A 72,089-nucleotide genomic window follows, 5' to 3' on the forward strand; every position below is an offset into this window, starting at 1 on the left:
TTACTGTGACAGCTGAACGTGTTGAGTGATCTCTTTGCCCAGCACTACCTCTGTGTCAGCCAGACTCACTATCACTCACTATCAGGTTTTACAAACTGCACCTTATTTACTAATCAGGCAGATGAAACAAAACCTTTTCACCTTTTCTCAACATGCTTTCAAAGCAGGCAGTCAGCGTGGAATTTTACCAATAGCAAGCTTTTTCAAGTAATATTCTGTTTCTCTCTTATGCTTTTAGAATTAGGCTCTCAAAATACCTTGCAAAAAAGCAAGGACTAGATTTTGACACACTTTTATGCTGATGCCCAGAGCACAGCTGAAGGAGTGCAGGAAGGTCAGGAGAATAACCTGTGCACTAGCTCCATAAAAGGTGCCCATAGCAAACAGTCATGTAGCTGATGTCGTGGAGCAGTTTCTCCCTGCTACAACAAGTAAAACAAAAGCCCAGCCTGGTCCAGCAGGTCCCTGTGCCCACAGGAGCCTTTCTGGCAGGCCCCTTCCCTCTTGCAGTCTCGTATCAGGGTGAAACAAATGGCACTAAGTGGCCCCCCTGGCTAGTGTTACATTCAGAATGGGACAAAGTGCAAATCAGAGTGAAAGACAGGAAAATGAATTTTAGTATGAAGCCTCGATTGCCAAGACACGAACGTTGACCCTACTATAAGCTAATAAAAGCATCTGAAAATACCCACACAGACCTCTGTAAATTGTGCTCTAAACTAATAATGATATGCTCTACAGAGGTCCTTCCTCTGGTTCATTTTCTCTTGTGATATAGGAGAATGCCATCCACTTTTCCACAGAGGAAAATTTGGTTCATATGACCAAGTACGAGATCTGAATGCTTATATTGAAGAGTTATCCAAACTTCATCCACAGTGGAGAGAAATAAACCTGATACACAGGAGTCTAATGGAGCTGTATAAACGCAGTCATGTGAATCGCTCTGTAGCAATGCCTTTGGTTGTAAAGAGAGCCCAGGATGACTAACTGAATTTTAGAAGAGATGTTTCCTAGAAGGATCTCTGACTGCCTCCCCTGCTGCCTTGATCAGTTAGTGTAGGGCAAGAGGAATAAGTCTCTTACAGTTAAGGTCAGGTCCAACTCCTCTTTCAGTTCCTTCAATTTGAATATTTTATATTCAAATCAAAGAGCATTGTCTTATTTTTAAATTGGGAATTAGATATATGAAATCAGTGCTCTAAGATCATGTAGTAGATGACTTTTGTTCTATCTTCAGCTTCATCAAACAAATCTTCTCAAACACAGCTCCCTGTTTGTGAATTCCCATCAGCATTGGAATGTGGCAAGGCATGTCTTGTCTGTGTGTCTGGCTTTGGATTTAAACTGCACTAATTGCTTTCACCTCCTCCCAAGCATAGACAGATAGAGCACTGTGTTCACTGAAAAATGTCACTTCCAGCATGTGGTTGGCATAATGTTTCATAAAATTTACTTTAAAAATGTATTTCTGACCAGAAACAGAATACCAAAATACTTCAAGCATCTCTCCCTGCCCTCTCTATGACTCATTCTTGCACTTACAGATTGAAAGCTATTTTAGATAAATAGGATAAAAAGAACTACCAGATCAGGATTATTTCACATATGGATGTTTGTACATAAATACATTCCTAATCTGATTATATGATGTGAGCAGATCCATTAACTTCAAAGTGAATTGCACCTGTAACTGTATTTACAGGAATATAATAATTATTAAAAATACACATACGCTTTGGGGTTCTGTGTGTGAAAGGATCCTTTCCACTTCTCCATTTTTTTCTAACAGTTATTAATTCTATGCAAAATGCTTAAGAGGTTTGAACTGAAATGCATTAAAGAAATCTCTTCATTGCAAGCTAAAACATGTATAGCAAATGTAGTGCAGTTTTGTCTCCAGTAATTGCAGATCAGTCTTTGGAGAGATCTATTTCACTTTATCACGTAATCACACAAATTAGGTCACGTTTGCAGTTCATTGTGAGACCAATTATGAAAATATATGAACCACAATGTATTTTTTTCTCTTTGAATCTTTATATAAGACCTTGCCACTGACTTTATTTGTAGAAGAAAAAAACCATTAGATTATGAGATATTGTTGTTTATGACTTTTATTACAGTGGCACCAGGCTGCCTCACATTAGATGACATTTCCATTATATAACAAATTATGAACTTTAGGTAGATTACAGTCCAAAGTGGAAAGACAGATCAGGGAATTACTCAGTTCCTCATTTCCAGTGAAAAGAAAAAAGCAAAAAACCTGACTGATAATCTTCTGAACTGAAGCAATATAAATAAGTGTAGGCACAGAAAGAGTTCCCTTCCTGGTCAGAAAGATAAAGACACCAGTTTAATATTAAGCACATGCTACTCCTATTGAATAAACAAGGACATATTTTTAAGATTAAACATGTTTCTCCAGGGCTTTCTTAACTGGCAATCAAAATGACTTGTACAGTCACACAGGGAGTTTATGACATACAGGATACAGAATTTCTTAAATCACAGTGAAGTTTATCAGCTCCGAGATTTCCCTGTCTTCCATGAAAACAATTGAAAAATAACTTTTTTAGATATGAGATACTCATGGTAATTCCTGTAATAACTAAGTACATAGTTACAGATAAAATGGTATCTAACAAAATCCCTTCCATTTTATTTGCTGGCACCAGATACAAATTATATTTTCCAGAATCCAATAATCCAAAAATATATAGCTAAGCATGTCTGAGAGAGTGCCTAGAGCTGAGAATCTTGCAGCCTGACTGGGACATGAAAGATGTCAGCCAAGGCAGAAGGTAGCAGATGAAAAGATGGTGTTTGCTGTTAGTTTGATAATAAGAGGGTGAGTGCTCCAAAGTTCACTCACAATTCTCTGGTATCTTGCAATAACTAAAAAATCTTTTCACAGCAATACAATAACACATTTTATATAAAAGTTACAATTTGGTAACCTTTCACAATTTCACTGCCTCCATCTCATTGCATAGGACCATGATGGGGTCCCTTTGAAATGCTGAGAGATAAGAGAATGAAAAAAGAAAGAAAGTGTGGGAGGGAGAAAAAGGCAAAAGGTTTCTGCTCGGGGTTCTAAATTAATACATTATTGATCAAAACTTGAATCAGCAAAGTTCAATGATTTGGTCACAACTAGCCTTTATTCTTTCCATCAATTCATATACAGTCAATATCCTATTATATCGCTACTTTGAAAGGTTGTCTAGAGGAATAATGTGCTGAACAATGCCTTCCAGTGAACATATCTGATTGTAACTGTGGGATTCATTTTTTTTCCTGGTTATCCAAGAAATAAATAGGATCTGTAAAACACACAAATGGCATAAGTACTGCTGCAACAGTTTGGGCACTGATATGTAGCTGACATTGGTGAAATCTATACCACTACCTAGAAGCATGAAAGAAAGATTTGATTTTTTTAATACATGTATGCTTGACTAAACACTTCTATTTCTTATGGTTTCCCTAGGAAGTAGTGTAGTATCTTCTGTGTACCTCAAGCCAGAGTTAACTTTCCATGTGACTTCATTCACTGTATCATGTCAAAATTAGTGGTAGGTGATTATAGCTCAATGTAATTAGCTGTGTGTATTAGATGAGCAGAAATGCACCATGTGGTTGATTACACTGATTTTCAACCAGCAGTGGCAGACATTCTTACATGTGCCCAGTGCTCAGGGCACCAGTCTTGGATGAGCTCTCTGTGCCTGTGGTGTTGCCCCTCTGGGGCACGGGGTGCTGGGGGGGGGCACAGCACCCTGCAGGCCAGAGACACCCCTGGCTAACCTGTTATAACAGGAGCTATAGGATCCCTGCCAGTGGAAGTGTTGGCATCTGCTGGGGTTTGGACTACTTTGCCCAATAAGGTAAAAAAAAATAGCCAAAAAAGATGGTATTATTGACAATACAGCGGGAAAAAAAGTGTCAGGAAAGGAGACTTTTCAGTTAGAAAACAGTTATTGATAAGAATATGTAATATAGATAACACAGAAATAATCTGTGTGTTATATACATGGTGGTTATTCGGATAACGGTGAGTGTTAGATGTGTTGTTTGTCCTTTCAGTTACAAGGAAAACCTATTTAATTTTTTGATTCCTTGGAAAGCACTGATTTTAAGACAGTTGGACTGAGAGCAAAGTACTGTGCAAACTATTTCATTTTGGTTTGGTTTTTTTATGAGCAATGAAATAAAAATAAAAGTGGTGGTGTTGATTAGCTATGGAGTCGTGCAGCACCCTCTGTTAACTTGCAGCAGATCTGGCTCTACAGAGAAATGAGAGTTCAGAGAAACAACTTTGCCTTTTGCTTTTTCCGGTTCTATTTTTTTTTTTTTTACTTTTTCTTTCATTTTCTTTTCCTTTTCCTTGTTTATTTTTTTGTTTGTTTGTGTTTGTTTTCTTCTTTATTTATTTTTTTGAAATAGCTAGAAAAGCCAGAGAAGCTGCAAGATAATGACACTGTTACCAAACAATAAGGCTGCACCCCCATCCCCTTTGGTAACTAGCCAGATTTAATGTCAAAAGCCCTGTTAGCATAATGTGAGAGGTAGGAGAAAGCCAAGCAGTTGAGCTTTGTCCCTCCCTTCTTCACTTCCCTCTGCATTTCTCATAAAGGGAAAGGAAAGGAGTACTGCCTGGCAGGAATGCTGGGGTGGAGATGCCATGGGGATGGGGCTGCTGTGGAAGGACAGCAGCACCCTGACCTTGATTTCTGCAAAGGGGAAATTCTCAGGTCCCTTAAGCTCGACCTGTAAATATTGAGATGGTTGGCTGTGTTACGCTAATTGCCATTTAAATCACCTCTTGCCATCCATTCCATGGATGACAGGTGTCTGCTGCCAGTGCCAGACTCTCCAAGGCTGATATTTGGCTTCCTTCCCCCATCCTTGTGCTGCTTGGGGTGAATATGAGCACTAATGAATGTGAAGCTGGAACTTCTGCATGCTGTAGCAATAGAGACACTAGAAATTCAGTTTAAAGCCTGATTCTATTCTCTGAGGAGGTTCTAAACAACTTATTACCAGTGCTTGTGAACTTGTAAGTACAAGAAATTACATTAAAATGATATATTAATCTTCCATCTTCAGAAAGTTCTACTGGAGAACCATTGGGTTATAAGGAAAAATGAATTATAAAAATCAGTACTGAACATAAATAAGGGACAACTATAAATGGAACATTTTAATTGACCATTCCAGCCTTGTTCAGCTCTTCTGTTTATTTCAAGGCAAAGGCAATAAAAAATATGATTCCTAAAATGAGAGGTATGCTGTCTATTGCTTAATAGTTATAAATAATTCCTCTTTGCCTTTCCTTACATGGTTCTAGTGGCAATTCTATAAGTGTGAATTCTTTGTTTGTAATTAAAGATAATAATTCAGATTACAACATGTTCCTTTGTCCAAAGTTTGGAGCAATAACTATGGAAAGCAAGATTAAGCAGAGGTCAAGCAGTTTACTACCACAGAGTGTATTTTGCGGCAGTTTTGAGAGATGCCAAGCATTGTTGCTATCAAATCTCATTCTAATTTGACCCATCTTTTCTCAAACAGTTGAGCTGTCTTTTACACAATTTCATTGTTTGTTTATTTGCAGTAGAACATCCCAAGACTTTAAGCCATGGGCATGATCACAGTGAAAAAGTGCTGGATTATATGTGGGGTTTTGTTTGCTGCTGTTTGTTACTTGTTGCTCATGACTCAAGTGCTGCCAGGATAATGCATCATTTCTGGTGGCTCATTCCACACATGCACAAGGACACCATTCGTTTCACCACATCCCAAGGGAATAAGATTGAAATTTAGTTCTGTGTTCAGCCTAAAGTTTGCAAGAAAGTGTTTCTTTGAGATCATATATTCACTGCAAATTTCTTGGTCCGAGGCAGAATTTTATCAGCCTGATTGCTCCATAGGCCAAAGAAAATACGCAGCAAAACTAAGAGCATGCTTTATGGATTGTATTATGAGGTAATGAGGTGGGGCATAGATTCTAATATTCAGTAGCCAAACCACGCGGAAATGTGAGAACTCCTTTAAACTATATAAGATGAAATATTAGCTCTGGCAACAAAAGACTTATTAACTGAAATTATTTGAAAATCCTTTAAATAAGGGCTGTGAGGCTTCAGAAGCTCCGTGTGGAAGAGAACAGTATTTCCTGTTGTTGATAAACTCAAATACCAGATCATCACACATTGGGGCATATTGTGAGCTGGAATGGGCTGGAAGCAGGATGACTGGAGACACAGAGCAGAGCCCTGTCTCTGAGGTTTTTGTGACAAGAATGATGGTAGCTATTAGGTAGATAGACTCCAAAACCTTATCAGGTCCACAATTCAAATAATCCCTGTGAGGTGTGTTTGGAAAGGCTGTCTCTGTCTCTGCTCCACAAGGTGCTCGTTCCAGCCCTTAAAACCAGCAATAGTCACATTGCAGGTAGCATGGCAGTGGTTTGGCTGCCACTGGCAGTGGTACCCCTACAAACTGATCTATGTCAGGCCATGTGCATATGTAGGGCCAGTGACCACTCCCCTGCTTTGACAATTGGCATCCTCACCCTTCTCAGGCACCTCCAAAGGTCCTCGCTGTCTGCAGCCCTTGCTGCTCCCCTGTGTGTGCCCACCTGCACTCCCTGCTCTGCCAGCTTCCCTAACACCTCATCAGCTCCCTTCTCCTACCTTACCCTGCTTTGCCTCTTCTCCAGTCCTGAGCAGGAAATCAATATCCTGGCACCTGTGGGTTCTGAACAGATCACTTGGAAGCATTGATCTGGAAACCTTTTCTGAAGAGAAAAGGTTTGTACCTCTGTGATAAAAGCTCTGCCAAGCAGAAAACACCGGGCAGAAAACACTTTGGTGCCTCTTACAGAACCTATAGAACTAGCCTAAAATGTCAGAGGGAAAAGGAAAAGCAATATTATCCATTAAAAGTAGCCTGTGAATTTGATATCTGACTTCTATGGAAACTGAATCTTTTCTTATTTTTCAGGATGGATTGATTTACATCTAAACTTTATTTTTTTAAGGTGGTTGTATATTTTAAGTAATTTATTTTCAGTAATTTGTTTCCAAAGCAATGTTTCTCTTTCTGTCTAATATTATTGATAATGTAAATATTTATTGGTGTCTTTAAAGGTGGTAAATTAGTACTCAGAACTAACAGGAGAAGGCCCAAAAATTTAAAAATGTCCCATTAAAATTTCACTATAACTATTTACACTCTTGCTATGAACATCTTCCCTCCTTAGCACAAAATTTAGAGCTCTCTGAAATCACTTGGATCTATTTCGCTGAAAACCATTAGGAAATCCAAGGACAGATATGATGGAGTTATTCTGGTTCTGACTGCAGCCAAAAAACCTCTTCTCTGTCCTTATTAAAAACAACCATTATTGTTTCATTGCCTAATGTCAGTGGCAAAATCCAGTATTATGTTCTGTTGACTTTCAAGACATTTGTAATAGTAAACGAATTACTTTTCCTCAGATATTTGAAAATAAACATTCTCTGGAAACCTGGGTTTCCTCAGAGATTTGAAAATAAATGTCCTCTGGAAATCTGGCAAGATAAAAGAGCTTCAGACAATACCAAGTTAAAGCCCAGCATACACAGTTTTTACTTTTCTGATGTGAAACAAATCCTATACTTCAAAGCATTTCATTTTTCAAGGTCAAACTGAGGATCTAGTTACATTTTCCTGTACACTTCAATGGCTAAACAAGCAGCTCAACCCACATGTTGCTTGAAAATGTCAATGAGGACTTTCCCCAACAGAATTCCCAAGCAGTCCAACAATAGAACAAAGCAAGTTTCAGTGGTCTCAGGAGCCATCAGTGTATCCTTATTGCAGGGCCACATCCACACTTAAAGAGAAAAAGTAAAAACCCGTCTCTCTGGCACAGCCATCTAGTAACCCAATTTTCTTCTTTCTTACCTTTTCTCTACTTAAAAGAAAGGAAAAGTCTAAAGGCCAGTGTGCTAAAGGGAAGTGTTTCTGGTTACCTAGTTACTGGGAACACATACTCACCTGTTTCTTTCAATAAGAAACACATATGGACAGACCCATTCTCCTTCAGACATTTCCAACCATAGCAACTGTCAGCAGCTGAAAGCTTGTTTTAAAAGAAGTATAGTTGGAACATGTATTCTCTAATGCATCCGTAGATCTTGATTTAATTTAAAATGTCTTTCAAAAAAAAAAAAGTGTTAAATTTGATTTCTTGTTAAGAGCCCTTCTGTGTGTTTCAGCTCTCACTGTGTTTACTGTGAGAAAGCACTACAGTGCACTGGTATTATCAGTCCTGGTGGGGTGTGTTCTTTCCCTCCACAGAATGATTTACCTCTTCTTGACTAGAATGTGATTCTCAAACCCATTACTGAGCGTATGATGTTTCTGTGGTTTTGCTGGCTTATTTTGAGTTTGGTAAACATGAAAAGTGGACTTCATCACTTAAAAGCATTTGTGACACTGGGCTGCTTACTGTGCTGGACACATGCAAGCTGGTGACCAATTTTTTCAAGTGTTTATAATCCCTATAAGCATTGAACTTTATCCTTTGCTCAGTGGTTGAATAATTCCAGGATATTGCTTGGTGAGGAAACAACGGTGTTAAGACAAACAAACCCCTGTTGCATAGCAAAGTCAGTGTCCCAGCAATTAAGAGTCCACATAAAGAAAAAGCATGAAGACAAAGTCCTTTCTTGCCTTTCTGGGATGTTCTGGTCCAGATTCCATCCTTCACTTCATTTTTATTACCATCATTTTCTTTCTTTTAGAGTACTATTAATTTTCCACAGAGAGCAGTGTTCATTTTATACCTATGTGTACATTATGCCTGCTTTAAAAATGGCAAAAATAAAAATTTTAAATGTTTTATGAATGCCTGAAGGCCCCCTATTAATATCCACAGTGTGGTATAGAGCAGGGCTGCCAAATAAACTTATACCATTAGCATCTATTGAGTTGTCTTGGCAACAGAATAAGGAATCTCACCTCACAGCAAGACCGTGCTGAATGCCCTAACTGTTTGTGACTGATTACAGTTAGTTATCTGCTACCATGTACAGAATGAATGACAATTTCAGGATGGGATTTTCATTCTGGCTATATGGGATTTGCAGTCTTCGATCTTTTTGAAATGCTGCACATAAACTGATTTGCTTTACTGGACTCTGGCCATGCTCAGCTCTGTTTTTTTCAAGTTTTATCATTGGTGACCCCTCAAGATTTTTACTAGAGTAAAGCCTCTCATAGGCTTCTTGGAACCATATTCATATTTTCCTCTTTCTATATTTCAGGTTATTCAAATGCACACTGCAAACAAAACATTCAGTGCATTTAAATGTGAAAGCATCAAATATATATCTTTCCCCTTGCTTGTCCTTCCCTGTTATGATTATTAAAGCTGCTCTGAGTCAGAGCCTTTTACAGAGTATTTTTTAAATTGTTGGGTAAGATAGCATGTGAAAACTCATAGGACAGAGAGGGAGATCTGTCTGTGAGTAGTTTCTTGCAGCAGCACCTCTTTCAGACTGTAATATTTCACAATCTGAGTACTTCTCATCATGCTGTATTGCCCCTTCTTACAGTTCTTGTTTCATAATTAATCATGGAATATCCTGAGTTGGAAAAGACCCACAGGGATCATCCAAGTCCAACTCCTGGCCCTGCACAGGACACCCCCAAGAATCACACCTTGGTGCTGTGACCACTTCCCTACAATTTTTCTCTTCTTTTCCATTGTCCCAGGTGTCCTGAGCTTTGCTGAATAAAGACTGATAAGTAAACATAAGCCAGTTGTAGAGCTTCTTGGAACAACAGGGCTCATTTCCTTCTTTCCTTTTAAAAAAGTAAATCTTTTTTTCCTCTCTTTTTATCTGTTTGGACAGAGGTAAGGCTTACAGATAGAAGCACTGGTAGCATTTGGAGAGCAATAGCAAGTACAAAATGCATTCTTCAGAAACATGGGCAATTATCGTAACATCAGTTCCACTCCCGGCATAGTCTAAAATACTGCAGTCCAGAAGTCAAAATTTAACTCAGAATGTTAGCATGAAGGAACAATATCCTAGGAGCTCCCCAGGACTGCAGGGTCACTACTCTGATGTAAAGATCACAGAAATTGTCAAATATGGCTTAAGACCTTCTTAAAAGAATGTATAGGGTGAATTTTTACAAGTTCTCCAGACTTCGTCCCTGAAGAGTTACCAGTTTAACTCTTAAAGTGCACCTCAGAAATATAAGTTCTCAGAAGTGATATTCCCTGACCATGATGAGATTTCAGGATTCTTGGAACTACATTTCCAAACAACTGACTCAAACTCTGTTGGAGGTCTGTACTTTTGACTGATTGTGTAACCCTGAGAAACCTTATTTATTGTAAGTCCTAAAGAAGACTAACTTTTCTTTCTGAGAAACATTTGGAAGGCATCATGTCTTGGTGACCCATGCTAAATAAATGAGCTGTCTGAAAAAAATACTCTCTTGCGCATATTCCTACTTTTCATATAAATGACACCCTGTGGAAAGAAAAGGTGTTTGAAGAACTGATTCATCAATATCTTTCATGTCCATGACAACTTCAAATAAAAAAGCTCCAAAGGAGTTATTCAGTGCTTTACAACTTCTTTTTTCATTTGCTTAAAGAGGTCTCAGTGCAAGCACTTTCCAACATACAATAAAAGCTCAGGACAGTCTCTTAAAATGTGTTCACATTAGAACATTGCCACTCAGAGAAGTGTCTTACAATCAAAGAAAGGAAAATATAGTTTCTCACCCATTGTAGTACATCTGAAATAAAGAAACTGTTGGTTTAGCTTACCCTCTGCAAATTGCTACTTTTAGGAAACATAGCATGGATAGAATAATAGATCTTTTGTTATCTCTAATGAGAACTAAGATCTTTCTTTTATTCAGAGTTAAAATCAAAACACCAGTCAGTATAGCCTATCCAATCCAGATCTTTCCTCCAGTCTCTTTCTGTCCCTTTCCCAGAGTCTGAGGTCAGAAGTCACTTTTTAATTTGTGGTTGGGGTTTTTTCTCCCTATTTATCTGGAACTCCCTTTTTCTTTATTCACCTTGAGACAATAAATCATCTTTTCTCTCAGTCTCTCTCCACAAAAATCTTGCTTTTCTCCTTCACTTATAATTGGCTCTCTTGCTGTATGGTGCTCTGTGATACTTATCCAAGAGCAAGTAATATGATGAAGAGCATGGAAAAGACATACTTCTTAAAAACTTTTCTAAACCTGAAGCTGTCTTGGCAGTATGTCAGAAAAATGACTCTTGAGTTTATGTTTCCAAAAGGATGTCAGGAAAAAATCAGTCATCTCATGTCTGAATTGTTTAAAAAGGATACCGTGTTCCTGACTCCTATACTATCCACCCATGTCATGAAGGATTGCCATTAGAACAGTTCCTATGGAAAAAGACTGAGTGTCTTGTACTCATTGTTTGAGTTTTGCACAACAAACCAATAAATCACTGTGCTGGCGTTCACAGGAAGCAAGAAAGCACAGCCAGTCCCATTGGCTGCAGATGTGCTCTTTCCTATGAGCTGGGTCACCTTTTCTTTGGAGACCTTGGAGTGCTCATTTGCAGTGTTTCAGACATGGCTCCCTTCCCCTGGGCAGGCCTCCTCTATCACCTCCAGCAGCCTTTTACTAGGGAACAGGGCCATCCACCTGCTGCTCTGGGACCAAATGCTGTGAAATCTGCCGAGAGATTCTCATTGCCTTCAGGAGACTTGAGAACTCACATTGCATCTGTACCCCTCCTTGGTTTTCTCACCCAAATCATTAATCTGCATCATCTTTTGCTCTCTTTCATGTACCCTGAGCCATAGCATGATTTCAGAAGAATGTACAAAGGAGTGTGGCAGTGGCAGATACTTGATTTGTATCTCACTTTGGTGGTAAAAGGCCTTAGTCACTCATTTTCACCCTTTAAAAGTGGTGTTATGAAGCAGATCAAGGGGTCCTTTTGGCTGAAAAATCATTTTGAAAAAGACCAATTTCTATGTAGCTGGCTTAGTTCCCATGGTTATAAATATGCTTTTACTGTGAAGGTGCCAGAAAGCCTAAATGAGTACGAGGGGGAGTGAGGCAGGCATTTCATGGATCATAGAACTGTTTGGGTTAGAAAGGACATTAAAAATCATGTAGTTCTGACCTCCTGCCATGGGCAGGGACACCTTCTACTAGACCAGGTTACTCAAATAGCTATCCAACCTGGCCTTGGACACTCCCAGGAATGGGGAATCCACAGCTTCTCTGGACAGCCTGTTCCAGTGCCTCACCACCCCCACAGTAAGGAATTTCTCCCTAACATCCATTCTTACCCTACCCTCTCTCAGTTTGAAGGCATTACCCCGTGTCCTATCCCTCTATGCTTCTTAAGCCGGTTTAGGCAGTCCTGATTTAGTATGTCCTGCAACTTAGCATGGTAATAAGGATCTCTAAATTCTTGAGGAAAAGAGAACCAGAAGTCATTACATGGCTTTCTTGATTCTTGCCTAGGTCATATTTACTGCAATTTTTTTTCATGGAGTTTTCTCGTTTAGTGCATCTATAGACAGATACTGAAATTGTCATCAGGTTAATTCATTGGTTGTCATCAATCTGCAGCCTATATGTCCGTGGGTATCCTTCAGATGAACCTGTGTTCTAAGTACATTTCTAACTATAATTACCTTTCAGAGTTACAAAGTGGTAATGGCAGAGGACACAATCCACAGAAAGTATCCAAAAGAGTGTTTCCAGTTACACACCTTCGTGGCCCTCAGTGGGCAAGTGAAGTGTAATGCCAGACCTGTGAAAAGCTACTAATGTTAATGGGCAGGATCCAGGAGTTTATCAAGGCTGATAATTATTAGTCATACCCAGAGTAAGCTGTAAAAGCTGATCTCTCTTACATGAGGGTGAATTAATTTCTTTAGGCAGTGGAGAACATTCCCTCTGCTGCACTGCAGCACACCTTAATTACACTTGCTCTGTGCTGGCTGTTGCCTACTAACAATAAATAGTAACAGCAAATTTGCAGTATGTTCACACAGTCTAAGGTCTGGGGAGGTCAAAACACCTAAAGCCATTATCAAACCCTGGAGCAACTCCTACACATTATTTTAGAAATTCTGAAGAAATCCTGAAGCTTCTTTCCTTCTTGTTTAATGAACAGCAACAAGAACAAAAAAAAAAAAAAAAAATCTAAATAATATCTTCACAAATTTTCCATAGAAAATATCTGCATGTTTTAATTTTGACCCAGGGTTATAAGTTTGGATTTTGACTAGGAGGAAAATAGACTTTTAGGCTTCCTGCAGTCCTGCTTCTTACACTCACATCAGACTCAGACTAATTTATGGTGGAAAATGCTTCATTCATATGTAATATGTACTAAGGAGAATCCTTAAGTTCAGGATTCTTATAATGTGCGCATATATTTGATCTAATTCAATTTTCTATCATCTTCTGCCTTACAATTAATCTATTTTATAAGATCAAGGGGCTAAAAGGGCTGTGGTTATTGCCTGCATATAGCCTAGTCAAAAATACCTACAACATCAATGACGGACACATTTGGTCTGCAAGGACAGAACATTCTCAGAGTGTAAATGGTTTATTTTTCACCTCATTTGCACTATGTTTAGGTGGTCACTGTCAGCCAGAAATTAGACAGCTGAATGAAAGTGTGTCAAAACAACTGAAGATTATATGATCATTGGTTTCCAGGCAATACCCTAAGACAGGGTTTTGCACAATATGGTCACTAGTAACAAATGCTATAAGGAAATAGTCGACTTAAAATAGGAGAAAAAAAAAATCAAATTAATTTTCAGCTTACATTTTTGCATGTCTTTTAATGCCCATACTCTACTTGAGCCAGAGGGCTGTAAGTTAAAAGTGTCCCAGAAATATGGTTTTAGACTGCTCTGATGCTACTATTCTACATCTGCTTAGCACCTTCCTTATCCTACAAAAGTAATATGTTGTAGATCAACTTGCAGATTGTGCATGCATTTGAGAGTGAATGAGACTTCTCTACATTTTAAAGTATAATATACAACACAAGCACATGATATTTTCCTCACCTGTAAATATATTCTGTGAGTTGAACCATCTGCACAGACCACAAGTTTTTCCCTATCTCTGGAAGCCAAAAGCATGTTAGCAGTCAATCAAGGTAACAACTTCCACTTCTTCTCTCAAATTATCTCTTTCCCCCTAGCTCCCCGTGTTCATTCAACCTGAAGCTGAAAAAAAAACCCTTAAAGTGAATTCATCTACCTGTTCTAACCAGAAATTTATTTCAAATTCCCTCTGGGGCCAGCAGTCCTTGAGGTAATGGGACAAATCAACATGCAAAACATCTTCAGAAAAGCAAGCTACAGCTCTCTGCTGAGCTCCGACCATGACTGTCTAAATGGCCATAGCAGGAGTGCAGGAGGTAATTACACACCTGGAGGAGAAGCTCAAGGGGAGCAGAGGATGAGCAATTGCCAGGAGAGCGTGAACAGTGGCACTGTCAAGCTCTTTCTCTAAGGAAATCTCAGCGGATGCCCATCCCAGGGTCTGGAGGATGTGTCAGCTGGGTCCAAAGGTTCAGGTCATATCAGACATGCCCTTGCTATGACTGTCCCCACAGCTTAAAGTAGCATGGAAGGTTTCTAATTTGCCTCACTCACTTCATGGCAGTGTAAGTGACAGCACAAGGAGCAGTGACAAGGAGGGATGGGATTAGTTGGCAGCGTGGAGTCCATATATGTGTCCATACCATGGGGCTGAAAGACAAGGAGTGCAGTGTGTGTGTTGTTATTAGAGTCACAGAATCAAACATTAGGCCGAGTTGGAAGGGACTCACAAGGATCATTGAGTCCAACTCCTGGCCCTGCACATCCCCAAGAGTCATATCATGTGCCTGAGAGTATTTTCCAACATTTTCTTGAGATCTGCCTGGCTTGGTGCTGTCTCATAAATACCAAGGGGTCTCACTAAGGGCCAAGGAGAGAGACCTCAGCCAACAGGAGACAGGTGAGAAGTCATCTTCCCTGAGAAGTCCCAGAGCCAGCCTAGCAATGTGCTCTGTGATCCTTCATCTAGAGCAATTCTGCATGAGGCAAAGAAGCTAGAAAAGGGTAGAAAACCCACCCCAAAACAGTGGCTGGAGTCAGCCCAACCCTATGTAGCTGAACAAGCTGTTTTCTCTCCTTCCTCTCTGAAGATTTAAAAAGCCTCCTCACATGCTCAGACCTTATACTAGGCAGTAATGGAGTCCATGAATAACCTCATTTTAGTAATCTGCACTTTCTAAAAGGTCTTTTGTCACATTTTCCATCTATCTTCCTTCTGAAGAATTTCCATGGAACAATGTGGGGACTTTTCATCCAACAGCTCCAAAGTGGGAGGACAGAAGGAAAGTTCATCTCCACAGAGGTCTTAAGATATTATTGATAATCAGTTTTAAGTCTTTGTATGCACTAGACTTCAAGATAGTCCTAAATATTAATCGTGTTTCTGTTATAAATGGGAAGAGGAATATTGGTATTCTTCGCAGTATTTGAGAAAGAAAATCCAAAAAGATTTATTCCTAGAATCAAAGAGCCAAGCAAGTACCTCAAGTACTGTGAGTGAAACAAGTATATGGTTTCATGCATTTAAAAACCTCAAGAAACAGTGATAAAAAAAATATATCTCTGGCGTGACTCTTGTTTAATGCTTGTGTATAAATACTGCATATGCCCCCTCAAGTTCTCCTTTTTGTTTATCAAGACTTTAATCATGTTGCATTTGTATAACTCTTCTCTAGCAAAGGGCTTAATATAGTCAGTTTGAGAAATGTAATTTCAACATCAGTATAACATGTTTCTATTATAAGTTTTTTCAACAAAGCACAATGTAACATTTGTGAATTGGAAAAAAAAAAAGCTAATGTTTATTCACTACATGGTATTTGCTAGAAGTTCTAGAAATTCAGTAATTGAGTGTCTCCCTAGGAATATGATAAGCATAACACCAAAATCATCACATTACAGCATTCAGTTTCTTCTCACAGTAACTCTTTCATTGCTAATTGAATTTCTGCATATGCAGAAAGATACCAACAATGCACGAAAATGCACTTCTATGTGCACAGAAAGCTGTGCACCAAGATTAGTGTAATCAGAGAAAATACATGATTATGTGTGCACATATGTATTAAAAAATACAATAGAATTTATGTTTAGTTATAGTTTTTTTTCAAAGAAGCACGTTTATTTATGAAGGTTTGTTATTGTTCTTTATGGAGGCCCCATTTTATTGCTCTTCTATACAGTACTTGATACATTTTTAATGTTAATTCATTTTGAAGAAATTAGCTACAATAAAATGCTGTTAAGTAACACTGGTTTATATGAAAACCTGTGTGTGTGTGTGCCTCTGTGTGTGCCCGTGCCACTGTTTTGTGACTGCATGTACTGTTTCCTTCTATTTTGAGTTTGGGTTATTTAGTAAAATATTTTAATTGCTTGCAAACTAATGGATTAATATTATGAAGGTTACTTTTTCTCTTTAACACAGAACTAATAGTGCTTAGGCAAAAATATACAAACATTACACTCAAAATCAAGATGACTGGAATAAAAAGAAACTAGAAATATCGACAATACGTTAAAAGTCAGATCCTTGGTTATTGTTTGTTCAGTTAATTCCATTTGCATTCCTTTTTTGGAAAAGATCTAATAGATAGTATCCATTACTTAATAATGTTACCCAGTGACTTAAATATTTGTGACTTTCAGAGCTGTTTATCACATATTCAGCAAGCCAAGGATGCGCCCAAGTACAGACCCATAGAGACATTATTTACCTTTAAAAGTATGATTTGTTGTTCCTTATTTAGGATTCATATTTAACAAGAAATGAAAAATCATTTTCTATAGACCAGTATCACAATGAATATCTAATTTAAGGTTGAGATTAGTATATCAAGAGATTGTTACTGCTCTGTTTTATAACCAGATATAAACCCAGATATGTTTGATTTAAATTTTGTACTAATTCCTCATAGCTTCTTGTAAAAAGATAAATAGTGAAGCTACCAATAAAATCTTGTACTACTTCAGATATAAACCAAAATGGCATTAAAACCAAAAAATAATAACATTGATATAGTGACAATCTACACTGCTGAATCCAATCCAGTAAATGACAAAAATTTATCAGTCAGCAGTCTGCAAGACCAATGGAAATCAGGCATTAGCAACAGCAAAGTGTGATTAACAAGTGCAGAATTATTATCTTCCAATCAAATAACCAGCAGCTAAATAGTTATTTGTTTTTGTGCAATATTAATCTACTCTTTCCAGAATTAGGATATATTATTCTTCATTTTTAGTAAGACTGGTCATTGATTTTCTTTTTTTTTTCTTTTTCTTTTTAATAATAAAAACAGAGACCCGATATGCAATTCCAGTTTTCAGTTAGGGGTACAAATAATCTTAATCTTAGATGAACAGTTGGCAAAAATGCTGACACTGTCAAAGACAGTAGGAGAAATGTCATTGGTGTCAGCAGGTCAGATTCTCACACATCCCCTTGAAAAGGGTTGGGTGGTGCAGAATGTGCCATGATTTTAAAAAGAGGATTTGGTAGGTTCACCTTTCATATGAAACTATATGTTTCAAACTTTCTGTGTAAGGCATTATGATTATATAATTTACTCTTTGGTTTCTAGATTTATTATTCAATATCTAACAAATAAACACCAGCTAATATCTTCTAATATAATGTACTTCTTCCTAAGCTGTACAGCTCAGATTATCAAAGATATATGACTTGGGTTAAAATTGCGGTATCTAATATTCAGAATTCATCAGGAGAAGATATGTTTAAAAGTAATATATATTGTTCTCATTTATTCACTGTTCAGAAATAAAAGGGGGGAAAAAAAAGTATTACCTATCCTGCTGCTCTTCACATGTTTTGAGAATTCTTAATATTGCAACAAAAATAAATGATGCACTATGAATAAAGAAGACATTCACTAATTTTCACAGTATCAAAATAAAAGCAATAAAAGGAAATAGATTTGGAGCAAATTAAAGAACAAACTTTTTCATGCAGCATATAGAAAAATTCTGGACCTTGTTATCAAAAATAACAGAACCTAAAGATGCCTCCAAAAAGGCAAATTAGACAAATTCTTGGAGGATAGTTCCCCTGGTATCTGTTTCAGCTGATGACCCAGGCAGAAGTTGTTTATACTGCTGATTTCTGTGCTGTTGAGAGGATGTATAAGAGAAAAAATATTCGATAAATGCCATAGCTCTATCACTCTGAATGAATCTTCTCTATAGTCTTGGGACAAAGATTTCAATCAAGTTCCATACATTATAATTAAGATAACTTATTTAGGAAAAATAAACCAGCTTCTGGAAATGCAGAAAGAGCAAAACTTGAGCTCTTTGGGTGCTTCCAAGGTAGAGCTAAGTAGCATAATTTGTGATTTTATAATTGAGGCGTAGGCATCTTCCTGTGATACATATGCAGTGGTTTTGACTTAGAGGGATAAAAAGCTACAGGGATCTGTTCAGATGTACAATGGCAGAGGCATGTGCAGCAACGAGAAGGCTCTGAAAAAATAGCAAGTTCTTGATAACTTGTATAATTAAAAGATATTCAAAGTATTCTGTTAAATAGCTAAGAAGAAAGAAGCATTGTCAGCTCAAGTGTCTTTCAGCTTATGGAGATAACAGAAAATTCTGCAGTGGATGTGTGTGTGTTTATTTGTTCAGAGAGAGCAATACTGTACAAAGCAAGACAAGTGTAGGTTTGTCATCATTGGATAATAGGGTGGAAACCAGAAAAAGAATTGTCATTACCTGTTAGGGAACCTCATAACCATTTCCCTCACATTCTCAGCTTCCAGCCCAAGTTTCTGCATGTCCATCTCTGTGAATTTAGTGTTAGGAAGCAAAATTCCCACTGAGGACCTTTGTGCAGGCAGACAGGTACAACTGTACTCTGCCAAGTAGTTAAGCATCAGTAAACAAAGTGCTATGGAAAGGTGATATGTTGCCTCTATTGTATTATATTTTCACTGCACATCACTATTAGGACAGAAGAACAAAGAAAGATTTTATGGAGGTATGCAATGTTCTGGTGGGGGTGGAGAAGTGTCTCCCGGAGGAGCAGCACCCTGAAGGAGCCCTTATTCCTGAGCATCTCCTCAGCTCAGAAAACAAACTTGTGTTGGGATTAAGTTTCTGATGGCACTGGCAGAAAAGCAGGCACAAAATAGACTGAATTCAGCCTCTTGCTTTGAGACACAGCATAAAATTATGATTCCCAAACCTCATCAGCACAAAACACGTCTTCGGCCAATAGAGAAAATAAAACATATGAGCTGAATTTCTCAACGTCAAAAACAGCTCCAAGGCTAAAATATTGTAAAGATGCCTTTTTTTATCATGGCCTCCACATCAAGGGGAATTATTTTGTGGAATGGATACTCCAATCAAAAATATGTTTAAGTCTCTGCTGAAGATTTTTCATCCTTTCTCAATTTGCTAATAATATGCCAATAAAAAAAGCACAGCACAAAAAAAATGTAGATGGAAGTCAGTTTGAGATTAAAATACACAGCAGGATAAAACAAGAATTGATCTGAACCACAAAATAGAGAGGACAGCTTGAATCATTCCGAGTTTAAAAATACGTCTGTCTTCAATATCTGTCTGTTCCCTTTTTCACATCATCAGAGACTAGAAGTAAAAATAATACATACTTGTATGGCACAAAAATCTCTTCTTGATCTTTCCAAACTCCCCTTAAAAATTCTTAAAAATGCTGGACCCTACACTGTTTGACACAGTTTCAGTCAGTGGCCTAAGTCCATCTCAATCATGCAGGTTCACAAAAGAGAAAACCCTCTTAAGAAAAACATTATTCTGAATGAGCTCAGTTCAGAAAAGACAGTTATATGAGCTGGTACCTTTGCAAGTCCTGGACTGTAAGTGCACCAAAAAGCATCCAAACTACTGAACCTTTGTATACTTCTTTCAAGATGCCTGACTCAAAAAACTGGAGTCTGGGGCAAGCTGAACTCTGTATGGAGGGGTGCTGTGGGATTCATAGGTTAGCTGCTTCCTTAGTGTTTTGGATTTCTGTTTTACCTTCTTTTTTTTACCTTCCAATGCAAGTGGAAAAGTTTGTTTTCTAAAAGAAAACAAACAAACAAACAAACAAAAAACCCCAGTTCTGTCAATTTAGTTTCACAGATGTTTCCATTTACAAGCAGAAGCCCTTGATGGTGCTGAAAGTTACTCAGCATTGTTGTAATTTGCATAACATTAGCCATGATGTTTTTATTTTGAAAAGTTGAAATGTTTGCAGCTCATCATAACCCACTCTTAATGGTGTTCAGTACATCTGCTTAAAAAGTTGTGTCTAGGCAATGTTCTACACCACAAACATTTTTTATGACTTTTACTGACTTTCAAGTTTTTCAGTTCAGATAGACTTAAAGACTCTGCTTTATGTACACACAAATTGGGAAATAACAACTGGGTAGCAAAGCTGGGTTGTGTGCTGTGTACTGCATCTATATTCTTGCATCTGCCACAAGAGCTCCCTGCAGTATTATGCAAACACCTCACAGATTTTGTTTGGGTAGGCTCATAAAATTAATGTGTCTTTTTGTAGGTGGCATAGTCAGTCAAACAGGTGTAACAGGAAATTAAAATAGGAAGGAGTGGAAACAATGACGGCAAGTAAAATACCTCAGTAAAGGAATTATTTCTCCAACTCTTTATTCTTGCTGTTTCCAACCTTTAACATCCCTGCAAATAGGTGACTACTCTTGATCTAATGTTAAACCAAATCCTAGTTAAAATAAAATGCAAGAAAAGAATAACTCGTATTTCAGAGATGCGATTTTTTTAGCAGAGATCAAGTATAACGTTCATCTGAAGCTTTCTCTCTTGGCTTGGATATTGCTCTTCTTTCTAATTTGAGGGTTTATTGACAAATGTCTTTGACACTTGCCTTCAAAACCCTGATCAAATTCACCCCACCTTAGTTTCTGCTCTCTTTTCTCCCAATTTTTCTTTTTTTTCCAGTCCGCTTTTTTAATCACTTTCTTCATCCCCTTGGCCAGCACTTGAACAGCAATTTCTCTAGTGCTTCCTCCTATACTTAAAAGAGCCTTTCATTTCCCACCTGCCAAACTCCAAGTTCCTCCTCAAACACAGAGCACCAGCTTTTCTAAGTATGTAACTCTTTCCAGTTGTATTTGGTTATGAGCTCCTAAGGCAGAAAATTACTACATGCTTGCAATGCATGCACTTAAAGTGCCACACAAATAAAATTCAAAAATAAACATATCTACCTCCTTAAAAACACACATCTATGTATGTTTAAAAGAGAGTAATCAGAAGTACATCAGTATAGTGTTTGTCTGTGCAGGCACTTTCATGCTCATGAGGAAATTATTAGTCAAATAGCACAAGTGTGAATCATGGTTTTCAAAGTTTAAAATCATTGACATTAACCCAGAAAAATTTCATTCACAGCTCCCCTGAGTGAGAACTGAATGCAAAAATGAACTGTTTCCACTTTTTGTTATATCAGCCATTTATTTTCATAATCTCTAGCTCTTCAAGCATTTCATAACAGTAAAAATATAAGCAGAGTTATGCAAAAAAAAGAGTTGTACTTTTTAATGATGTCATTTGCTCACAGCTCAGTACCAAATTAGGCAGTTCCCAGACATTCAAATCCCAACTAACTGTCAAGGAAGTGCTGGTTTACCATCAAACAATCAAAAACAAAGATGAATCTCTAAGATCCAAGGCAATACTGAACACATAACCCAACAGTTTTTAACTGTTCCTCAGTGTGTGCTTACTAATAGCATGCTAATGTGAGTTTGTAGGCAGCTGAATAAGGGATTTTCTATGCAAGTAACTAAAACCTGTGTGAAAAACTCAATTGAAAAGAAATGGATGAGGTGGTTCTGTTGCTTGTTTAATGCATCTATTACAGCGAAATTGCTAGGGAAGGTTGTCGAAGGGTAAATATGAAGGAAGGATGTGAAAGAAAAAGTGTTTGCTCAGAACATCTCATGCTAAAGAGCTGTTTTCCTTGCTACCCCATGATGGGCAGGCTGTTGAGGAAGGACATCCAGCACTTTTTGGTATGCAGATATTAATGCACTGCCCAGCAGGACCACGGGACTCATGCTAATATTCAGCTGGAATCCAGTTGAAACGCACTACCTGGCTACAGCTAATTAAGGGCTTTAGGAACTTTTAAGAGTGATTGTTGTCCCAAACTTGAAAGGGGATTAAAGTTGGCCCTTTTTACAGTGTGAAAGGAGATTAAATTGGCCCTTTTTACAATGTAACCACTTTATTATAGGTATGATATTGTCCAGTGGCTGGAGGTTGTAGAGTCTGGAGGATAAAAAATTCTCCTTTTTGCCTTCTGATGAATTTTTATATCCTACTTGGTAGATAAGAATTACTGTGTGAAACATAAGTTGAACAAAAAGTGCCCAACAATGTTGGTTATGATGAAAAAAATGTGTAGCTCAGTGAATAGTTTCATTTCCAATGGATTTCTGTTACATTTTTTTCTAAAGACACAAGGCTCTCATAGTCTCTCTCCAACTTGAATTAATTCACTCTTCCTCAGTAACAGTACTAATAGGTTCTGGCTACTCTATTTTCATTAAACTAATCAGAATTTGATATGCTTGAAAATGATCTCTCTTTGCCAAATTTTGCTGAAATTATGCAAGTAGTTCAAAAGTTATTAGGGCAGAACACAAAATATGCAAATGTTAAAGAAAGAAGTCCACAGTCATAGCAAGTAAGCAGTCTGGAAAAACTCTTTCATGATCAGTATCAATAAAATGGAAAATCCTAACTGTTCTGCATATATCATAACGAACTGAAAGCAAACAGCATAGTAATATAAAATCAACTAATGGTACCATAATATTTGCAATTAAAAAAGGTAGATGTTCTAGCCAAGGGAGACTAGGAGGGACACAATGTCTACACAGTCATGGAACAAACAACCAACCACTTTGAATAACAAATCAACTCAAATAATACTAAAAATTAAACCTTTTTTTTTATTATTTGGAGTGTTATTTATAGATGAATGCAAAGTCTATGATTCAGGAAGGCTCTCAGTTAACCAAGCTGACCACACAGTGGTGTCTAGGAAAAATAACTGGTTTTCAGTGGAACACTTTTTAGAGAGCTTTGTTTTTCTCCCAGAGCCATTCGTTATTGCCTAGCTGCTGACAGGGTCCTTTTTGTTAGAAAGATGAGGAGAAAGGAATGGTGGCTTAGTAAACATTTGAAAAATATATCAGACAACTGTGAAAACCTCCTGGGTATGTGTGTTTGGGGTTTTTTAAGTCAGGTTGGTTTTCAAGTCACAGATTTCACTCTGAGAAAACATATTTTAGTGGGTAAAGATTAATTTCTTTCCATCCTACTGTGTCTGCCAGCACCAGCACTAGAGAAAAGCAAAGGAAAGATAAAGAAGCAACAGATGGGAGCGAGAGAATAGAAGGGTCATTTTTTGTTTGAAGGTTTCATTCCTGTGTTTTTCTTTACTTGGAGCAGAGAAGAGGTTTATTCTGCTGAGCAGCATGACCCATTACACTGGAGCCAAGGCACGGTGTCCCTGCCACCCCTTTGTCCCCTCTAGCACAGGGTCTTGTGAATCTGCAGTTGTATGGATGTGTCTTTCCAGAAGCAGTAAAGAAACACAGACATCTCTTTCCTCCCATGCTGAAGCACTAAGAGCCCATGAGATAATATACTCACCTAACAGAGATTTACTTCCCCAGATGTGTGCCAATTAAAACAAAAAAAAAAAAAGAGAGAGAGGAAAAAAAGGAAGGGTAAAAAAAAGCAAGCACGTGGATGAGGGTTACAAAAACTGCTAGTTTTTAAAAGCTCTGTCACTTCTACGAATCAAAGTACAGGGCTCTTGCCATGAATCTGAAACACAGGGGGAAATGCCACCCAAAAAAGGCCACATCCTCCACTGATGTAAATTTTTTTCCCCTTTCCATATTTCTTCCTCTGTTCAGTCTCCATTCTCTCTTGCTCAAGATTGGCATTTCTATTTTCATAATTAGTCATTTTACTGAAAGCTCTGTCTGCCCCAGCTTTTACACCATGAACTGAACTGTACTACAGCAATACTTGGTGACTGATTATGTTTGCATAGTCAACATGACCCAGGGGAAGGAGAACACCCAATACACTGAGTCTAACCAAGGAAGTAAAACAGTAACCTACCATCCACCTGTTGTGCTTACACTAAATTTGTCATATGACACATAGGGTTGTTCTACATTTATCATAATAATTTTGCACTGCAAGGAGCCAAGTTTTTTTCCAAAACTGGGGCTTGTCAAAAATGGAGAAAAGTTACCTGCTGGTCTTTAAAGTGTGTTGGTAGTGATTCAGATTGCAGGAGCTAAATAGCACTGGAATCTGTTCAGCAGGATGCCTGAAATTTTATGAATTCATCTGGCTTCTCTCCTGTCAGGCTGGTATTAGCTTTTATTTTGAACAGAAATCTCCCTAACAGGAGAAAATACAGGAAAAGATACCATGGGAAATGTCAGGTAATTAAAGATAAAAAATACAGATCTGTTGATCTGTTCACTGTATCACTTATAACAGAAGACAATTCGTCCAAACCTGCACAACAGGTTGAAACTGAGGAGGAAACCTCCATTAAGTTAGCATAAAAACAAGAAACTTTATTGCACAGGTGAATGTGGTGCCAGCAACGTGTAAGGTGTAGCTAAGCAGTTCCTGCTCTTCCCTCCCCAGCCCTTTCTGAGGGAATCACTGGCTCCAGCCTTTCCTGCCAAAAAACTGGAAACCTCACAATAGCATTTGCCTCTCATTAGAACACACCTCCCATGTCCCACAGAAAGCTAAGCTGGATATGGGTTGTTTGCAGACACTGTGGGAGTTCTGGTTCTCCGTTCTCATCCATTTTTAACCTAAATCTTAATTTATCACCTCGCCTACTAAATTTCAGAGGAGGGAATTTTATCTTCTCTGCTTCACAGCAAGGTACCAAGCTTCTCAGTGCAGCTGAACTCCCTAGTCTCACGATGGAACCCCTCAGGACAAAGCCTGACTGCAGAACCAGTGTGCCCAGTCATGCCACAGTCAGGTACAATGAACCTCACGTGTGTGCTTTGAAAAGCCCCTCTCTCCAGATTTATGTACAGAGGCTTTCACTGCTCCACTGGTGGCCATCACAGCCCAGAAGCTGCTGTTTGGATAGGAGTCCACATGAGAGAAAAGATGGCTAAGGAAAGATTTGTGCAGCTCAGTAAAGAGCTTAGCCAGGTGATTTATAAGAGAAGAGAGCAGCTTAGAGAAAATTAAAAATGGGAATAGAATAGAAAAGGCATACAAAGATAGAAGCTGAACCCATGTAAAAACCTGATAAGGAACTAAGGTAGAAAAAGTGCATGAGTGCAGCAAAAGAAATACAAAAAGAAAGACCAACAGGGAGTGTGTTAGCAGAATAAGTAGCAAAGACCAGGCTCACGTCAGCGAGGACAGGGAGCCAAGAGGTCATGAAAAACACATTAATGACAGAGATAAGGTTGATATCACTGAAAACCTGGGTTCATTTCTTTGTTTCATACTTCACGGAAGAAGCAAGGGGGTCATGACTCAGGGACAGATTACTAGAGGGGCAGGTGGCAGGGACAAGGAGTGAAATGAAGAGGCAGCATTACAAGGCTTTGAAATGACTCCTGAGTAGCTAAGCTGTCAAAGAAAGAATTAAAATTCGCCTGATGCCAGTGGATTTATCACAGAAGAGTTAAATGGGACTAGCTAGGTAAACTAGTAAGGAGCCTTTGGAAAACATAATTCCAGTATGAGCCTAGAAAAGATGAGAGGGTATATTACCCAAGAGGATTCAGGAAGCTACATAATCAAAATTTCCTTTGTTTATTGCTAATACATAACTAGGTATGAAGTCAATAGATTTAGCCCACTCATACCATAAACTAGTATGAAATCAATAAACTAGTCTGATACATTTTAATTTTTTTATAAATAATTGGAATTTTTATCATAAAGAAAGTACATTAACTCATAGAAGTGCAAAATATTAGAGTAAAAGAATTTTGGAACTATTTCAACATTGCAGCCAAAAGTAATACATGTGTGTACAATTTTTAAAAAGTCTAAATATCATAAACCTATAGTAGCAATGTCAGGCTAGTGTGAAGTGTTTCTGCAAATCTTACCATTCACACATATAAATGAATAATGCATTTAGATCACAAAATAAAATTCAGAGAAGTATGTAGCAGAACTTTCTCTTATTTAGAGTGAAATGGGAAACAAATAATTTTAAAAAGAGAAAACCTTTAAGTAGAACTAAATTCAACTTTAACTTTCAATAACCAACCAAACAAACAAAACCTCCCAAAGAAACCTAAATACTTTTTTTTAATCACCAGTTAAAAAAATCACAGAAATAAATCTAAAAAAGGTCAACAGTTAGTTTCATACAGACAGTCTGCCATGTGCTAAAGCATGGCAAGATGGATGTAGAGGTGAATGAAAGTAGTCAACACTTACTGTGATCCGAATGTATCTTGTGTTTCTTGGAGGCCTTTAGGGATAATATCCACATAAGGAGAATCCATATTCAGATTCTACCAAGTGATGGTTTTGATGATAAAATTTTTGTGTTATTAGAAAAGAAACATGACAATGCATTTTCACTTATCTTTAGACCTGCAGGTACATTTAAATATTCCTAGTAAATATTAATATTTCTATCATTCCTTGCAGGTTCTCAGATAGCTTAACAAATGGAACAAACCGTTACAGTTACACTTGAAAGAAATAATAATTTTCCTTATAGAAAAATACCAGAAACTGAATGGGCGGAATATTTTGTGTGTCAAATATAAAGAAGGAGCACTACCTCCAAGCCTCAAATCTGAGATTATTTCAGGAAAAGAAGTCTGTTATTAGGTACAAACTGAAGTTCAAATTCTTTGTATCTATTCTCAGCTATACTTTGACTCAGGGTATGACCTCTGACAAATGATTTCAAGGGAGACTGTAAAGCAGAAGGAAAGGGATCATTCAAACTGTGATGAAGAACAGATCAGTGCTCCACCTGACACAAGAATGGTCGTCCTGGCCCATCTGGCCCACTATCTCTTCTTTAAAATGGCCCTGAAAAAGAATCAGTGGGGGCCTCAAGAAGGCCAAAAGAGCACCTTAAGTATATAGTGAGTTTCTCTTTGAATCCTGCTTCCTGAAATCTGCAGTTTAGGAATTTCCTACACCTAGTATATTGGATTGCATCCCATGGAAAAAACAATAGTTTTACGCAAGAAACAGTGTCTCAAAATCAACCTGTTAAGTGTACTTGGAAATCTCTGGGAATTAATTTCTCCTGCTGAGAAGTTGGCTCTAAGCTAACTTGTTTAACATTAGTTCAGGTTAATTCCAACACGTTACACTGCAACCTGGATATGTTGCAGACAACAAGGCAAAAGATGCACTGAGGTATAGGGAACTGGGTTTTTTTGGGGTTTATTTTTGCAGGAGGTAGATGCTAAAGAGGGATTCCAGATGCGGCCTTTGTTAGATTCAGAACATACATGAAACAATTTTGATCTGCAGGACTTTCCTCTCTGACTGGAGTCAGTATGAGGCCCCAATCCAGCAGAATCTTATTTCTGCACACTCCATAATGTCATATGCAGTGCCTTTACCCCTACCACTCCTCTCCTCTGCACCCTCTCACTCCAGTACACCATCTGTGCCAAGGTGGATGGCACATGTTCATGTGCATGGACAAGTTTAGACAACAACCTCCTGCTGCTCTGCTCCACTACTGCTTCAAGGGCACCCTCTCCATTGTGGGCTGGACTTTTTAAAGTAGTTGTACATTATGCTGGCCTTCTACCTGAAAAAAAGGGGTCAGACAAACACAGATGTCTTGTTCAGACCAATTAGGAGAGCAATAGATCTTGGGTTCTGTTTTGTGATAAGATAAAAGTCTCTAGCACAGTGGTATCCAGACAGGCACACCCACCTGCTACCCTGCAGGTGCTGGAGCTGGTAACAGAAATAAATCATCATTTCTAGCCTGATGTCATAAATTGAAGAATTTTGCGAGCCATTGGTTGAAACAAAGGGATATAAAGCGCACAGAAGAAGATTTGGGAAGATCTAAACAACAAATTTAAAAACCGTAAATTACATGTTGTGATCCTCAGGATCTTGAGGGGAAAAAGAAAAGGAAACCTAGCATGCTCCTCACCTAACCGAGGTGGTGTCAGTGAGGAAGGTATATCTCAAAGCAAATTCCCTTCACTCCTGAATCACAGAAAACCAACACTACAGAAACCCACAGCATCTTTTTCATTTGAACATTCTATTGGACCTCATAGAAGTGCACTTACACTTCTTTCTGTGAAGGAGGGTACTGTCCCACAAAGAAACTTACACCTCCTCTTGTTAGAAAATTAGCACCAAAAATCATTGGCCTGGAGAACCATTCAGAGAAAAGTAAGATGAAGTCCATTTCTCACTCATCCCTGCTTTTTAATGGCAATTTTAGCAAAATGTATGAAGAGTGTATCTGATCTCCGCTGTCGCACAGCAGACAGATTTTAACTCAATTACTCCCCTCTCACCTTATCTGAATGCATTTATTTTCCTGTATGAAATTAGATCAGCCGTTATCTCTGAACACACACACCCTGAATTGTGGATGGAAATATCCACAAGGAAAAACAGATGCTATTGTGATTGACAGAAACCCCCAAACCACTGTCTATTCCACAGAAACAAAGCCAGAGATGTCACAGGGATGATTTCCTAGCCTATGTTACACCGGCAGAGAGATTTTTGTATGACTAAAGGTCTGGTCTTATTGTAGAATAAGTAAACACACTTGTCTCAAATTCAGTCTAATCTAACTTGCTGCAGAAAATTAGAAATATTAGTATAACAGCTATTAAATCAAGTGATTTAAAAACAGTGTAAGATGTAATGAAAAACCATCATTGCCATTCATAGTAGGAAGTCCCATACTGCATGTTTTGGATAAAATCAGTGAGAGAAATAAAACCAAATAACACTTAGATGACTGCAACCACTGGAGAGATGATATTTTGCTATATGTAAAGAGTAGTCTAAATCCTGCATTCATATATATTTCCTCTCTACCATTTATTCATAACTCTTAATGTCAATGGTGTAAAGTACATGTAGCAAAACCAGAAAGGGCTGCCATGTTCCAGTATTAGTTTCAGTTTTCTTAAAAAAATCAAATAAAAGACCCCAAAGGCTTTAGGAAACTACGGATGTTTCTTGCATAAATCAATAGCATTTTGATCCTAGTTGTAGTGAGTACTAATGAAACTCTTGTCTTTTAATACTGGCCTTTGGCACATGACTTTGCCTGTGATAGCAATGCCCAAACTAGAGGGTCTGATCACGCATGGTGGATTCCCACTTACTTGCATCCTGATGGACCTAAAAGGTCAAATTTCTTATCAGTTCATTAGCAGTTCTGTGCAGAGAGAGATCTGACCCGTGTGTTGCAGTGAGATAAAATTAATGAGAAAGTCTTGGATTACTTGGACAACTTATTTTACTTTGGAGACTTGCTGCTTCCCCAGGGAAGCTTGCAAGGGCAGAGATGGCACCAGGAAGGCAAGAGACTGAGACTCCAGAAGGGTCTGTGCAGCAGAGGATGAAAAGTCAACAGCAGCAAAAGAAGCATCTAAGCAGGCAGGAGCAAGGGAAGGGATGTCTAAGATTTGGGTTTTGATTCGTTCTGTCTTGCTTACCTGAAATCTACAGGGCTCAAAAAAATTGTTTTGCTTCAGCAAAAGAGCCTATGCCAGAGTAATTTAATAATTGCTGGGTTAATCACTGGGTTTGCACCATCTTTCTTGTTAAGTGTAGGTACTCTAAATGACAACAAATGCTATCCCTTCCTGCAATGGAATCTGCTTGGAAACTCTGTGCTCTGTTCCTCTGTTCTGAAAAGGGAAGTTGTGTGGCCCATCCAATCTCAGTATTCAGCCCACAAATGAGTAGGTGGTATCTTTTCTTCTTGCTAGGGTAGCAAAGAGGTACCACGACAGTGTCTGTGCTGGTGAGTGTGCAAGGTATATGACTGAGCCATTCCTTTCACAGTTATAAACTGCTATAAAATGGATAAAGAACTTCATGGAATTATATATTTGAAATACCTGCATGTGCCCTCATGAAAAACAAAGAATGAGGAAATGCAATGGGTGAATTTTAATGAGCTGGGAGATGGGAAAAATGGGAACAGAAATTTATGTGTAATGGTTGCTTACAAAAGCATTCAGGTCCGGGAAGGCCATCAGGAAACTGCTTTGTCATTTTTTGTACAAAGCCAAAGCTCTCAGAAGTGTTCTCTCACAGGCAGTCACAGTGTTTCTTCCATGAAATGTTTCCATGCACTGCACAAAGTCTGCACAACGTTCTTTTCATTTATTTAGAAATTTTCCTATGCACGTACCAAATAAAATGCCAAGGTGCTTCTTTTTAGTTGTTTGCCCACCACCTTTGATCCATCCATGTGAAAGCAGGCAGGACATCTTTGCTCTGATTTTTATGAAGGCAAAAAATACCATGAGCAAATCTTTAAAATCTTGTCAAACTGTGGTAGTGGGAGTTTATTGGAAATCACCTGCAAAGTCTGAAGGAAAATAATTGCTTGATCATATAAAAAACTCTGTATTATGTAAAGAGTAGCATTTTCATTATGCTGGATTATTCTCAAAAGCCTTTTCAGTAAATGACTTCACAGATTTGATCATTTGTATAAATGCATCCAAAGCTATCTGCTGTGACATAGCTCAGCTTGCAGTCCCACAGCAAGAACTGATCATATCATGGAAAGAGAAGAAGAACAGAAGAGTGATTTTAGGAGATGAGCTTCCTTCAGAACCTCATGTTTGGAAAGTGGTTCTTCCAAGGATCCTTCTGTCCCTCAGGGGTGATGTACTGTGCACAGAGTGCTAGAAGGAAAAAGATTTATACAGAAGGCTGACTTTCACTGCTGAAAAAAATAAACACAAAACCCCAAAACAAAGCAGAAATTTGGAACTGTAGGAAAACACACAATTCTACTGATTCATTACTTAGTAGTACAGTGCCAGGTAGACCAAGGAACCTTGCCTAGGCATATAAATTGCAATAATTCTCTCTGGTATTATGATAAATAATACAACATGTGCACAGGCTATACATTTACATGCTAGTATAACCCACTTGGCAGGTGATTGGAAACCAATATGCCCAAGGTATTTAAATGACCTCATGTTCTCAAGTTTTACATAAGAATTAATGACAAGAACCACAAGGCTGAAAGAAACATACTATGTCTGTTGAGATTTTGTCATTTGATAATATGAATGCCCTTTTTTGAGGCTGAATGAAGTTAATTTAATTTTAAAGGTCAGGTGAAAGAGAAAAACACACACAGAAAATTACTTCTTCATGTTCTTGATCATGTTGAAATTATTAAAATTAACATAGAGTACTATAAAAACAAAGTGATGCCATCACCTTACAGGCACTGGATAGAAGATACAACAGCCTGTTAAGTGCCTCTTTCATTGTAAGTCCAACATCTTGTCAGAAACCATTTAGTCAAGTCAAATTGCTGAGTTGTATTTAGTTGGATTCATCAAATAAATGGAGCTGTGGATGTAGTGTTTTCTTTTAGAAAGCAGAACTCATTAATTTAGTTCTTCAAAAAGTCTGCAGAGAAACTCCAGGAAATTACACCGTGGGGACAAAACGTATTTTAACTGATGAGGTCTAAAGACTGATAGTAAAATGACTGATAATGCAATTGTTGAACAGTTGCAGCAAAGCCTGGTCTAGGAGTAATCAAAAGCATTTGTCTTGAGAAGCATGAGAAACAAAAACAAGAAATGGTGCTATTCCAGAATTTCTTAATAAGAATTTAGCAAAGGAAAAGGAACCTACTTCTAAGACAGTAGGTCTTGATATATGAAGTAGGGACTTTTAATTCTCCTTTTTCCTGGCAGCACAAGCTTATTTGGGAACAGGTTTGCATGTCATGAAATCTTAGTGGACAAATGACAGCACTGCTTGTAGAGCTTATAAATTTTGAAACTTAAGGTTTACAATTGAAAGATACTTTATTTTTCAAAGAGAAATTCAACATTAAAAATCAAAGAGCACTCTTGTGACATATTAAAGACAAGGAATCAGCACAGAAAAATGGATACTTTCTGTGATTGCATCCATAATTCAGCAGTCCTTGGCTTTTAGTAAGTTATATAAACTCTTACCAGCCTACTAGAAATTAAAGAAAAAAAAAAAATCCAACCAAAAAAACCCCAAAACAAAACCAAAGTATCCACAAAAAAAAGATCCATCTCTGCAGATGAGAAAGCTTTCAAAAAAGCTTTTTAAGAATGTGCTTGCCTGAATGTCTCCATTTGCATTAGAAATACATAGATTGGGTTGGACTGAATCATAAAGCACCTTTTGTCATTCTTCTTTTTTGTTCAGTCATGGTTAAATGCAGCCATGCCAGGTCACACACTGTGACTTTCAAAAGAAAAAAATAAGGAGTCTTTCAGCACACGTGCCTATTTATGAAAATTAGGATCCTTAGAGGAAGAAAATTATTCTGCTTTCTGAACTGATGCCACTTATTTGTTCCTCCATACTTCTCTGTCATGGTCAGTTAACAGAGTTAGCATTTTTAAAGATTTAGACAGTGGTAAATATTTTTGTCAGGCCATAGTGTGTTTAATGCATCTTCCGTGTTTAATACCTCATCTGAGCAATGAGGACTCAAAAACAAGAGCCTAGGAGACATAAGGAAAACAGAAAGAGTAAGTTCAAGTCAACAAAACAACACATTTATAGCTCATTTATTAATTTCTTAAATTTCTTGCTTTTTCAATCTGTGTTCATACTGAGGTACAGACGCAATAAATAGTCAGGCAAATACCCTATCATCCATGATGAATTCATAGCTGCTTCTTTTCTCCAGAAATTGGGGGTTAAACATTTCAAACAGTGTATATGAAGAAATTAGTCTCTTCAAACCACTTCCATGCAAATAGTTGTTGACCATATTCTGTGTTTTAGAAGGACTCAGAAAATAATGATCACAGTACTAAGAATATAACTTAGCCTTTCATGATATTTCATATATACACAAAATTAGGATCTGAAAGTGCCTGTGTAGTTTTTATATCCTGGCTTCATACCAGAGGAAGTAAAAGATGGAATGTTTGGCAATAAACAGGCAAAAATCCCAAATGCAGTGACATACCCGATGAAAATCCCACTGAAACAAGATAGGATAAGAGTGGGGGGATTAAAAATGGCTGTTTAGAGGGAAAATGGACCTGCCTGACAGTTCAGTAGTGTACTCTATGAAAAGCCTGAACAACTTCTATTAGCACTGCTGATGAGATAAAGATAGTGTTTTTTCTGAGTGCAATGGGGGCAAAAAACCTACAACTTGCTGTGCAGACTAAAAGCCTTTGTTAAACCAGCAGACAAAACATTTACTGATAACATGGGAAAAAACCCTCCAAAATCATCTGTCCCCAAAGTCACTGGTGATTTGAAGAGCATTTCAGTTTTTATAAGTAGAATAAAAAGAAGATGAACATGAGTGTGTGGTTGAATTAAGAAAATTAACAGAGCGTTGCCAGCTTGGAGAGAGTTTAAATGATGCATGAAGAGCCTCAGTGATGTATTGTATGCAGAAGGAAGTGATCCAAAAATGTCTATTTACTGGGGCCTTTTATACCCTACAGTGGTCCCTAGAATTTGATATTTAAGTCAAGAGAGCTTCTTATCATGCTATACAGATTCAACAATATCATATGAGCTGCTCAGCAAATTAACCAGAGGTCAAGCCAAAAGCACAATATAGGCACTATTTAAAGAGTCCATGCTTTACTTTGGAGATGTAGGAATTTGTAGAAGTTTTCCTATGAAATTTCCTTTGGAGCAATTTTTCTTGCAGTATTTTTGTACATGAATTTCTCTCCCTGATAGAATAAAACCCAGCCACTCAAATAAAATTAGCAAGCAGTTTCGTTAACTAACTGTTCATTTTATTTTAACCTAAAATTTTTTTCTTCGATTTGATATTTGCCAAGAGCCGGATCATTCTATCCAGGGATAAGCAATTGATTTAATTGATAGCTGTGCCTCTGCAAGGCCTCAGACAGCAAGCTGTTTATCTGAACAAGTTTATTCTACCTCCTGTATGCAGCAGAGCCAGAAACAGGTCCAAATTAATTCATACCTTGGTGTTAGGACAGCTGGGCTTGATGTTCTTGAGAATGTTCCATTAGTACCTTGCTAAAGAATTACCAGCTTGGTTTCCTTATCAGAGCATCTTCTATTCATTAATTGCATCAGATCAGAGGGAGGGTTGAGGATGACAGTGAGGGGGAACGAAAACACAGAGGTGGAGGAGGAGGAAGAAGAGGAGGAGCTGTATTAAAAAAGAACTAAAATAATCTTCTCGAAAACCGTTTTCCACAGCCAGATTTGGTGCAAAGGTCTGAGTTCTCAGGTCAGTGCTTCTGGATCCCTTTCCCCACCCACAACGTGGGGCGGCCCAGTTCTAGTTCCGTTTCCACCTGAAGAACCATTGCGACGCTTTGAAGGATGGGGAAAGGGAACTCCAGGGGTTTCTCAGGGGTCTTTTCAGGCCCTGAGCCTGGAGGGGAGAGGTGCTCCCCCTCCCCCCCGCACGTGGCCCCATGGCCAGCAGGAACACAGGACACCGTGCGTGTAGAGGAGGTAAGAGAGAGCTTATGGTTGGGGATGTTACATTTATAGGGTTTAGGAGGATTCACAGAGTAACCAATTAGAAGTCTCAAGGGGCTTACAGGAACACCCAATCACAAGAAGAGGTTAACAAAGGCCAGTGGGAAACACCTTAGGACACCTTCCCAGGACATTCCTGCATGGATAACATGGGGGGTTATGCAGGACATTCCTGCATGGATAACATGGGGGGTGCTGGGAAGAAGAAGCATGTGTTTGCAAAGACACCACCAAAAGCCATTTTAAAACCTGTTTAAACCACATTTTTTTCCTATATAATGCAGGTTTAGTGCCACAAGTGCTCTAACAATATCTGGAAAGTCTCCATGTGGTTGGTCCTTTCCACGGTGCCAGCTGTCCCGGTGACAGCCACGGTACACATTGCACACCACTGCCCCGGCAAGCACCACTTCTTGTCCCCGCTGCCAGCAGCTGCTTGGTTCCACCTATCCTGCACATTTGAGACTCAGAGATCCCCCAGCCTGTGGGGGATCTCTAGATGTTACTTATTTGTACACATATTCTGAAAGCTTTCTAGATGTGTTTACCTACCCTACCCACCCTTACCATCCTTAGGCCTTGTGAACTTTCTTCTGGTCCACTCCAGCACCAAACAGGGAAGTGCAATAGATGAGTTCTTAGGATCTATGTGCTCTGCCTCTGGTACCATCTGTGTTTTAGATGTCTGCGAGTGCCATGGCTGTACACAGAGTTACACAGAGAGGAAGGAGATAAAAATAGGCCTAAATGTAACCACAGAGGAAGAATAATTCACCTCCTCAGTCCTGCTAGTAATGCATTTACAGTAACACACTGTAGCAGGGCTGCTTCTCAAGAGAAGATTGTGTCTCTCACACTGTGGTCTCAGTTGTTCTCCTTTTCTCTGATGTTTGTTATCACAAGAACAAAGGTTCAAGGGGGAGTTGGGTATGGAGGTGAATGAACTCCACACTGTACAGACTGTACACAATTTCTGTATCATTATATATATGTACATCTCTGCATTTCTTTATATAAATATAGGCACATACATATGTATTTATATGTAGTAAGAATATCCGACGGATTAGTGGGATGGGGGAGACCTCCAGGCTTTAGGCTGCTAACCCATTACCTGCGAGGTGAATGCCCTTCCCCCCGCCCCAGCACGTGGCCCTGCGACCCCGCAAGGAGCACACAGACCACCAGGGAGGGACGGAGGAAAGAGGAAGTTTGTTGTGGGGTAGGGGTTTATAAGGCTTTCAGGAGGGTCAAAAGGGGACCAATCACAAGTTCAGGGTCACATAGAAAAAACCATCAGGTGAAGGGTCAACACCAATAGAAAGGGGTTAACAAAGGCCAGTGGGAAACATCTCAGGACACCTTGTGTGGGAGCACAGGGGGTGTTGGGAAGAAGGGGCAATGACTCTGCAAAAAGGTAAAAGCCATTTCAAAACCTGTTTAAGCCACCTTAAAAACTTCGGTTTCTGTAACATTTGAACTGCTCTCATTTTCTTCACTAGTCCATCTCTGACAGGACTTCTTCCATCCTGCATATGGCAAATCCATTGCCACAAGAATACATGTATGGATGTATTCTATGTATTATATCTAGACTACTTGTGTCCTAGTTCATTGCAGTAGGGCAAGGTGAATAAGAATTGCTTAGTGATACCTAACTTTTCTTCTGAGTTGATTCAAAGTACAATTTTTTTTGCATTAATTTATTACTTAACCTTCTCCCTATCATTTACTTTTACATTTAGTTTTCTATTTAGTTCTGCCTCTGATTAATTTTCTTATAGATGCAGAAATTACAAGCTTTTAAGCTTTTCTTTTTTTTTAAACAGAATTTATTTGCCAGATTGGCTTTCTTCCACAAAGTCTAACAACTCCAATGCTCAGAGCTTGTTAGGACTGATTCTTTTCTAACAATATCCATGCATTCAGGAGTGTGATTAGTTCTCCTAGAAAAAAAAAAATCTATGCAGTTGGTAGTTTTAAAAAATGTATAACATGGATAAGTGTCACACAGCTGGCTATGAAAAGAGAAGGGTAGTAATCACAACATTTTGATTAGATTATAGATGCAGTTGAACTTTTTCTCCCTTGCTGCAACCATTCTTTTTAGAACAGTCACTGCTCTGCTATTCTAGCAGGGAGAAAAACACTTTTAATTTATACAGCTTGAAAAGGCTTGGCCTTACTTTCAAGATCATCTCATGAATTTGATAATCATGGCTCATTGAAGAATATAGGCTCAAAGATAAGAATCATCCTTAGCTTAAGATTCAACAAATCTCTAGAAGAAGAAAAATCTAAGAGGCAAAAGACCATAAACACGTTTGATGGAAGCAACTGCAATATGTTAATTAATATCTCAGACTGCCTTTATGAAGCATGAATTAGTGACCCTTAAAAGCATCACTGGGAAGCTGGTCCTTAGAGTTTTGGCTCAGGCCTACCCCTGCTCCCTTAATAGACAAAGGTATCGCTTCTGATATTTCAAAAGAAGTCAGAGCATTCCCCCTTTCTGCTTTTGGTTCTCCATTTCTAACAGCCTGTCAGTTATGAAGGGCAACAGGACTTTCTTTTTGTTGTGGTTTAGCTCTGGCAGGCAGCTGAACAGCTGTTTGCTCACACACACACATGCACAGGGGATGGGGAGACAATAGGAAAAGAGGTAACGTCCTTAGGCTGAATAAAGACAGTTTAATAGCACAGAAAATAATGATATAAAAAATATACCAACTGAGGGATGCACAATCAGTTTCTCATCACCCACTGACTGATGTCCAGCCAGTCCCCAAACAGTGGGCTACAACCCCCAGCCAACTCCCTCCAGCTTTATATGCTGAGCATAGCACCATATAGTACAGGATATCCCTTTGTCCAGTCAGGGTCAGCTGTCCTGATTGTGGCTGTGTCCCCTCCCAACTTCTTGTGCCCCCCCCCCAGGATTGTACGAGAAGCTGAAAAGCCCTTGACTTAGAGTAAGCTCTGCTCAGCATTATCTAAAAGATCTGTATGTTATCCACATTATTCTCATCCTAAATCCAAAACACATCATTGTGATAGTTACTGGGAAGAAAATTACCAGCTGAAACCAGAACACTTTTCCAAATGTATGGATTGTCCCGAGTTCTTCCCAAAACAACCACATGTTTACATTGAATCTGAGAATAGACTTTTGTAAGAGTCTTAGTAGAGGGGAATGGCATCTTCAGCAGAGGTTGTTCAGACTTTTTTTTTTATCTGAAAATACCGATTTTCTAAAATGGCCGTTGGCTTAAATGGTGTCTCAGATCAAACAGGAGACAGAAACCAATGTAAGAACCTCATAACTAGAACACCTGACATAGCAAAGATGCTGGAGTGCAGAAGCTACTGTAGCACTTTACACACCAAGCTGTACATCACCAGGCTGTACAGCAGCCATTGCTGTCACCCAATACATACTTAAGCATTCACACAAAGTGGAATAGGTCTTTTAGTCTGAATGTGGAAAACAATAGATCCAGAGAAGGGTGAATGCCTAATTCCCAGGCACCTGCTTCTCTCTCTTTTGTTTTTCCTCACAAAACTCTGAGGAGGTTCATTTCCTTTGGAAGCATAAAAGCAATCATTGACAATATGCAGGAGAATTTTCTATGACAAAATCCCCAGTTTCTTCTTCTATGCCATCACAGGTGCAGGTAAAAAACCTTTTTGCCAAACAAACTTTTCGCTGTGGAATTATACCCCTGAGGTAGAGTAGGCCTGTCAACAAAAAGTTCTTGAGGGGTTTTCATCATCCCTCAGCATTTATATCACTGCTATCAGCTTGTTTAGCTGTTCAATTTATTTTGTGTTGTTCAAAGAAAGAATGATAAGAAATGCTTGGGGAACAACTACATGTCTTTGGGCTAATCGTAGCTGTTAAAGCTGCAGGTTTCTCCTGAAAGCCATCCTCAAAATAATAGCAGGTGGGTTCTGACTGTGAACTTCTGTTTTACTGGCATGGGCTGAGTGAGGTCAGAAACCTGCAACTCCTTTTGACCAACTATTTCTCTCTGGATTTCATCACTTCTTTATGTTAAAAAGTCTCAGAAACACAACAGGTTGGTACAAGTTAGTTTAAAGTCCCTAATTCATTCCAGTCAAAGCATTGTAATTTTCCAGTCTTCAGGATGCTTTTAGTTTGATAAAAGTTAGTTTTGTTGGGCTGCCTCTCATGCTTTATTTTTTTAATGTATTTTTAAAAAAATATACATGGAGCAGGTAATTACCAGAAAAGGTAAATGAATACACTTAAAGATGTTTTATTCAATGTAGCTTGGTACTAGTCCATTATTTCAACTTGAATGTAGCAAGTTACTTTTTCCCCATTTTAAGCATCAATTTTCGTCTGAAGATTTTTGTCATATGATCCCTTCCTTACTAGTAAGCGCATGTTATTTGATGTTATTTGCTCTCCAATAACTTTTTTAATAGCCACCCGAAGGGGTCATATATAACCTTATTTGTTATATCTGCATCTGGTCAAACTGTTCCTAAAAAAATCATTTATTGAAAACATTTAACCATTTTTTCCAGTTCTACAAAATATTCATAAGAAGAATGTGACTTTTATTACTTCATTCCTTATTCATAAGTGTTTGTCAGATCACTTATGTGAACAAATTATTGCCTGTGGAATTTTCTCAAAACTTCCAATCATTCCTTGCCATCTGGACAACAAGGCTGGCTCCATTAGTCACACAGTCTTATTTATATCCTTTGATATGCAATAACCATCCTTTTGGAGACCGAATTGGGAATGTCCAAGTTAAAAGCAGAATTCATTATAGCCTGAGTTCACTCTCAATAAATCTGCAATGGACTCTCAGGAGCACACAGAGTAACAAATAATGACTGAGGGAAAACGTGAATAAACTAAGTTTGGAGAAACTGTCTAGAACTTATTTGGAAATTTTCTAAAATATCTTTCTTTTTTTTTCACTCCCACATAAGAAAATACATACTTTTTCCTACATATATACAGTATCTGTGCTCAGTCCATTCCTGAATGGAGCAGGAAGATAGATAATCACCTGCTGATTGTCTGGATTGCATCTGGTTTGCTTTATATGTCATATATACGTATGCAGATGTGTTTGTGTACTGGGGTGTATTGATACGACATAAGTGTACAGTGGACCACAAATTCCTTGTATTTCTCATCTGATTTATGTAGCAGCTGAGGCAATAAGTCTCTAGCCAGGAAAGCTCATACAAACAAACACATATATATTACATATTTATAAACATATCTCTTGACACATTTTATGCAGTGTTTGTATGGAGATGTTGCTTCACACTTCTCACAGTGGTCTGCACTTATTCACTGGTCTCTTCTGTCACAAGAGTAGTGGATCAGTCATGATAGGCACTGATGAGATGGGAGGAAGCAGCAGCTCCCTCAGGTCTCCTGGCCATGCAGATCTGTCCCACTGGGGATGAAGGGCCACTTGCAGCCTGTCCTTGTTCCTCACCTTTCCTTAGCCAGCTCTGTCCCCTTCTGCTGCTTAATTGACTGTCCTGTCCATCGTTCAACTGGATTATTAAGTACACATACTTCTGGCTCAACTTGCCTTGTTCTGTGGCTTAGATTTTTAAAGAATTCCCACTACCTAATTCTCTCAGTACTTTTAATAGATGATAATTTCTTGTTATATATCTTTTTCTATTAAACATTTTCATTTAGAATTCACACCTGGAGGTTTTCATTTACTTTTCTAATGGCTCATTAAAAAGTGAATATCATGGTTTAGGAAATGATTTGGGAACATAATTTGTCATGTAAGCTAGGTCTAGTTGCTAATTATCATGTGTTAATGCTTGAAGGGCCTGGCTGCTTTCTGAGCAACCTAAATCAGTGGAGATATGCCACAGATTTCCCTCCCTAAATTTGTCCTAAGTTACTGAGACGTGAGCTGGGAGCCTGAAGGTCCTGCACAGTCGGTAAAAAAAATAACCCAATGAGAATTGGGCTACAAAGTCAGGAACCACATCTTGGTTAATTCTTCTGGAAAAAGACAAGTAGCAGAAGTATTTAGTAAGCAGTAGTTAGTAAATACTGTCACTTAGGAAAACACTGAAAGTCTAAATGTTGTGCATGTGAATGACAGAGCCTGGGTTAGAACTCTGTGTTTTGTGCTACTCTCTTGGGCTCCTGTGCTCTTCATGGACTCTTGGATTCCAGAAGAAGAGAGTAAGCACTTGGATCTTTGGAAGTGAAGGACTAGACTGTGATGTCACTTAAATTCAAGGGTAACCTTGGAGCACATCTCAGTTGTGTACCACAGGCAGGTGAGCTTGGCAAGCACAGCCTGTGAGCCTCCTCACAGGTATCAGCCCAGGCTCCTGCTTTGAAACATCTGTCACACCCCACCAGCACTCATGTAGCTCTTTTTATTCTATTCTACACATCATGCATTTTTTTTCATATTGTACACCCTAAAAACCAGAATCCTCTACAATTTTTATTTTGGATGCCACTGGTAAACATATATTAGCAGTTTCTTTGTTTGAGAGAAGAAATATTGTCTGAAATACCATTTCAAATCAATACATTTTGTTACTCAGGAACAAATAAAACATGCTGGGGGCAGAGTTTAGTTGGGAAACACGAGATGTCAATGGGACTGAGCAAGGCCTAAGAGGGGATGAGAAAGAGGAGCCTAATACTGTAACAATGCAATAGATGGATTCTTGACCAGGGGCTTAACAACCAGTGGTCCAAATCCAATAAATTTTATCTACAGGGTTGGCAGAAAGCTACTGCCAGTGAAAAATAATTGACTGTGCCTCAGGGCAAAAGAAAAAAAAACATCACACACAGAGCTTCAACATAAGGCTCTAGTGATTTTTCTGTCACAGTTGAGCTGAAGGCTTTGATGTATCATCCAATGCTGTAACCTCTGTCCTAATGAATTAATAATTAAAAAACTTATAATGGGAATACTGAGACAAGTTATCAGGTTACCAGAAAGATTAGGAGGAGCCTGATTAATATAATCTTGGAAACAGTCATAGTCGTTCAATATGTGTTCATCCCCTGTGTGGTCCTTCCCATTCGCTTTGAGAGGTTGCTGTTTCTGTAGAATCAGGTCACATCAGCACTCTTAAGGTAGTCCTGGGCAAAGTTAGAGGGAAAATCTTACCACACAGTGTGTTTGTGAATTTTCTTATGAAAAAGGGACTGACATGTAACAAGGTCTACAATCTCCAGAAGTTTTCAGTAGACGCACCTTAGTATCACTGAATTGCCTTAGTTTCTGATGTTTGAGGAATTATAGAGAGACGTGGAGGTGAGGCTCACCTGTCTGAAAGGACTTGTTAGAAGTAAAAGAGACAAATCTGTGACATTAGATGGCCTCTAATGGCTGACCACTGTCCTTGTCCCACACGAGCACTAAGGCAATCCTTGAGCTCCTTGTGGAGCAGAGAGCTGTGGTGAACATCCAAGAAAATTGAATGGATCTATATTAACTCAATTAATTTAATTAAAAAACATATATTAAACTAATGCAGAAGTTAGTTTAACAGTATTAAAAGGATTAATTTTAAGTTAGGAAACAGTATTAAAATTATTCCAGTACAAAAGAGGTTAGCTATGAAAATGAAAACAAGAGCCTTAATATTTTCAGAAAGTAGTAAAAGGAATTAACCACTTCTGTATGTAGTGAATAAATGAGATAGTTAGATTGGGTTCTCATGCTGCCAGATGATCAAGAAGAAATTCTCTCTATCCCCAAAAAAATAAATTCTGGAGAATGATGCTTGAGTTATACTTGTTAATACAAGCCTAATGGTCTTCCAAAGTGCAACAGCCTCTACACAGGGAGAAAGATTATCCATCCTTTGCAAGATAATGCCATCCATAATACACAAAAAACTAACTCTGACAAAATACATATGTCCAGGGAAGCAGGAAAATTAAAGCAAATGATTGTATATAAAATAACTCAGCTTTCTTTTTTTTTCCTTAATCAAATCCTGGCTTTCTTTTTCATAACTTGAAACTGAGGAGTTGCTTTCAGTGGGACACTTTTGACTGTTGTTGCTTTGACATTTTATTTATTAGCTCTGTATTTGTCACACGTTTTACATATTTCTGGATGCAAGAGTTAGAATGAAAACAACTACAAGAGAAGTACTAGAAGAATGGCTTAGACATAAGGTTAACCTTCTATGGAAATTCATAAAAAATTCTTTTTTTATTAAATATGCTTTATTTTATTTTATAGTAGGGTATTAGAAAAGCTCTGGTAAGCAATTTAATCAGCACATTGAACTAGAATTACATAAAATATTAACTGTAGAGTTTTAAAACAACCAGAAATTACACAAACAAAACTAAGGTGGACCACATGGAAACAGCCAATCAGGAGTGTTTCCTTATCTTGTTTTTATAGAACATTTCTGTAGTGCTAAAAATCCTTTCTCATTATGGAGAGGTCAGCTGGATTAAGCAAAGTTGGATGACATAAATTTTCTTGAAGCTTGAAGGCTGAATTGATTATAGTGTATCAGTCTGGAAGAGATAATAGTCCTGATAATTGAATCCACTTCATTTCTTTAAAAAACATAGATAGATGAGTGAGGATATATAATTCTGCCCTAATTCAGTCCTCCAGTTAGAAAAAGTTGCTTGGGTTTCAATGAAATGGCACCATTTTATAGCCAAACATCAGATGTACTGTGCAATTTCTTATATCACATATGGGGTAAAAAAGTGTATGGTCAGGTTGGGGAGTAGGTTTTCTTGTTTTTTTTAAGCTTGATTTTGTTTGATATTGGCACATATTTATGAATAAGTATTGTTGAGTATATTCCAGTCATTTTAGGCAAGATGTTCCTCCTAACCTTCAAATCTATAAAAGCGTCAAAGAATATATTTGGCAAGTGTACACAGACATAACCAGTTCTTTTCCAATAAATTAATTAGAAATTCTTATTCTTTGAAGATACTAAGAGGAAAATAATCAATTGCAGACTATGTCCGCAATTTTATCAAAACCACTATTTCATGGACTGAACAAATGAATCTGACCACACAAAACATACCTGACAAAAGTACCACTGAAAAATCTATATTAAGTTTTAGGCTGAAGGAAATTTAAATGACTGAGCTATAAACGTCGACATAAGAGGATCTGGAGAAACTGCTGACAGGCCCCTATCTCCGGTGATGCTGCCAGGTGCTGTTATAATTAGTTCTTTGGAAGCAAAGAACTGTTCATTTCTGCAAGCAGAGTAAAACCTTGTGTGCAGGCCAGGTCTGTTAATTTGAGACTGAGCGTTATTTCAGCCCTTGGTCTACTTAACAAGAGGAACCTTTTGGTAGAGGTCTTTGGTGCTGAATAAACATTCTCAGGTCTAGACTTTGGGTTCCCTTAGTCAGCAGAAACTGGCAGGGGTTAGGAAGATCTGAGCATTTTCAGCTCATTTATGATGTAGTTTATGAAATAAACCTATGGACAGATATTTAAAGTAACAAACTTCTGGGGAAAAATGGTTTCTCATTCAGCATTTCAGCTGACAGGGTGCAAAGTTAGAGAGAAATGCATGTAGCAGAAAAAAAAAAAAAAGGCCAACACTGGGCAAGGTAGCTTTGGAAAAAAAGGGAAGAGCACAAGGTATCTCTTAATATGGAGATTCAGTAATACTTTGTAAGAAAATGCAATTCAGTCAATATAAAAAAGCCAGACTACAGCTGAAAAGAGTTTAATATTCTTTTCCTGCCTCTGCTAGTCTTACTCTCTTTGCAAGCTGGACCCTAATTTATCTATTAGTGAAATACATATGCAAATATTTTTGACACCTTGGGGTGTATTAGGAGGCTGAATGAGTGCTATTCATCATTGCCTACAAATTGGAGTATACGTTCTCTTTTTTAGACTTACTGAGAAATAAAAAGGTCCAAATGTAACTGCAGTGTGATTGAAGAAAGATAGTAGGGCTGGTAGAGTTAAATTATTCTAAAAAAAAGGAATAATTACAAGGTATTTTTGTACTTGGGGCAAAACATTCTGTATTTCCTACAGTGGAGACACTGTTCTTAAATGAGCAATTGGCTGCCACTGTGTCCCATAGAAAATCATGGGAAAGCTCCCCTTATAAATAATCCATAGTGGAGAGATTAGATGTATAATTATAGAGATAGATACTGGGAGGAAAAAAGAAAGTTAAATTTGATGGTTTCATAGCTGCAGCTATGAAACTCTGCATCTCATTTTAATGGTTGTACATTAGACTCCACAAATGACATTATTAACTGTATATCACTGCTGTAAAAACATCCTCTTTGTCTCACTAAAAATGATTTCCTCTAAACTGTAAGTAGCAGTCAGCCTCGAGGACCTTTAGTGTCCAACACTAATAAATTCTAAACAAAGTTGTAACGTCACGTGGAGCAGAGCATTTCAATTGCCTTTTGCATGATCCAAATCAGGCTACTTTGGGGCTGCTGTGCTAATCAGGAGTTCAAATTCCTGCAGCTGCAAATGCTGAAGACATCTCAGCTGTGAAATCGTGGTCCTCCTCGCCCTCGGATATCTCACCAGTTCCTTGAGAGCAGTTCATGCTTTCTGGGAGCCAGCTGGAAAAGCAGCTCTGAACATCTATGTCAGAAATGTATTGCTGACACCACCAAATTAGGGCTCTTGCTCACTGTGAGTGGTCTGATAGCAACAAATACAAATTTACATTTGCCCTTAGTGCTAATCTGGAACAGAAGGTGAAACGCAAGCTGGGAAGCTGGCAGTAATAAAGTTACAGCCTCAACAGAAAAAGAAACGTGAAAATAAAGCTAATAGTTATCCAGCTCTTACAGTTCAGAGGTAGTCATACAGATGTTGAAATAACACCTTTCTACCTTTATGCATATGAAATAGCTAAAATTCAACAAAGTAACAAATTTCTTAATGGAGGGAGGGTAAACTGTGACCCACAGGCTGTCTCTGACCATGGGGCTGTCACGCTGTGAAGTCCTATCTCACCTTGCCCAATGCACATGTGAACATTTACCCTATTTACTCCTTTCTTTGTTGCTTTTCCTGATTGTGGGCTGCAAGTCAGTTGTGCCTTCTCATTTAATCTGAAGTTCACTATCTACAGCTGCTGCCAAAGGCCAAAACCTTTCCTAGGCCCTCAGCTCTAAGATTTCACAAATCACACAGAAGCAACAAAAGAACCAAGCAGCAAGCTAGGTGTGCTGCTCAGTTTCTGAAGTGGAAAGAGCATCTGTTGTCTTCTAAAGGTATTTTTTTTTACTATTATTTTACTAACTCCTGGTTTTGAGTTCAGTAGTAGTGCTTCACAAATTAGTCCTTTTGTGGTTTCTGGCTTTTGCAGGATAATGTTGGAAAAAAAAAAAAAAAACAAACAGAAAGGAGACATCTTAAGTTCTAAGAAAAGAAGGGCTTTCTTGTCCTTGTTGAGTTGGTTTATGTTTTTAATTGTGAATCAGAGGAGTTACCTGGTTTGACTTGTGCACCCTTTAATCTAGTGTAGATCCAACCTGAGTGTAAGATAAGTGAATTGAAGAGAGGGTAATGAAGAAGACCTTTATGCTTTTCTTAGGATTTCTTGGCTGTCTCACAAAGTCACCTCCCTAATGGTAATTCCCAGGCTGCCTCCCTGGTGTTGTTTCCTTCCTTGCTTCTGTGACTGTCCCACCCCTCCGAGGGTCAATTCTGAAAAGTTAATTTGCGTTGCAGAGCTGTGCATTTGCAGAGGTGGAGCGTGTGTGGGAAGAGCTCCCTGTGTGGGCTCCATGGTCTCCGACACCAGCTGGGCTCTGGGGAAGGGGGAGATCATGGGGTGGCTCTTGTGGTTGTGATCTACTCAACTTTGAAAGTGAAATTGGGGTAAAAACTTCGGAGGTAGAGGTCTTCGACCATGTCCAGGCAGTAAAATCAGTACAATTCCCACGTGTGCTCCTTTCTGGTAGAAGAACACACTTTACTGTATGGTTTTTCATATGAATGAAATATATACCTGCTACTTGATTCTGTTGATATTTGTTTCACTTTTTCCCCCCTATCCTTGTCTGCATATAAATCACTCAGGTGATGCAGCTGACAGATCCTGTGACTAAATTTAATAATGAAAGCATGTGTTTTCTTAAGCTAATTATCTCTGCCACCCTTGAAATTCAGATTAAATTTCTGCTTCTGAAGAAAAATGTGTTTTAAACTACAGATTTCTGGGTTTGTCATAGTCTTTCAGTTCTGTTTCTTTTTTTGCATATAGATACATAAAGGTTTCTTCTAATGAAGCATCTTTTTGTGAGGTAAAAGTGAGGGCCACAGTGATTATAGCTAGTCAAATAGGAGGACTGTAGCTGGACATTTATATTATATGCAAGTGTTCTGAGAGGCACTGAAAGAATTTTGTAAACAAAGCTGCCCATATGTTGCATCTTGAACATTTTAACAAAGAAGTTGATTATTTTCCCCCCTCTCTTTGTCTGACAACACTCACAAGGGTTCATGATTTTTCACTGATAAAGCTCCTGCAAGTTTTTCTTTTTATTTTTGCAAAAATACAGAATAAAGGCACATCTAAGACAGCATTTCACAGAATAGATGAGCTCCCAGGAGGCTTAGTTTCTTAGGTTGGCAGATGATAAAGGAAGAAGCTTGTTTTGATGAAAGAATTTGGCGAATGTGAATGAATAATGACAACTAGTATGTATAGAAACAGGAATGTTTTTCTCTGGCTTTTGACCATGGATGAATACCTTAAAACTTGTCATCAAGATAAGTAGTTTGAAACTGTATTAATGATTAAAGTGAAAGGAGACTGTGGGAGGCAGAAGAGGAAGAAAAAGGGAATTCATACAGTGCTGTGGGTGGCTTTTTTCTCTTTGAGAGTTTCATAAAACATAAAGGTGATAAATACAGGGTAAGGACGGAACAGTCGAAAGATTCTGGTAGAAAGAAGAAAACTTTGTTTGGCATTTACAGAACATCCACAGAGCTGGGCTTGAGAGTAGGAGTATACAGCACATCTGAATGGCAAGAGCAACAATCCATCTTAATTTGAGCCTATAGGCATGTAAAATTGTACCAAAAATTAGGCTCCAAATATTAAATAAATGGAGCCATAACTGAAAGAAAACTGGTATGAAGAAGCAGATCGTGAACACAGCTAAGAATGGGAGCTGTAAAGTAAGAAAAGAGGGTAGTGGAGGCAGATAATTGACAAGTTGGGAACAGAGAAATTAAAAAAGACGAGTTCTATGAAATAGTCTTCTGTCATTGATTTCTTTCACTGGGTGAATCAGAATTCAGGGAGTATTTTCCTCCTTTACATCACGTGGCATTAGTAGAACTCCAGTAAGCAGCTTTGCTTCTTCACTAGGGGAGAGAATCTCCCCTTCTCCCACAGGGGAGAGAATCAAGCCTGACATAAGTAATCTATTTGATTTTCATACTTCTTGTTTTCCCAGTAGACTTTCTTTGTGAACTTGAACAAAATCAAGAGAGAAGTAAAGTGTACTGATGTCAGGATTGTGTAGAAAGAAATAGGAAACTGGTTTTGAGTAATTTCTGTTTAATTTTGTGGAAGGCAGAACTGCGTCTGGCTTATTGTGATGCTGGTTTTTTTCTTTCAATGTTAATTGTGTGTGATTTGGCCAATTTACTGTGATTTTTTTTTTTCTTCTATGTTCAGCGTTTTCTGTGCATTGCTCCCCAAGTTCTCTTCTTTCTTGTTTAATGAAAGTCTACCAGCTTGTATTGGTGGTTAAACAGAGTGTCAGAAGCTAGATATCATCTTTAACCTTATTTTCTATTCTGAAGTGTAATTTTAACAATTAACCTTTTTGTGCAATGAAAAAAAAGTAATGCAGCAGAAGTGACATTAGGAGGGGAAACTGTGCTGTTATTAAAGCTGCTATCAGGATAAATTAGTATCTTCACAGATAACTGCTTTCGTCTTTTGTGCCTCCTCATGTTAGAGTGAACTCTTACCACCCCCATATGTCAGAAATCTTTTCATTAACTCTTTTAGGGAGTATCTACCAAGTATGAGTGTCTTATCTGTATGCAGTTAAACTAAAGCATATGCTGGTGTGAAAGCCATAAGCAGTAGTTTTTTAATGATCTTTTATGTATGTGTTCAAAACAAAACCATTAAGTCCTGCTCTGACAAAGTCAGAATCTAGCTAATATGGGGGGAAAAAAAAAAAGAAAAAAAAACCAAAAAAAACCCTTTTGGTTCTAGCTCTAAAATGGTGTATGGTATTGTTTATGGAGATGAAGGAAATACATTAGACAAGGTATTATGCCCATACCAAACATGTCAAACAATATTAAGAGTTAGTGATTCTCCCTGCAGGCTCCCCTACACTGGAGGGCAGTGTACTCAGATCAAGAGCCCAGGCCAGTAAGTGCCCTGTGCATTGCTTTACTGTGCTTCTGCTAGGTGTGTGAGTGGTCAAAATCACACCAACAGGGGCTTCTTAGCTTCTTAAGCAAAGGACTAGTGTACCAAAACCAACACTAGCACCAAAATCAAAGACATTTATATCTCTGAACTGCTCATCAAGATGAGGGGCTCCACCTTAGGGGAGTCTCTGGGAGAAATGGAGGGGGAATAGCAGTTCTATTTGCCTTGGCCTCTAAATAAATTGCGAGAGGGGTTTCTGAACAAAAGCTTTGTGTGAGCCACTGCCGCCCTAAATCACCTTTTGCAGATAAGGGTCTGCTTCAGCTTGTCCTGCCCTACCCCATCTCCTGTGTCAGGGAACACTGGCCTGGTCCCCTGCTCAGAAAGGGATTGCTGGCTGAGGGGGTCTCCTGATGGTCTTCCTTCAGCACCTGGACACACCTGTAGCAATTCCTGATGGTACCAGCTGTTCAAAGGGATGGAGAGAAACAGCAAGTAAACAGTGTATAAAGCTGTTCTGAGAATACCTCCTGAAGATGAGGGATGATGGGAGCTTTTATGTGTTATCTCAGCTGTTCTTCAGGGGACCTAGTGCCCTGGTATCACAGAATGCCATCTCACCTTCCATCAACCTGACAATGCCAGATTTGCATGTAAAAGGCCTATGAGGAAGGTTTGCTGACTGCATCTGGGACTAAAATCTTAAACTGGTGACAAATAATATGTTACACAAGCACTCATTACATGAGTTTAGAGATGTCACTGGATTTGAGGCCAGGAGGGACTAGAAATATCAGTTACTCAGGCTTTCTGCTTTATATACACCATAGAAATTCCACCTAGTAATTCCTTTGTGAGGTCCATCACTTCTAATTAAGCTAGAATACAATCTTTAGATGGTTAAATGGATTCAAAACTTAATGTGATGAATAATACAGATCATTGCTTGTTAAATTTAATGGGGAAGATAATTTACCTGTGTAACAAATGTAGCACACATTTGTTTAAATTTGGCATATGATCCTTCAGCTTTCAACCATCTGAAGTAGTGATAGAGCAGCTCATTTGCCTGAACGTTTCTAGTTTAATATGACAACTACTCCTGCACATGTACGTATTTACAGTGCTATACATCATCTGGCTTCAATGCCTATGTGGAATCTACCAGCTCTGCCTAAGAGCTGCATCCTTTGAATGTCATCACTTTGTTCAGGGAGGCTACATCGTGCCCAGCCTCAGCAAAACCTGCCCAGGTGTGTTTGAAGGTGATGTCGTCTGTAGCTGGAGGCAGTAAAACAGCTTTCAACAGAGCCTCTTGTACTCCCTGCTTCAGAAGTCAGTTCTGTAGGTGCTTCCAGGTGGATCAGACAGTTTGCTGACTTTGCCTTCCTGTGTAGGCTGCCTTTCAGCATGATGAAGTTCAGCTCTGTTTACTGAGATTGTACTTGATCCATTATCATCACAGAATGAATATTGACAATCCTATTATTTGACATGCCTCCAAAGAACTACTCCTTGATTTCTTTTTTCAGTCTTCAAAACTTGGCTTATCCTGAACAGTAAAATCACAAAAGTTAGCAAATTTTTGCACAAGTGGAGATATGAAAGTAAAAGAGCATCATATTTGATATTGCTTCCCAAGAAGTGATTCTGTGTGGCACAATTCTGAGAAGTGGACAATTTCAGTAAAGTAATGACACATTTGGATTGTAGGTGGATAATAGATGTTGAAACCTCTAGCTAAAGCCTGCTGGTATCTCTGTGTACAACAAAGTTCTTACATTTGACTATCAAAAAGCATTTGTTTAAAGTCTTTTTATCAGGGACTGTTCAATGTTCCTGTGATGGAAGGAGAGTTCAAAACTCCCATGGACTTTATGCAGCAGCTTTTAAACTCCTGATCATTATAGCTTCCCTGAGGGGTCAGTACAGATTGGTTTGTTGTGTAATTCTGCACATCTGGCTTCATCCACGGAAGCTTTTTAGCTTGCAGTCATAGGTATTTTGCACCTGTAAATTTCTGAAAAATATTATTAAATTCAAAATACGTTTTCAGCACAAAGGGGTTGAAAAATCAGAATCAACTGAAAAATGAAAGAACTCATTATACCAAGACTCAAAGTCATTTAAAAACTGGATAAGTCTTTTCTTTAAGTGAACTCCAGAGTGTCAAACTGAACCATGTCAGTTCTAGGTGTGACAATGAAGTATGAAGCCTTCAGAAGGAAGCAGGTTCTATTGATTCAAGAATGTTACTGTCTTCACAGAAGTCTTGAGTTTCAGGGAATTAATAGATGTTTGTGAGGTTTTGTTCTTTATTGTGATGTCCCACTACAGCAATTCCTTGGTTGCAAATGATGTTCCCACCGTAACCAGCTTTGTAAGCCAGCTGTGTGCTTTGCTCTGCACTACAGATCTTGTCAAAGCTTGGATTATAAAACACATTTGTAGTCCAAATTTCCCTCATGTTAGTAAGGATATTGCATCTGATAGCTACTTATTGCAGGAAGAAAGTAATATTTGCTAAGTCTTCTGAAGACTGCAGAATGTGACAACTCATTTGATGGCTTTATCACCCTTACACTATTTTTAAAAAAGTTTTATTTAATGATAGAAGTGGCACTGATTCAATGTGCACAGATAAACAAATGTCATGCATTCTGAAAACTATTGATAAGCATCTGACAAAATATGTGAAATTTGGAGAAAAAAATTATATGCCAGTATGCCATATAGATATCTAAAAAGTTGTATTATATTTCTAACATCTAAATGAATTATATTTATTGAGTAAGATGAGCTTTTTGAGTGGGAGGACTCCATGCTATGTTTCTTTTTTCTTATTTTGATTTCTTTTTACCTAGCAGGATAGGGGTTACTGATGTTACTGCTGTGTTTGTTAATTTAGCAGAAGTTAGAAACAGTCACTCAGGCAACAATATATAATAACCAATAAGATTGTAATAAACACGTTGCTGTGTTAGACATACACGGAAGAAAATGTGCAAATAACAATGCAGTGGGTGTATCTCTCACAGGCTGCTTTTTTGTCACAGCAATTTGAAAAAATCAATGGCAGACAGAATGAAAAGAGGTGAACAAGAAAACATCATCAGTGTTGATGAGCATGTGTGGGAGCATGCTGGAGCCAGCCTGGGAGTTGTTTTTATAGGGAAGATGCAGCTGGTTTTAGAGGATGAACTTCGGTTCCCAAAGATAAACCTGTATGGAGATTTAGAAAGGGCCAGTCTGCACTTGCTGAATGAACCCTCTGTGTGTGCAACCAGTTAGTGTTTGAGTGCATGTGGAAGTGTCTTTGGGAAAGCACAGCATGTCAGATGATATTTAGCCATGAGCTTTGGCTGGTCCCAGGCACTGTGCCCTTGACTCTGTTATGTCCTGTAAAGCTGTGCTCTCTGTGAAGGCAGGAGCAATATGTGCTCTTCTTGCAGCTCAGGGGATGCTGCCTCATTTAGCATGCACAACATATAGACCTTCTGCTTTGTAGCCACCACTCAGGGGGCTGCAAAGCAGCTAAACTCTGCCACCACTATCCTGGCAACTTGAAACATCTCTGTTACAAAGGCGGGGAGGACAGGTGAAAGAGATATCAGAGTAGAGAAGTGATAAAGACTTAAATAGAGATTAGTTTTCCCCATTTTGTGGTTTGAGACATTTATTCCTAAAGATCTGTATCAATAGGAGTATCTGAGAACAGACCACTTGATGCTGGCAAACACAATCTTCCAGAGTGTGTTGTGATGAGGCACAGCAATACTTGGCAATGCAGTTTCCTCCAAAGCTCTTGATTCATGCAGGGGGGACTTGTGCTCTTTGTGAGCTCAAGCCTGGCATCTTGGTAAGAGGGAAAGCACTCTCTTGGTATACAGTGAGAATGGGAGACAGATGTCTGATTGCTAAGTATCTAATACAATTTCTAATGGATGGGGAAAGACTTTGTGTATTTTCATAATCTTAATGATTGAATGTGAAGATATTTTTAGTCTGTGAATAGAATACTTGTCAGCATCACCTACTTCAGAATATTTCACTCTTTGGAGCGCTGAACAAATGCAGCTCATGGAAAGTACTTAATAGAGAATCAGTCTTATTTCTTTTTTGGTCTGTAAAAGGGGAGTCTGTCTCATGGCACTGTCTGTGAGTGATTTGATTGAGCTATTTATTATTTTGATATATAATCTTGTATTGATCTAATACTGGCACTGAGGAGATTATTTATAGTGACATGGAGGACCCAGGCACAAAAATCCAGTGTCATTGCTGAAGCCCCTTACTGGCTGAGGAGCAATTGTGAGCTTTACTCTATCAGAACTATTTGCCTCGATGCTACAGTGTAATGTGAAACATTCACGATGCAACAGATAATGCGATGGCCAAGGCGCCAAACTCTGTCTGTGATGCCAATGGAAATACCTTTCTCCAAGACTGCTGCCACTGGGTTACAGCTTAGGGGCACCTTACCCTTTTTCCTTAAGATCTTGGCAGGTTGCACACCACTGAGTGGTGGTTTACATGCTTTACTGCAAAGCACTGGCCCAGTAGCTGATCCCATTGTACAGTGTCCCAGGCTGCCGCTGCCTGAGTCACACGAGGTTTGTTAGCTCTTGCTAAGTGTGGGAGCATGTCCTATGAGTTGCTGCTGATAAAAGCATTCTTTGGAGTTTTTCAGCTTTTAAAGTACATGATTACAAAGGCAACCTGCTAGAAGAAAGATTGTAAGGAAAATGATGCAAAAATGCCCACCAGTATACCTTAATAAAATAAATTCTGCTATGGGTTACATCAGTATAATTCTTGATGAACCCTATCTTGTTTTTGTCTTAGTTTATGCTGTGCTTCCATGGGAGAAGAAAAAACACCCAAATGTTTATTTTAAACTGCCAGGTGGCTAATTTCAGAGAAAAAGGAAAAGCTGAGATGGATTCTCCTTGCTGCCTCAGAGCAGGTGCATGTGTGAGTGACAGCCCTGTGCCATACACCAGGCTGCTGCTGGCTTGAAATGTTGTCTAACAACAAATGAGTGCAGGATCAAATCCACAGCACAGAAGAGCCTGTCACAAATTGGTGTTGTCACTTCAGACAAATAACTAGGATGTCTGTTCCTTCTTACATAGCATGTCACACCAGTAAAATCTCATTGTGTTGTAGTCAGTTAGAATGTATTTTAGTTTGTATTTCAATGTGATAGATGTATTTCAGATACTGGTTCTAAGCAGCTCTGGAAAGATGTCCAGTTCCTCAACATGTGTAGAGATGGAACTCCCATTTCAACTGGAGACTTGGAAGTTTAAGGGCAGAAAACAAAAGCAGGAGGTATAAAGCAGCTCGCATTTCTCTGGAGAATGTTAGGAGGTAAAAAAAAAAATATAGAAAGTATTGCCTAAAGAACAAGCAGCAGGGAATGCTTTTTCCAACATCCCCATTGCTATTCTAACCATAATAAAAGAAGAGAAAATAAAACTAGTGGTTTGATTAAAGTGGGGGTTTTTTTAATTGGGTATTTTGTTTGTTTGTTTGTTTGTTTGTTGGGGGGGAGTTGTGGCGTTTGGTTGGTTGGTTGGTTGCTTTGTTTTTGGTGCTGTTTTTGGGTTTTTTTATTACATATCTTAGTACTTGCTTTGTACCCAACCAGAAGTACAAAGAGGACCAGCTTCCTATGAACGAGTCAGCAGTGTATCAGTATCCTCATATGATAAAGCCTTTAGATTCTTTTCTGGGTAAACATAAATTTGATTCTTCCATCAAAGTAGGTAATGTGTGTGTCATCTGTACAAATAGCACAAATGCATCTTTGCTAAGCAACACTTAACAAGTTTTCTGTGTCATCCTCCTTTTATTTAGTACCTCTTACATTTGTTTTTCTTTCATCTCTGAAAGCACAGATCATTATATGCTATTTCTTAGATGCTGATATAAGAGCATCACTGTCGCTTGAGTTTTATATCTTATAATCAGTGAAATACTTTGCTATCTAGAGACATCTATGTTTTTCTTATTGGTGCTCCTCTTCTCAATTTTTGTGGGACTTCCTGAGAAAAGTGACTTTTAATGTTCCTGACAGTGTTAGGCTAACAAACTCAGCTGAAAGAATTGCCTATAATTTTATCTATTGAGAAAGTTCAAAGAAAAGAAAAACCTGCTAAACAGGCTATGAAAGTGTCTCTTGTAAATGGGGTGTATCTTTCAACATTAATATATGAGGGGAATTTATTTCTTGACTTCCTCTATTGCACTTTCTCTCCTTTATTTTATCTAGAATTACTTAAGCATTCGAAAGGCTAAAGCATTCAAAAAAGAATTTTCTTTTCTGATTGTAACTTAGAATTTTGCAAGTTATTGTAATTTAATAGAATTTTCAAGGGCTTTGTTCTGAAATCAAGCACAAACTAACCAATCAACTAGTATGTACACATATACACTAGTATAATGCTACTGTACTTACCATTCATTCAGATAAAAAAATTATGGACTGCTTTGGAATCTTAACAGTTGTGCTTGATCTCTAGAGGCAATAAGAGTGGTTTTGATCCCCAGAAACCCAGAGATCAGCTCAGGTCTCAAAGCTTGTGTAAGCTCCAGATGTCTTGACACGTAAGACATGGTGAAGTTTAATGTTGCTGTAATCAATATCTTCAGAAAAGCACAGTAAAATGCTAAAAGGATGCATGCTATTAGTAAGGCACATTTTGAAAATATTATATAGAGAAATACCTTGCTATTCAGTCAGTACTTCAGGTGTGTCTTAGAAAATGGCTTTTCAAATTATTCTTACGAAGTAAGGTTTGACAAATACCTCTGACTCTGGCATGAGTGTTTAGTTCTATCATTAGTTTTAAATTAATTTGGCTCTATCACTGACTTGCAGATACGCTATCTAATGATGTGACATGTTTCCAAGAAAGTTAAAAAGATTCTGTCTGATAGTATGGCAGCTTTTTAGATTAGAGAGTTGCCAGAAAATAGTTTCATTTTTTGGTGACATATAAATATTTTTCTTTGTTATAACATATTTTATTTTAAATTACATTAAAAACTCAAGGAAATACTTTACTTTCCAGTCAAGGAAATATTCTCAATCTTCTTATGGCCAGAAGATAAAATTAGAAGTAGTATTTATCTTTCAACATGATAGTCATTTTATACTGAAGTATTTTGAAACTTGTAAGAGGCTGGAGGGTGCCCACAGCTGGATGGCTGCTGTGCCCAGTACCTCCTCTGGCTGTAACAAGAAAGATGACTGCAGATCAGCCAGCTGCTCCATTTAACTCTTGTACTCTGATGACATCCCTTGCTGTACTATCCAAATTGCAAAACCTACATACAGGAGAGGATAGAATCCAAGGAATCCTCTTTTCCAGTACAGTAATAAGTATCTAGATTCCTGCTGCCTTGTGCTGAGGAACTCTTGTGTGTTTTTTTGGTTGGTTGCTGATTGTTTTTTGGGGTTTCTTTAAGAGTTGGAACCTCTCCTTATGATTCAAATTCCTGATATATGTGACAGAAGATGGATATGAAACACTATCACTAATCCATATACTACTGTACAACAATTTGTTGTGACATCATGGCATTCTGTCTGCATTACCTGCTATTAGATATTAATTCAGAATGAAGAAAGGTGACCTGGAAAGACGAAAATAAGCAGATTTGGTGCACAGTAGTAAATTTAACAAAACATGATTTACCGAAACAGAGCCCATGTCTCCTTGTAACGCATGTTACAATAATAAGGATTAATTTCCTCAAGAATTTCACATTGGAAGTTTTTGAAGAGAAAATAATTAATGGGATGCTAATAATTTGTAATGTTACCTAAAATAAGCTATTACCTTATCACAATAAAACCTGTTTTTTTCTTCACACACGTTAAAACCCTTTTCAATAACAAGGATTACACTTCCAACAAATGCTTATCTAAAACCTTTGAAAGGATGAAGGTAATGTTCAGGAAGCAAGAAGGCAGTTCAAAACAAAAGCAAGCTTTAATCTGCTTTGTTTATGTCATCTGATAAGCTGGCTGAGCAGCTGGCAGTGGGTGGCTGGCACAAATGAATCTGTTGGTGTATTGCACCACCAGGTCCCTTTGTGCCCAAAGCCATTTACTCTCAACTGCTTAGCAGTTACAGAAACCCAGACAGTCCTTTATCACCCCTTCATCATGGTAGAATGAAAAAAATAACCCTCCTGTTGAACAGGGAACTTGAATGGGGGTTTATACTCTAAAAACCTTTCTCATTGTATAAATATATTCACCATGTTAATGTGTCCTAGGCTTGCCATTCAACTGGCTGTGTCTTTCCTCCGTGTGGACACCCTCGTGGTCTGAGTAAAGCCATCCTCCCCCTGCAGCCAAATTAATCCAATGGGCCAAGCTTCAAATGAAGCTGTAATTGGGAGTTTATGGTATCACAGGAGGTTGCAAAAATAATTGCCGTGAGTAGCTCTGCTTTAAAGAAAGACATAATGTGTGGCTGAACTGCTCAAGTCCAATAAAATATTTAAGAGTATAATCTATTTAAAGTGCAGCATGCCATGTTCTTCCCTGGGTGAGAATGTCTGGGACAGCTCTCCAGCTGGTGGGAGCTGGCGTTGTTTGACTTGCTCAGGCAGGGATGTGCAGATTTACTGCAGCTGAAGATGAAAACAGCTTTGCAGTTTGAGTGTACTTTTTCATGTACAGAAAGAATTTATTCTAATCCCAAATCGTGAGTGAAAGTTAAGTGTGGGAAGATATTTCTTTTCTCCTTTTGACAAGGCTTCCTTCCTCTTTAAAGAGTAGTAGATTACAAGGCCTTTCTGTCTTTGTATTTCTGTAAATTAAGAGGTTTTTGAGGGAGAAGTTTGAGTACTTAAAGCTGCTTAAGCAGCCATTATCAGCTTAGTTTTAGTAAACTCTGTTTTGATCTGTTCACTTTCCCCTTTGACTTCGTCATTGTCTGACTCCTTTTTTTGCTTTTGAGTATTTTCCTGTGTATTTCAGCATTCAAATTAGACACATTTAAAGCACCATAGCTGGAGCACCCTGATAACCCAACCTAAATGGGAGGGGGTGGTTGGAGGGGCTCTTCAGCGTGAAACCTTGCCTCCTTACCTCCAGGCTAAAAGTTTCTAAGCTTCAGTGCAATGACCAGAGTAAGATTAATTCAATACCCTGGTTCTGCTTTTAAAAGGAGGACAACAGAAAGCAGTTCACTTTACATCCTACATGCAGCTCAATATTAATCACTTAAAGATATAACGAGGAGAGAGGGGTGGGGAAGGCTATCTCCCTGCAGGTAGGTGGAAGCTGAGTTGGTGTGTGACGCTGTTACTGTCTCTAGACCCCCTGCAGTTAATTGATTCTGCTGGCTGCTTGCTGGTTTTCCACCTTGTTACTTTCTTAGGTTTTCGTCTGCTGTATTGTCAATGGCAGCCTCCTTCCATGGCTTACTGCGAGCAGAAAAGCTAATAACTTTCTCAGGCAATATATCTTTGCTATCTTACTGAGAATCCTTTTCATCTCACTTATTGGTAATGGAAACCACCAGTTGTCTTTTGAAATGCTCAAACCTACTTTATTTGTACACAGCTACCATTTATTGATAAATAACTAAGTAGTAAATAACAGTTTAAGCGCTATTTTCCCTTCATTTTTATTACTTCTAGTGACTTGTATACCCTTCAGCAGATGTGCTAGTCCTGTATAATATTAGAGAGCAGTTAAATTTTTGAGTAATGGAAAACTAAAATAACAAAATAGATGACACTAGGAAAATTTGTCATTTTTCTCATATTACAAAGGAGTAATAACCATCTAGGACCTGACTTAAAACTGAAAGTGTTTAGGCTGTTTTTTTCATGGACGTATTGTGGCTTAACTACACTCTGTAGTCTTTGACGCTGCTTGTGAGACAGGAAACAAAAAGACTCATTAACAGTGAAGGCTTTCAGGAAGGCATAAACTTAGGATGAAATCTGTAGTTCTTCTTTCTGTACTTTTAATCCTAAACTAGAAGGCAATTTTTCAGGTTGAGAAATAAGGAAGAGAGGGACGGCTATGGATGTAACCTTGAAACAACACTAAGATTCAGGTGACACTTAGTTCAGCTTTATAGATACAAATCTAGTAAAAATCAGGAATTTAGGGCTAGCTGTTGTATCTGAACTGGTGTACTAGTGTACTACTTGAGCATCATTAAATGTATTGTTGAGCCCTCTTTCTTTTATGGTTCTTAATGTTGCATCTTAACTTTGTGAAAGGCTGTTAAAAAGCTTCAGATGCCAGATATTTAGAGAGCAGCACAAGTAGAATAAGTTGCAGAATATTACTTCCAGCATCATGACTCAGTAATTTCTAAGCGAAGTTATTCACCCTATATGTCCTGCATTATATGCAGAAGTGTCATATCTGACTCTTAAAGCAGTGTATACAACTTATTCCTGCCAACCATAGAGTCAATGGGTATTTTGTCTAGTATTTCTTATTAATGTTTTCCCTCTCTTCTTTCCAAAGGGAAAGCAAGTTAGCTTCCCTCTCACCTCTTATTCACATTTGAAAAATGTTTATATTCACATCAAGCTTGAAATCCATTGCTGCTGGAACTACAGTGCATCTTGTGTTGCTCTGATTCCCCTCTATGCAAGACATGTGCTGCTTTTAGACCTTCTCATATACACTGCTATGACTTATTGTCTATACTTTTAAATAATTCAAAAGCATTGCCTAAGGTACACTGCAGGAAGAAGTTATTCATGTGCATTGAGTCTGTTTGAGGTCACTTCAGGCTGAACTTCAGGTCTAAGTTCAAAGGAGGAAGGTGATGCTCGTGTACAAATGGCCCGGAGAGTTAAGGACCAGGGTGGTAAAAGTAGACATGTCCCAGGGTAATCCTGCCGTGTACAGGACCAGTTGGGCTTCAGTAAATTCCTAGAAGTTCTAGAGGAGCTCCCAGGAGCACCTGTGGGAGAAATAAATGCTAGTTAACTCTTTAGGATGACACTATGCTGTGTATTTTCACTAACTATCATATGTATTTGAGAGCCAACACAGACTAGTACTCCCTGACAGTCTAGCATAATTAAAACAAGATGTAAACCCATTTCCTGTACTCCACTGTGGAATTGAAGCTGACCTTTGTTGTACCTGGCACTGTTTGTGTGACATAATTGTCTTAACTAGGAGGTGAGAGTTAATCTGTCCAGGGAACCCTTGAGCATTTGATGTTTCAGTAGCACAACACACCTGAGCCCCCTGCGACTGTGCTGTTGCTCTCTGACACAGAGGAGAGAATGAAGCTTGACAGCTTGCTACCATTGGAAAGACACAATAAACCAGTTACCTGGGAGATGTAGACCTTGAGCCTTCACTGAAAGAAGGTTTCACTTGGTGTTGTTCCTAGCATTGGAAATGCAAAGTTCTGTTTTGTGTATTTTATGCAAAGCAGATTGAAATCAACATCACACTTCATTTGGCTCCCAGCAGCTGAAGAGGAAAAACACACAGAACTATAAACATATTTATTTTGGAGTATTTTTCAAAGGGGGAAATCAAGCACCTGAGCCAAGCTGTGGGTTTGAGCACTGGACAGACTTGGGATGAAAAAGTTACTAGATGTTCCAAGCTGCAAGTGTTGCAGAGTTGCAATAACCAGTTAGCCCTCTGTAAAGTTTTCAACACCTCTGGGTGTTTAAAAAAGGGACAGTGCAGTTACTCCTAGACAGAAAGAGGCTACTACAGATATATGGTAACCCCAGCTTCTACACAGTAAACTCCCTGATTCTCTTCAGAGACAGAGAGGAAGATTTTTCTGTCTTCTGCTCAGCACTAAAGAAAAGTAATTGCAGGAATTTCACAGGTCTGTGCTAGTGAAAACTTCACTGACAATGTAATTGCTTTAATGCTTATATTTGTGGAGCACTGAATTTTTTGGGTACAGCTTCTTGGCTCCTGATACTCTACAGTGTGGTAGGTGTTTCTGTAGTTTGTGTGCAATTCACATGGCATGTTATGGATTAAATCAGATTTTATGAGAGACAAAAGCAAATGAGTATAAACAGTAAAACTCAGTAGAAATAGAGATAAGGGTTTTGCTGGGTTGCTTTAAAGGTTAATTCTAAAGGTGTTTACTGATGACAAAACTTAATTGTTACAATAAGTTCAAATTGTAAAAATGGACTTTCATGTTTTGCATCCTGTGAAACTCCATTTCATAGGAAAATGACATTTCCCTTGCAAAGAGCTGAGAGTTCCTTCTCTGGGTATTTCTGCTAGATACAAATTTTACAGTTTGTAGGATTCTTACCATTGTTGAATAAATATGTGATACCCTAGAAAGATCCAGGCAGTACCTGTGAAGTGCTCTGTGGCAAGAATCAAATGTCCCAGGCCCTCCTTTGACAGAGGCTGGTAGGGTTGGAGCTGTTCTGCTCCAGTGTCATCCCTGCTTTCACAGATGAGAATTTATACATTTTTACAGCTGACTTCGCATTTAGAATCATAGAATACTTTGGGTTGAAAAGTACCTTTTAAATGTCTCTAGTCCAGCCCCACCTGCAATAAACAGGGACATCCTCAGCTACATCAGATTGCTCAGAGCCCCACCCAATCTGATTTGGAATGTTTCCAGGGATGGGGCATTTACCAGCTCCCTGGGCAATCTGTTCCTTCATTTCACCACTCCCATTGTAAAAACTTTTTTCCTTACATCTAGACTCAATCTATCCTATTTTAGTTTAAAACTGTCTTCTTGGATGAACAACCAATTCCTTATTCAGTCTACCCATCAAATTTTTTTCTCTCCAATATAGATGGAAGCATGTTGTTGTGGATTGTGTCAAAAACCTTAGAGAAGTCCTGATAAGAGACGTCCATAGCTCTTCCCTTGTTTTACCACTCCTTTGGAGAAGTCCACTAGGTTGGTCAGGCAGGACCTGCCCCTGGTAAAGCTCTGCTGGCTGTCTTGAATCACCTCTCTGTTCTCCAAACGCCTTAGCATAGCTCCTAGGAGGATCCGCTCCTTGATCTTTCCAGGTACAAAGGTGAGGCTGAATAGTCAGTTCCCAAGGTCTTTCTTTCTACTCTTTTTAAAAATGTGTGCAATGTTTCCCTTTTTCCAGTCACCAGGATCTTTCCCTGATATTTGAAAAAATCCTGATGGTCAGGTGTAGTGGTTTGGCAACTACACCAGCCGATTCCCTCAGGACTCTGGAATGCCCCTCGCCAGGTCCCATGGAGGCAGGTATGCTCAGGTTCCTCAGGTGGTCACCATCCTGATCTCTTACAGTGGGAGGGACTTTGCTCCCCCAGTCTCTGTCTTGTGGTCCATTCACTTGAGATATGTGAGAAGAGAGATTGCAAGTGAAAACAGAGACTAAGTTGAATGCATCAGTCTTCTGCTCATCCATTGTTACCAGTTTCCTAGTCTTGCTCATCAGGGAGATGCACTTTCTTTGACCTTCTTTTTCTCTCTGAGATACCTGTAGAAGCTCTTGTTATTCTTTGCCTCCCTTGCCAGGTTCAGCTCCAGCTGTGCCTTGGCCTTCCTCACCTTTACTGACTTTACTCAGTAGAGTCACAAGAGACACCTTCCTTCTGAAAAGCTTCTGTCACTAAGTTTTGTCCTTTTAATTTTCTCTACTCCCCCCTGGCAGGTTCTGTTTTCTTGGTGAAATGTATATGATTTCTGATAGTCCCTGTAATAATGATGATTTCCTATATCCTTTAATGTCTTCCAGAGACAAAGGACATTAGCTCAGTACAAGTCCTTTCACCTCTTTCCTTACTAAGTTAGTTTGAATATTGAAAATACTGCATGTGCAGAGTGCACTGTAAATTGATGTGTGTGGTGTGTTCATATCTCCAAGTGCAGAACAAATACTGAGGGCAGAAGGCAGGTGGCAGGCTGCTGTTTAATTTCACAGTCTGGTATTTTCATTGCATGACAAATTTCATCCTTGGATTTTTATAGCCATTAAGAGGTTTAAGTAATCGAAAGCAATTGTTAAACAAAACTTGTTTGTTTCTGACAGACAACCTTCTCTTTCTCAGGGACCTTCTGTCATCTGCATTTGTGTAAGGAGTAAAGCATGGCTGTCCTCTGCCAACTCTCTTCTTCATGGTGGTTTCCTCTAGCCTGAGAAAGGGTGGCCACATCTCAGTTCTCTGAGATACAACCAACCTCTACCAAGACACATCCTTAGCTAAACCTCCCACCTGCAGGGCAAAAATCACTCAGGACCTTTGCTTCAAACTTCAGAGTAAATGTTCTGCCAAGTGTAGGTATGGCTAGTTAGCCATAAATGTACATTTTGGCTGTTATAAGAAGACCAGCAGTAGTCACAAGCAGTGCTTGCTTGAAACTGCAGAGATGTTTAAAGTCTGCTTTTTCTATTTTTGTTACCTCCAGCTGAGCTCCCCTCAGCATGCTGTTATGACATCTCGCTCCCACCCTCTTGCACATCTGGCAGATAATAGTCACGAACTTAATGCCAAATTGAAATTATAATACTTTTCTCTCTTGACTGCATCAACTAAGCTACCATCTTACAGGCTAAGTAACTTCCTACCCACAGCTTGTCAGCTCATGATGGTGCCTTACCAGCAAATAATTTTAACACAAAGCAATCTTTGCAAATGGGACCTGTAGATTATTTTCACAGTGAAAATCATTAGCAAGGATAATTAACTAAGACTGTGGTGATGAATAGCACTGCACTACTGATCAGCGTAATAAAGAACAGAAGCCACTAATTACAGATAGCAAGCCTTGAAGCCAATGAGAAATTTAATTTAACGTTGCTACACAGACTCCACACAGTCTAATGTAACTTTGCAATTATCATAATACAGTCTTGCCACAGACAACGCTTCTGGGAATGGTCCAGGTACAAGGATGTGTGTCCATCAGAATAAAAGGCTTTGTGATCTATCAATTATAGCATCTTGAGAGAATAGATTATAACTCCTGTATCTCTCCAGGTGCTTGGCTTCCACAGCCCCCAAATGGGTCCAGAGCTTGGATCAGTCTCCATGAGCTCCAAAGGTCTCAGTGTCTCTAGGCAGTTTTTAAAGCAGCACCCCGATGTTGTTAGGGATGTTAGATGCACGTTTTCTATTTAAAGACATCTCAAAATGTCTGGTTCACTGTGTCAAGTGCTCTTTTCTCTTGGCATGTGTCACAGTCCATCACATTAAAATGATAGGTCCTGGGCAATGCCAAGTGATGGGAACCAACCTTATTATCCCCACATGCATATACAGCAAACTGTGTTTGACACTGACTGTGAAATGGCCTTCAGCCGCAGCGTGTTATATTTCAAACCCTGAAAGAGGCTGAGTGAATTAAATGCTTGTGCTAGTAACCAAAGCTGTGGGCTACTTCCACAAATTAAGGCAAACCATATCTCCTGTCAGCTCTCCAGCCTCCTTTTCATATGCACTTGAGTAACACACTGGGGGAAGGAGAAAGCAGCGGGGGTTGCTGGTTTTGCATCTATTTGATCATGGGGTTTGGAAGGTTTCTTTAGCTCCCCTGCATATTATCTTTGGTTACAGAATATAGTGATTATGAATGGTTCCCTGATATGTGCTGTCTTGTGTACAGAATGGCTTTGTTGTAGTAACTGCAGGATTTGGAGATACATTAGCTGAGTGGAGGTGGAATAAGCAGGATTTACAATTAGTGTCGCTGGGTTTTGACAGGAATATAGATCTGCTGTAATGTCCTCCTGTAAGGTAGAAATATCTAAAAGGAGGCAGTAAGAATAAGACACAATAGTCCTCAAAGGCTGGCTACAAAGAGTTAGATAACATAATATTCTCTATGTCCAGTCTGTAATGGGTAAGCATTAATATGTTTGTTACACAGATTTGAGGAAAACTATCTATCTGAAAGGTGGTGAGAGAGTAATTTGAATAGCTATCAGTTCACAAGGCTTTTCGAAGAGTCTCTTAAAATAAGGTAGACAAATGCCTGTCAGCAGTTGTCTGGATTAAAATGCTGCTGCCTTGAGGTGAAAGAATGGACCATGTGGATTTGAGGCCCCTTCTTGGGGCCTTGTATATTTTCCTGTAATTACTGTTTGGATGAACAATAACTCTTTTTGCACCTGTCATGTAAAGTTCCAGTGTATTTTTGGATTTCTATTTCAATTTCCGCAGTCTCCAAGTTTGCTAGAGATAACTATAACCCTCAGGTGGGGTAGGGGGGGAGGGTAAGGGTTGAAGCAAAACTGGAGTAAGTCAGATTAAAAGAAAAACCTATGAAAGCTTACCTAGCCAAATGGACATAGGGAGCTGAGCTGAATTCTGGCCAGGTGAAGTGTGACCCTCGTACCACTTCTGACTGCCTCTGTTTGCACCGAACATTTTATGCATTTTAATGCAGAGGTTTGATGCTCAGGAGCCGTCTATCGCTATGGGTTTTTTTTCAGAGCCATGTACAGGGGAACTAAACTGATGATGGCACCTATTTGATCCTGAGGATCAGATATAAATCCAGGGTCAAGTCATGGTGCCTCACCACTTGTGTTTGCTTCCTTATTTAATCCATATAACAAGTCAACAGTCTTGACCAAGTAGGCACAGTGGAGGAAACAGTGTAGTGTTTGCATAATGCATCCCAGTTTTGTGTTTTCAGTGTGATCTCACTGAGCTGGGAGTGAACACAGCTGAATTTCCACAAACTTGATCTTTCTGCTAATCTGAAAACACTGTTTCTATGGCTTTCACTTGCAGTGACATTTTTTGAAAGGCAGTTTCAGAAGTAAGTCTATAGCAGACATAAATATGGAAGGTTAATAATAATTTCCATCTAAAAACTGATAATAAACTCCCAGAGTTCACTTGAATGGGAAGGAGGTAGTGTGGCCAGTCAAGAAAAGGTACAGACTGATTAAAGCACTACTGTTGACATCATATGATATTAAGGCAATAATACAAATGAGTGTAGCCCTCATTAGAGTATGAAGAGAGCAAAAGGTTTTGGTCTATTGCTATAGAGATGATCAAAGGGAGAGTTACAGTTTGAAAGTAGGTTAGTCCTCTTTTGAATCTAAGGTGTCAGCACAATGCTTGTACTTAACAAAACTACCACTCTGTGGTATTCGTTACTCGTAGAGCAAGAGAGCTATAGGTGAAGCTTTGAGAAGTGACATTGACATAATGGTAAAAGAAAAGGGATCAAGATTCCTGTTTTATTGCCAATAATGGTAAAAAATAATAATTGCTGAACAAAATGTCTCTTTTATGGATCAAAATTTGTATAAATTTTATTTTTCCCTATTTGTAGCTGTGTGAAAGATCTCTTTAAATACTGAATTTACCAAGAACAGGTAATTAGGCTCACTTAGCTAAAAATAATCTGTCTTTCAGAATCTTGTTTTGAGATATTTAATATTACTGGAATGAGCTGGATTAATTGCAGCAAATTGTCAGTCATGTTGTTTCACTGAAGCAAAAATAACCTGTAGACTTCAGTCACTTCTGTTCTTTTTCAATGGAGATTTTTAGACATGTCTCGAAACCTGAATGATGGTGAAACAGGTGTTTTCAGACGAAAACTAGATAATTCTGCCTGCAGAGGAGAAGGTGAGAGAAAGTGTATTTAGTGTGTGTGCTGCCAAAGGTACTGGTCTAGGAATTCTGAAGTAGAACTGAGAAAAGCACCAGAAATTTTAAGTTCTCACGACAATGGCAAACCTGCACTATGTAGAAAGGAATGCAAGCTGAGGTTTTAAATTGACATCTTCCTTATGCTTGATAGTATCAATCACCAAATAAAAGGTCTATCCCAATGTATTCTTAGCAGAAGAGCAGAGGTTACAGGTGAACAGAGCAGAGATGAAGCTCACCAAAGATGCATGCTGCAGTGAATTTTTTTATGTATTTATGAAATAAGAAAATGTATAAATTTACTTCAAAGCAAAATCTGGCTAAATCTTACTTTTCACCATTATCTCTTAAAGCAATATCTTAATAATGAGGGTGTAAGAGATAAAACCAAGAAAATAAAACATTTGGGTAATTTCTGAGGAACCTCTTATGTGTGCTGCTGTTTCCTTACACATTTGAATATTGACGAACTTTTGAAAGCAGCGTCTGGATTTCAAAATGAACCAATCCTTTGACAGTCAAGAGGTTAGATTCCCAAAACACCTTTTTTAAGGAGACAGAAGAATAGCTCTCATCTGAAAAACAGATCTTATTGCAGTTTCAGTCTGGTCACTCAGAAACAGAGAACACTCAAGCCCTCTGGACACACAGGATTACATGTACTCACCATTCACTACTGAGGGAATGACATGGAAGACGTGCTCAGTGTTTCACAGTCAGACAAACTGCCACCACCAGCAAGGACCCTCTTTCTCTCTTATATGGTCAGTAATTGGATTTGGAGTGGCTTTTTCTCAGTGCTGCTCAAAGTAGTGCAAAGAAGGAGCATGAGACTCTTCTCATGTCCTGTTGCTTGTCCCTTGTCCTTCCACAAGCAGTGGACAAAAGAGTGATATGCACCTCTCGATGATATTTCATGTGTGTAGTTCTGTGCAAAGGAAAAGCAAACATCTGCACGAGGCCCCATTTCTCTCGTACTTAATTTCAGTGGGCAGATCTCTGAGCAGACTCACTGCTGAAAGTTACATTGTCATGGCCAAAATGAGTCAGGCCCAAACCCCGTTCTGCCATGACAGAGTGTGCTGTCAGAGCACATGCACCCAGGAAAGCCTCAGTGCAGCCTGAGGTGTGCTCTTCCAGCTGTCCTGAGACAGACTCTGAGCAAGATTAATGTGGGAATCTCTGCTAGCCAGTGCTAGTCAGTGGTGATGTTTCCTTGCTGCAAATCCAGGTTTTGGGCTTTCCCTGTTGCAGCAAGCTGGGTTGGCCCTTGCTGTCCTGCAGCTACAGCTGCTGTGACACTCCAATTCAAATGGCTCTCTGCTATGGCTAAAGAGGCTGTCTGGGTCTCCTGCTTGATGCACACCAGGCAGACACGCCTCAGCTTAGAGGAAATGGGAAATCTATCATTGCTCTGTATATTCTGGGGATAAGGATACATGGAAAAGAGTGCACTTGAAAACCTAACCACCCATGTTTGAAATCTTTATTAGTTCCAGGGTCATGTACATCAATGCTTTGTAAAGGGTGGAAAGGTAACAGATTTCATGATGAATGATTGATTATGATTTTGTGATTGTTTTATGATTCTGTTTCTGGATACTGATCAAGGTGGGTATATAAAGAAATAGTAAGAAATACTGACATATTTGGTGCAAAAAAAAAAATTAAGAGATTGTATAGAAATGTCTTTACAGAGGAAACCACATCATTTGAATTTATATTAGGAAGAAAATTAAAAAATAGGCATAGGAAGTGCAGTCTGGTTTATGAAGAATTCCCAAGCCCTAAGACTTCTGCCACAATTAGTAGATCACACTTTATGTTTGGTATAGCAAACTGCTATGGAAAAAATTAACTGCTTTGTTTTTGTCTTGTATTAGTAGATTATCCCTAGCACATAATAAAGAAACAGACACATTTAGTCCTTTCTCAACAAACATCCAACAGAGCCACAATGAAATATGTAGATGTTACCTTGTTAATACAGGTGGATGCAAATAAGATAGCCTGATTTAAAAATAACTAAGTAAATACACTCATGCAAGACAAATGGATATCATGTTTGCATGGAGCAGTCTGTGCTCACAATACCTTTAACAGCAATCTTCAACCCCTAAGAGTGGAATGTAGACAGGCAGCAAGTATAAATACAATTGTGTCAATCATCTTTATTATCAGAATGTTATTTGAGATAATTTACTGAGAGAGATGTGGAAGAATTCCTCAAATATGAAATGATTTCAAATAACGCGTCTGTGAAAATGTGTGTTAGCTTTTCATCTACACCTAGCATCTGCTGCTGACTTGAAAAAAAAAACCACACAGAGCATCATGGGAAGTATATGAAATAAAGTATTATTTTTCCTTGGCACCTTGTTATTTTAACAAAAAGCGTTTCACTAAATTCAACTGGATAGATAAAAGAATTACTGTATCTCTGGAGAATCCATGTTAGTTCTAAGAAAATCTAGATTATGATTTACTATTTAATTTTCTCTGATTCCTTAAAAGAACTTTAAAAGTAGAAAATATTGTGAGCTTTGTGCTCTGGGTTTAAATTGCAATTAGATTCCAGCTGGAGACTGCAAAACACAGCAGAACCCTTATAGGGAGAGTAGTTGCCTTGGCTTCTATTTTGAGACTTCTTAGCAATATCACCTTGTCACAACAGCTGTTCTGAGAGCTGGGATTGGTGTGAATTTCTCTTCTGCTGCCTGGCAAGCTTAAAAGTTGCAATATATTTTTCGGTTCATTTTAGGTTCAGGTATCGCTAGGAGCTATCTTCGTGTTCGCCAAAAGGAACGAGATGCAGAGACTGCAAAGCAGGAATTCACAAACTTATGCAAACTGCTCTCAGTTGGAAGCCTCAACCGGGACTTTAATGCAAAAGCATCAGGTAATAGAAGATCAGTTGCTAAATTTGCCAGAATAAATGTTCAGAGTGACAAAACTAGTGCCAAGTCACTCCTTTGACAAGATGGGTAGGCTGGCAGTAGGCCTGAGAAAGAGGTCTGAGTAAACAAGAACCAATTCAGTACCTGTACAAGTTCAGTGATTTGCTAATCTGTGATCTCATTTGGCAGCAAAGCCCATTGTAGCTACCAGGTCTTTATCTATGCTCTTGGAAAACTGATGTTCTCAGAGTGGTAAGGCACAGTAAAGAGGCTGGGATAGGTAGGTAGAAAAGGTTTCTTCTGAAACTGAAGTGACTGATATAGTGAATAACAGGGACATTTGAAATCATTCTTTTAATAACATTGCCTACAAGCTTCTGCCACTGCTGTTGGCTTGTCCTTGCTCTCACTTAGCCATTTGGTTTCTTGACAGTCTTAACGTTTTGATACAGGGTGTCCCTGCAGGTGGTAATTTTAACCAAAACCTCTAGGAGCTTTCTTAGTTACACAACTGAAATATTAAGATCCAGGAAAAAATATTCTTAGTGTCATTCTTTCAGTAGTCTGTCCAACCACGAAGATTCTTGAGAAGAATGGGTTAAGTGTCTGTGGCATCTGGAGAAACTGTTATGTCCTCTGCACCTCTGTGCTGGCTGAGAGTGTAGTAGGTGGTGGCAGCTGCCAAGTACCAAGGATGGCTGTGAACTGCTCAGCTCCTGGGTGCAGGCCATGAGCAAGACCCTGAGCTGGAGGCTTTCCAGGAACACCAAGATAGACAGAAGATGGTTTAAAAAGAAAGTAAAGCTTGCTTAAAAAAAAATAATAATTGCAAACTCACAGTTCAATTAAATATTTATTCCTTTGCTTCTGAAGATGTCTGATTTTGAGGCATATTTTTCTGAAGCTGTATACAAACAGTTCCCTTCTTACAGAGTGTAGATGTCTATTGTGAATGCCAAGTTTTCTGCTCTGAACATCCTTCCTATGGTCTACCAACAGTCTCATAATAGGCAGCAGGGCATCTTGAGCCTTATATGCTACGATTAATTTACACAGCACTGCAGTCTGCTTGGTGCAGGGTTCAGATGAAACAACAGCATGAGTGTAAGAGGAAAGGGAACATGCATTCCTCCTAGTTGCCAGCCTTGTCGTCAGTTGTTTTATTCTTGTAAATGTTTACAGATGTGAATAGAACAAATCCCTATGTCCTGGTACCAATGTACCTTTTATCACTTTCTCTGAAAACCATGTCTCAGTAGCCCACCAAAAACCCAGCTTGAAAAGGAGAGACTGTCATTACACTACTGATACAGTAAATCCCAGAGGCACCATCTTTATAAGAAAGTTAAGATTTCACCTATTGCTGCCTAACATGGGGGCAAACAGAGAATCAGAAATAGATCTGGCTTATAGTCTGCATTTGTTTTCACCTTAAGCTTTTCTTTGGCAGGTCTGTAACACTAGCAAAGTCAGTGCTGACTCTAATTTAAAACACAAGTTGTGACTGTGTATGTATTTAAGCTTGTTTCAGAAGAACAAATATGTACCACTACTAAGAGCAAGTAAATAACCATTATTCATAATGAGCAGAAACTATTAGGTTTGTTGTCATTAACATTTCTGTTGATAATGCTATAAGAATAAAACAAAAATTTTGAACAGTCAACCTGTTTCTGAAAAGCAGGACTGAATAGTTGTGGTCAGAGAAAAACCAGATTATTTGCATCTTTGCCATTTTGCAGATTATTTATTTTCAAGGACTTTTTTTATTCACCAAGCCATTATTATTAGGGAGCAAAACATCTTTTCCAAACATCTCAACATAGATAGCATTGAAAATAGTTCCTAATAGTTCACTAGCAAGCCCTTTGTGAGCTGAAAGAGATTCAGTCAAATAACATACTATTTCTATTGAGGAGCAAAGAACCAAACTGAACAGGTTCATCCTCTCTTTCTGCAGAGCTGTGAGGGACTCTGAGACTCCCCCTGCATCAGTGCACAGGAAAAGTCTGCTGTGGTACAATTTTGCAGGCTCAAATGTGGTCTCCCTCTCTGGGCCCAGAGCTGGAGGCAGGTGCCAGAGAGTCCCTTGGCTACCTCTGGTCATCAGGGCTCTCTGCCCGTGGGACCTGCAACTGCTCTTCTCTTCAGTGCTGGCAGAGATGCAGGCACTCACATGCTGGTCTGGAAATGTACCGTGCTGCCACAGATCCACTTCAGCCCTTTGTTCAATTTTCTGCTTAAATCTGGTAA

Source organism: Corapipo altera, unplaced genomic scaffold (genome assembly GCF_003945725.1).
Source record: "Corapipo altera isolate COAL_440 unplaced genomic scaffold, ASM394572v1 45, whole genome shotgun sequence".
NCBI lineage: Eukaryota > Metazoa > Chordata > Aves > Passeriformes > Pipridae > Corapipo > Corapipo altera.